The sequence below is a fragment of the Vipera ursinii genome (genome assembly GCF_947247035.1).
Source record: "Vipera ursinii genome assembly, chromosome: 2".
NCBI lineage: Eukaryota > Metazoa > Chordata > Lepidosauria > Squamata > Viperidae > Vipera > Vipera ursinii.
Window position 1 is genome coordinate 3,842,980 of NC_139513.1, and position 51,705 is coordinate 3,894,684.

Below are 51,705 nucleotides of genomic sequence, written 5' to 3' on the forward strand. Positions count from 1 at the left end.
TTGGGCAACCAAAAGCATCCCTTGTTCAAAATTCTTAACATATTCTTATTTCCCTTTTTATACCAAGATATATGACGTTGCGAGTTTGACATGTCTGCTATAGGTAGTTCTTGCTTAACAACAGTAATTGATCCAATTGTCTCTAAGTGATGTGATCAACTAAGATGTCTTGTGATTACATTGCTTAGTGATGGCAATCTTAGCAGTACTCATTACTGTTATTATGTGAGAACTGCGAGTCATTAAGGAAAGAACTCAAATGACAGCAACTTGCAATTTCCTGCAAACTTCCCTCAAACAAAGTCACTGGAGAAGCTGGCAGGAACTCAAAAGTCCTGCGTGGCTTGTAAGCAGGCAGGTAAGTGGGTGAATGCTATGGAGTAAAGTGAGGTGGGCATGCTGTGCCAGTTGGGGAAAAAGTGGTGAAGTGAAGCATGAGTGCATGAAGGCTGAGGACAGGTTTAGCTGCGAAGTCGTGTCTGACCCATCGTGACCCTATGGACAATGAGGACAGGTTGCTATGGCACAATACAAGTGCATGTGAGATGGGGAAGGAATGCTGCTTTGAGCCACAAGTGCAACTGGGCAAGTAATGGGATGCTGTATCCCAAGTGCACACTATGAAGAACAAGATCTGCGAATCTTGTACTCCATAGTGATGCTGCTTGGGGGAAAATGCTGTGAGACTAACTTGCAACTTTCCCTACCATCTGCCCTATTGACTTTGCTTTTGGAAAGCCAGCAAGGAAGCTTGCTAAGGGTTATCATGGGACTGCAGGATGTTGCAACCATTGTAAGGGAGAACTACTTGCCTAGCAACCAGATTGCAATCATATCACTGTGGGCTTGCTGGAATGCTCACTACCAGGCCATTGTCTGTTCAAAACTGGGCCGCAGGGGAAATAGGCAGGCGCAAGCACATGGAGCTCCACTCCCACAAGTGTAGGGTGCTTGTGCTTATGTGAATGGAACTTCGCATGTTAGCACAAGTACCCTCTGCTCAAGAGACCTTTTCTTGTACAAGTAGAGTTTTGTGTGCAAGCACAAGCATTCTCCACTCATGTGCTAAGCTATATTTGTGTGAGTGGAGGGCCCTCACATGTGCCACTCACACAAATAGAGCTGTGTTTGTACATGTGCACCTGCCACTCATATGCCCCTCCCTATACCAGGCCGGGCCATCAAGCTGGAAAGGTTGGGGACTATTAATTAGTTCGCAGAAGAATATGAATCCGATGTTGTGATTTATATATAGGAGTTGATGAGCTGCCAAAGCGTAATGGGCCAAGATGTGACTATATTTCAAAATATCTTTTTACTGTACTTGGTCAAGTCCTAAGTTGCATGGTTGTAAAATGGATCAAAAAATATTTATGGAATCAAAAATGATCAATGGGCAATAGCCATGAAGTGCTATGAAGCATGCTGTTGAATGGAAGCTGAAAGGTGAAAGAGAAAAAAAGCCATTGTCTTGTCAGTCCTGTGACATTGACAACAGTGTGTACCACTTCAACAGATCAGGTTCAGGTTTTGACACACAGAAAATTTGGGAGCATCCAAGACAAAGCAATTCACACTGATCTAATGACAGTTCAGGTTCTTCCTTAGTGGAACAGTTCTGTGAGTACCAAAGTAATTAGTAGTACTTTAGCTCTGAGCTTTTCAACCAGTGGTACGCATACCACCGGTGATACATTGACATGTGGGAGGTAGTATGCGGTCCTGCCCAGCCCAGCCAAGTGTAGTGGGGGAGGGAATGAGCCAAAGTGGCACAGTGCAAGACTTGTCTTGAGAGAGTCCTCAGGAGCTGCAGGGCGGCCTCAGGATCAGCACTTCTGGCACACCCGGAAGAGAAAGGAGGACGAGGGGTGGAGACAGGAGAGGCTATAAAAGGAGTCAGTTTGGATGGGAGAGGGAGAGAAAAAAAAAGACGCAGCCTTGGGAAGAGGAGTCAGCTGGAGCTGCACCGAAGGGAAAAGAAGGAGGAGGGGGGAGAGGACAGGAGATCAAACAGGGAGGCTGGGAGCTGATCTACAACTTCTGTGGCAGCCATTTGTGCCGGGTGCGCACACAGGCAGCAGCAACAAACAGGCAAGAAATGCAGCGGGGGAGGGGTCACTCACCATGAGAAATGAAGAAAGGCAGCATTGGTTGGAGGTGAGGTACGGAGGGAGGAAGGAAGGAAGGAGATAGCAATGAGAAAGAAGGAGGTAAAGAGCAGGAGGGAGGGAGGAAGGAAGGAAGCATTGGAAGGAAAAGCTGGGGGCTTGGTTTCCAGCCAGGAGGTTATAAGTTTAAGGAAAAAGGGAAAAAAAAGAAGCGCCACCATTTCAAATAGGTGAGAAAAAGCTGGCTGCTCTGGCTGCTTGAGAGGAGATGTTTTTTGGCAGAAGCGAAGTGCCATTTCAGCAGTTTGGTTCTGAATCTGTTAAACAACAAGCCGGGAGAGTGGAAGGATTCTTATGTGATTTTGTGACTTTGAAGTTATGGGATTTGTGCAATGTGGGCTTTGTGTTCTTAAGGCGTGTTTGGCAATTTTTATTGTGGCTGATGCCTGATTCCCATGTTGGATTTTGGGTTCTAATTCTATTGCTCTGCTATAATAATAATAATAATAATAATAATAATAATAATAATAATAATAATAATAATAATAATAATAATAATAATAATAATAATAATAATAATAATAATAAGTTGGAAGGGACCTTGGAGGTTATCTAGTCCAACCCCCTGCTCAGGCCGAAAACCTTATACCATTTCAGGCAAATGGCTGTCCAGTCTCTTCTTAAAAACCTCCAGTGTTGGAGCATTCACCACCTCTGGAGGCAGGTTGTTCCACTGGTTAATTGTTCTATTGTTAGCTGTAAGTTTTGCTGCAAGGGATTTTGAAGTATTTTTGTCCTGAATGGATTTTGCCTCTAGCATTCATTTACTTATGAATGGAGCCATTTGGGGAGACTGCTTTAGCTGGCAGCCAGTTCTTGCTACATTTTTCCCCCTTAAGTGCTAGATGGCTCCTTAACTTTCTTTTCTAGCCAGTAGCTAATGCTTAAAGGGGAATGCACCTTTTAAACTTAGTTTCCTCAAGGACTTGTCTTTTCTGTCTCTGGATGCTTTTCCTTGTTTGATAAATATGTGGAAGAGGGAAAATATGGGGGGGAGGATTAAAATTCTTTCTTCAGAAGGAAGGAGATGGGAATCAGAAAGACACAGGCAGGGAAGGAGGGAGGAAAACAGGAAGGAAGGTGGAGGGAGATTTTAATGAGAGAGAGGGAGGGTCTGAAGGAAATCCCGCCTTATCACTTGGCCACCAGCAGCTCTGCCATTGACTTTGCATGTCAAAAGTTTGCAAAAGGGGATCATATGACCCTGAGACACTGTGACCATCATAAATATGCAGGGCTTTTTTTCTCATAGAACGCTCAGAATGGAGTTCCGGCACATTTTTTGGATGGAACCTTGTAGGGTAGGCAAGGTGGTTTGTATGACATGTGTGAGTTCCGGCACCTTTTTGTTTTACAAAAAAAGCACTGTAAATATGAATCAGTTGCCAAGCATCTAAATATAAATCACATGACCCTGGGGATGCTGCAAAGGTCATAAGTGTAAAAAATGGTCATAAGTCACTTCAGTGCCATTGTAACTTTGAACAGTCACTAAGTGAATTGTCGTAAATCGAGAACTACCTGTACTTTAGCACTTTTCCCCCTTTTTTGGTAAAGTTTTTGACACCTTGCTAGGTGGTACTTGAATATTACCATATCCTAAAAGTGGTAGAATTGGTGAAAAGGTTGAAAAGCTCTGATCTAAAACACTGGGTGGAAATTATACTGCCAAGAAAATTGCATCAGAATTGGCTTCCTATTTTATTTTTCAATATTAGCTGCTCTTTTGTATTCAGATCTGGTCTTAGTAAAATAATGTAGCATTTGGGGATGAAGATACATCCCAGCAGGCCAGCACTGGAAGCCAAGATGGAGAAGACCTGCACAGCCACCATATATTTCCCCTTGGTGCTCAAGTAGGTGGGTACAAAGGATATCCAGATACTGCAGAAGACTAGCATGCTGAAGGTGATCAGCTTGGCTTCATTGAAGGCCCCAGGGAGGTTCCTGGCTAGGAAAGCCACCATGAAGCAGATGGTAGCCAGGAAGCCCATGTAGGTGAGAACACAGTAAAACATAACAGTGGAGCCTTCATTGCATTGCAGAATGATCTCTCCAGTCTGTGAACGCATGTCAGAACCAGGGAATGGGGGAAAGACTCCTAACCAGATGGAACAAAGAATGACCTGGATGCTAGAAGAGGAAAGGATGATGGAATTGGACAAACCTTTCCCCAACCATCTTCTCACTCTGTTCCCTGGCTTTGTGGCTAGGAAGGCCAGCACCACCATGATGGTTTTGGCCAAGACAGAAGAGACAGCAATTGAGAAGATGATGCTGAAGACTGTTTGTCGAAGAAGGCAAGTGACTCTCTTTGGCCGACCAATGAAAAGGAAGGAGGTGCAGAAAGAAAGCAGTAGGGAGACCAGGAGAACATAGGAGAGATCCTGGTTGTTGGCCTTGACAATGGGAGTTTCTCTGTATTTACTGAAGATTCCCAAGACAAAACTTGAGATTAAGATTAGGAAGAGGGCAAAGGAGGTAAGGATGATCCCCAAATTCTCCTGATAGGACAAATAGGTGATGATTTTGGGGATACATTGATCTTGGTTCTTGTTCTGATGTTGATCTTCTGGACATCTTGTGCAGTGGTCTGCATCTGCAAAAGGACAAGTAATAGAATAACACTGTGTCTGGGAGGGGAGGAAAGAAGGAGGTGTGTGTGTGTGTGTGTGTGTGTGTGTGTGTACTTTTCTGCATAAGTAGCCAAAGTTGATAAAGAGAGAAAAGGTAGCTGAGTGAAGAAGGGGCAGAGTTTAAAGGAAAAGACTTTTTATTTGCCAAGAAAGCTTGGCTCCTGGAAGATTTTCTTGCCTTTTCTCATCTTTGGAGGACAGTTGGGAGCAAAAAGTGAGATGTAGGGAAGAGGGATAAAAGAGAGAATAAAAAGGGAAAAAAGTTCCAGGGAAGAGATTTCTAGAAACCTTTGCTTCTTTCTCAAAGATTGCCCTGACTCTAGTCACCCACCTTCTTGAGTGGAGATGCTCCCTTCTGCACAGGGGATGCAGTCATAACAGCAACTTGGTTTTTCTTCCTGGACCACCTTGTAGTATCCAGGCTGACAAGCCTCCACACACCGGGAATAAGGCCAGGGCTGAAAATGAAGAGAATTGGCGACAAAGAGAATTCAGAAGCATTTGCACAACTGATCAGCTATGAAATGAGACATAGAGTTGGAAGGGGATTAGCAACAAAATAGGTATGAATTGTGGTGGTGCAGTTGTTAAAGGACAGAATTGCAGGCTAACTCTGCTCACTGCCAGCAGTTCAATTATGACTGGCACAAGGTTGACTCACGGCTCAGCCTTCCATCCTTCCGAGGTCAGTAAAATGAGGACCCAGATTGTTGGGGGCGATATGCTGACTCTATAAACCACTCAGAAAGTGCTGTAAAGCACTATAAAGTGGATTATAAGTGTAAGTGTTATTGCTATGTGCAAAACTATCCATTCCAGAAATGGAATGTTCTGGAAAACTCTGGAAGGTCCCTTTCTCAAGACCATATTATGCTAGACATTCCAGGGTTGGTCCAATTGTTTTCATGAAAGTAATTCTCGGATTTTTTTCTGATAGTCCAGACATGGTATTCTGATCAAAGAAGATATATGGGGGAAGGGAAGCTATGTTTGGAGCAGCATTAACTACTTCTCATTTGGAGGACTGACTTCTGGAAAATTGCCAGAGCAACTCTGGAACAACTATTTCATTACTATTCTGAAGACAAAAGGAAATTCTGGAATTCTCCAGCATCTGTTCTACCAAATCTCTGACCACAGCTTCAACTTGTTGAATCTATACACATCCAAATGAAAATAATACAGTTTTACTCAGTGGTGGGATTCACATATGTGAACAACCGGTTCTCTGTGTGGATGCCAGTTCTGGAAGTCCATTCTGTCCTTCTATCTCCAGTCTACAACACAGTCCTTTCAACAGTTCCAAGAAGGCTCTGCACCCATTTGCACTACACAGGTGACCCTGAGAGCAAACCTCCAAATGGCCTCAACAACTCTTTAAAAGAATGCATATGACCAGCTGTCTGTAAGGAGTATAGATCCTTTCATTTTCCACCATCCAGTCAGAGCTGAAGAAGCTTCTTGGATGAGAAGCAAAATGTCTTCAAAGAAAAACAAGAAAATTTAGCTGCTTCATGAAAAAGCATCTTTGAGACTTAAGCCATCAGCCATGAAGATCTTGAAAAAGATACTCAAAGGAACAGAATAAGACAGGCAGTGGTTCTTCCTGTGACACTTTTTGGAAGTGAAAGTTGAAGAACTGAAGAAGCTGGATATAAACAATATTGATACCTTTGAATTTTGGTGTGGAGAAAACTTCAGAGAATACCATGAATAGCCAAGAAAATTAAAAACAAAAGGGGCAATCAAACAAATCAACTCAGAATTCTTACTCAAGGAATAATTGACCAGGCTCATATTATCCTACTCTGGAGACATTATGTGAAGAGACAGCTCTAAAAATGTTGGGAAAGGTGGAAGGAAAAAGAAGATGAGGATGTCCAGCAATAAGGAGGATGAATACAATCACAGAGGCAATGAGTGCACTGTTGGAAGATGAGGTTACCAGGCTAGGTAACTTCCCCTACCTGCTGCTGAAGATGTTACCTAGACTGGTAACCTCAACTTCCACATTCAGAAACCAACCCACAAGCTCAGAGAATGAACCTTCACACTCATCTTACAACTGAGCTATAGATATTCACCACTGGTGCAAACTATTAGAAGACTTAAAACACCGGGTAAGGGACAGTAATCCCCTTCATGGATTACTGCCTTGTCGTGGCGAAGGGGCTTGCGTAATTCAATGAAGCTATGAGCTATGCCGTGCATGGCCACCCAAGATGGAAAGTTCATAGCAGAGAGTTCTGACAAAACGTGATCCACTGGAGAAGGAAATGGCAAACCACTCCAGTATCTTTGCCATGAAAACCCTATGGACAGTACCAAAAGGCAAAACGATATGACGCTGGAAGATGAGCCTCTCAGGTCAGAAGGCATCCAATATGCTACTGGGGAAGAGCAGAGGGCTAGTACTAGTAGCGCCAGAAAGAATGAAGCGACTGGGCCAAAGCTAAAAGGACGCTCAGCTGTGGCTATGTCTGGTGGTGAAAGGAAGGTCCGATGCTGTAAAGATTTTTTTCTCCATAGGAACCTGGAATGTAAGATCCATGAATCAAGGAAAGCTGGACGTGGTCAAACAAGAGATGACAAGACTAAACATTGACATCTTAGGTATCAGCGAACTAAAATGGACAGGAATGGGTGAATTTAATTCAGATGACCATCAGGTATACTACTGCGGGCAAGAATCCCTCAGAAGAAATGGAGTAGCCTTCATAGTCCATAAAAAATAGGAAAAGCAATACGGATACAATCCTCAAAATGACAGAATGATCTCAGTTCGAATCCAAGGCAAACTATTCAATATCACAGTAGTCCAAGTCTATGCCCCAACCACCGGTGCTGAAGAGGATGAAATTGACCGGTTCTATGAAGCCCTACAGCACCTTATAGAACTAACACCCAAAAATGATGTCCTTATCATCATGGGGGATTGGAATGCTAAAGTAGGAAGCCAAAAGATAACTGGAATAACAGGCAAGTTTGGCCTTGGAGTACAAAATGAAGCAGGGCACAGGCTGATAGAATTTTGTCAAGAGAATACGATGGTCATAGCAAACACTCTTTTCCAACAACCCAAGAGACGGCTTTACACATGGACATCACCAGACGGTCAACACAGAAATCAGATTGACTATATGCTCTGCAGCCAAAGATGGAGAAGCTCTATACAGTCAGTAAAAACAAGACCAGGAGCTGACTGTGGCTCAGACCATGAGCTTCTTGTTGTAAAGTTTAGGCTTAAATTAAAGAAAGTAGGGAAAAGCGCTAGGCCAGTCAGGTATGAATTAAATCATATCCCTGTTCAATATACAGTAGAGGTGACAAATAGATTTAAGGAATTAGATCTGATAGACAGAGTGCCTGAAGAACTATGGACAGAGGTTCGCAACATTGTACAACAGGTAGCAACCAAAACCATCCCAAAGAAAAAGAAATGCAAGAAAGCAAAATGGCTGTCTGAGGAAGCTTTGCAAATAGCTGAGGAAAGGAGGGAAGCGAAAGGCAAGGGAGAAAAAGAAAGATATGCCCAATTAAATGCAGAATTCCAAAGAATAGCTACAAGAGATAAGAATGCCTTCTTAAATGAACAATGCAAAGAAATAGAAGAAAACAATAGAATAGGGAGGACGAGAGATCTTTTCAAGAAAATTGGAGAGATGAAAGGAACGTTTCATGCAAAAATGGGCATGATAAAGGACCAAAATGGCAGGGACCTAACAGAGGCAGAAGAGATTAAGAAGAGGTGGCAAAATTACACAGAAGAACTATACAAGAGCAAGCTTAACGTCCCTGATAATCACAATGAGGTGGTCACTGACCTCGAGCCAGACATCCTAGAATGTGAAGTGAAGTGGGCCTTAGAAAAGCTGAGCAACAACAAAGCTAGTGGAGGTGACAGTATTCCAGCTGAGCTATTCAAAATCTTAAAAGACGATGCAGTAAAAGTGCTACACTCAATTTGCCAGCAAATTTGGAAAACTCAACAGTGGCCACAGGATTGGAAAAGATCAGTTTACATTCCAATTCCAAAGAAAGGCAGTGCCAAAGAATGTTCAAACTATTGCACCATTGCACTCATTTCACATGCTAGTAAAGTTATGCTTAAAATCCTACAAGCTAGACTCCAGCAGTATGTGGATTGAGAACTACCAGAAGTACAGGCAGGATTTCGAATAGGCAGAGGAACTAGAGATCAAATTGCTAACATACGCTGGATCATGGAGAAAGCTAGAGAGTTCCAGAAAAACATCTACTTCTGCTTCATTGACTATGCTAAAGCCTTTGATTGTGTGGATCATAACAAACTCTGGCAAGTCCTTAAAGAGATGGGCATACCAGACCATCTTATTTATCTCTTGAGAAATCTATATGCGGGCCAAGAAGCAACAGTGAGAACTGGACACGGAACCACTGATTGGTTCAAAATTGGGAAAGGAGTCCGGCAAGGCTGTATACTGTCACCCTGCCTATTTAACTTATATGCAGAGCACATCATGAGAAATGCAGGGCTAGATGAATCAAAAGTTGGAATTAAGATTGCCGGAAGAAACATCAACAACCTAAGATATGCAGATGATACCACTCTAATGGCAGAAAGTGAAGAAGAACTAAAGAGCCTCTTGTTGCGGGTGAAGAAGGAGAGTGCAAAAGTTGGGTTGAAACTAAACATTAAGAAAACCAAGATCATGGCATCTGGCCCTCTCAATTCCTGGCAAATAGATGGGGAATAAATGGAGCTAGTGACAGATTTTATTTTCCTGGGCTCCAAGATCACTGAAGATGGGGACTGTAGCCAAGAAATTAAAAGACGCTTGCTCCTTGGGAGGAAAGCCATGGCAAATCTAGACAGCACACTAAAAAGCAGAGACATCACCCTGTCAACAAAAGTGTGTATAGTCAAGGCTATGGTCTTCCCAGTTGCAATGTATGGCAGTGAAAGCTGGACCATAAGAAAGGCTGAGCGCCAAAGAATTGAAGCCTTTGAACTATGGTGCTGGAGAAGACTCTTGCGAGTCCCTTGGACTGCAAGGCGATCAAACCGGTCAGTCCTAGAGGAGATCAACCCTGACTGCTCTTTAGAAGGCCAGATCCTGAAGCTAAAACTCAAATACTTTGGCCACCTAATGAGAAGGAAGGACTCACTGGAGAAGAGCCTAATGCTGGGAAAGATTGAGGGCAATAGAAGAAGGGGATGACAGAGAATGAGGTGGCTGGATGGAGTCACTGAAGCAGTAGGCGTATGCCTAGATGGACTCCAGAAGATGGTAGAGGACAGGAAGGCCTGGAGGAACATTGTCCATAGGGTCGCAATGGGTTGGACACGACTTCGCAACTAACAACAACAACAAAGGGACATGGAGAAAATTATCTGTGTGATAGCAATAGCAATAGCACTTAGACTTATATACCACTTCACAGTTCTTTACAGCCCTCTCTAAGAAGTTTACAGAATCAGCATATTGCCCCCAACAATTTGGGCCCTCATTTTACCTACCTCAGAAGGATGGAAGGCTGAGTCAGCTGGTCCGGATCAAACTGCTGGCAATTGGCAGAATTAGCCTGCAATGCTCCTCTAACCACTGTGCCACCATGGAAGGAAGGAAGGAAGGAAGGAAGGAAGGAAGGAAGGAAGGAAGGAAGGAAGGAAGGAAGGAAGGAAGGAAGGATAATAGGACACTTATATTTTTTATTTTTTTTATTTTAATTCCATTTATATCCTGCCCTTCTCCGAAGACTCAGGGCGGCTTACAAGCTTAGCAGTAGCCTTCATTCTATGTATATGCCTGCTTATTAGGGCTTTCACACACACCCCCAAGCGGCATTATTACAAAGTCAGCTTAATTGCCCCCAACAATCTGTGCTTTACAGTCCTCTCTAAGCAGTTTACAGAGTCAGCATATGGCCCCCAACAATCTGACTCCTCATTTTATTGACCTCAAAAAGATGGAAGGCTGAATCAACCTTGAGCTGGTGAGAACTGAACTTCTGAACTGCTGGAAGCCAGCAGGCTGTAGATGTAGTCTGCAGTACTGCATTCTAACCACTGTGCCATCCCTAAGAGCTGATGCTGACACTGACTTATGGCACATAGTATCAATCTTTACTCAATCAAAGCACAAAGCCTGTATTAGAAGGCTTTACTTCTTCCTTCCTATTAAAACCTGCCTCAATTTCCTCCACCCCTATGTTATTTTTGCCTTTGTTCTTTGGAAAGAAACCTAAACCCTGTAGACAGCCCCTTTTGGGGGGAGGTGGACAGTTTAGAAATTGGAATACAAATAAATAAAAAGACCTTGTCATTTTGCTAGGACTGAATGAAAAAAACCCCAAAGAATCAGTCTGATGCTCAGTTTGAGAAGAGAGAAGACGCTCACTGAGCTGTTAAATGAAACCAAAGGGATAGGAGATCTTTTTTCTTGAAATGTTACTTCCTAAAGTGAAGTACCTTTTTAAGGTAGTTCTTAAAGTGAAGTACCACTTTATAATGCCTTGATAAAACCACACTTGGAATATTGCATTCAGTTTTGGTTGTCATGAAAAAAAAAAAAGATTGAGATTCTAAAAAGAGTGCAGAGAAAGGCAACAAAGATCATCCGGGGACTGGAGGCTAAGACATACTAATAATGATTGCAGAAAATGGGTATGTCTAGTTCAGGGGTCAGCAACCTGAAACAGTGAAAGAGCCACTCGGAACCGGTTCCCTCACAAAAGGAAAAACTGGGAGCCACAAAAAATGTGTGCACATGCGCGTACATGCGTGCATGCGCAGAACAGGGTTTGACTGAAGAGTGGAGCCAAGGTGAGATATGCACCTACCCTGCATATTTGAATTGATTGGTTGAATTTTTTTAGTCCCACTTTTTTTTTTTGGACTGCACATGGCAGAGGACTGGGAGCCGCAGGAGACGGCTGAAAGAGCTGCATGCGGCTCTGGAGCCGCGGGCTGCAGACCTGTGGTCTAGTTTAAAGAAGTGAAGGACTAGGAGTGACATGATAGCAGTCGTCCAATAGCTCAGGGGCTGCCAGAAAGAAGAGAGAATCAAGCTATTCTCCTAAGCAACTGAAGCCAGGACAATAACCAATGGATGGAAACTTAATAAGAGAAGCAGCCTAGAACTAAGGAGAAACTTCCTGACAGAACAATTAGTGGAACTGCTTGCCTTTAGAAGTCATGGGTGCTCCAACACTTTACATTTCTAAGAAGAGATTGGACAACCGTTGTCGGAAATAGTATAGAGTCTTCTGCTTGAGCAGGGTGTTAGAGTAGAAGACCTCCAAGGTCCCTTCCAACTCTGTTATTCTGTTATACTTCACCTGTTTATTCCATTGGGACCACACCGTGTCTTCCTTGTTGATGCTGAACATGACTCTGGCAGATTCCTCTCTTGCTAGACTTCCAAATTTCACTCTAGTGGCTGACCTATTAGGAAACCACACCCAGCTCAGGATGTCAAAGTCAGCCATCAAATTTCCATTTCCATCCACATACATTCCTTCCATGGTGTGATTGTAGATCTGGGGGTTCTTCAGGAAAGGGTGGAGCTATAGAAAGAAGATGGAACAATGTAGAAAACACATTATGGAAATAGAACATCTGAATCTTTAATGGTTTCAGATCTCTATAAATCAATTTGTATACAAAAGGGATGGTTTCATTCTGAATCTTTGAGTTTGCCTTCAGAATTTGGGATAGATATAATCAATCTATAGGGCAATGTGGTGGCTCAGTGGTTAAGAAGCTGGGTTTATCTGCTGGAAATTGGGCAGTTCAGGTTCAAGACCTCAGCACCATGTGACAGGGCGAGCTCCCATCCTTGCCACTAGCTCCTGCCAACCTAGCAGTTAGAAAGCATGCAAATGTGAGTAGATAAATAGGTACCACTTTGTTAGGAAAGTGACATCATGCTGGCCACATGACCAGGGAAATGTCATTGGACAGTACTGGCTCAATGAAATGGAGATAAGCACCAGCCCCTTATAGTTCGCAATGACAAGCAGAATAAAATTTCCAGGGACTCTTTTACCTTACATTTTTTTTATAATCAATCTATATTTCCTAATTATGTAAAAGAAAATGAGTGAGCTTTGACTTATTTTCATAGCTGGCTTATTGATTATGACAGATTTTGGGCCCCATAAAAATGATGCAATTAAATAATAAGGTAGGAAATACAAAAAGTGAAGTGTATATAAATTCTTTCCTCAAATATCAAATTCTTGACATTGAGAAAAGAAAATCTCCATGCCCAGAAACAGAAGAGCAAGACTTAATCACCATTTGGCATAGTCAGAGACCAACCTAAACAGGATAAGAGGAACGAAACCAAGGGATTTTATTAAAGGAAAGAATTCATGAAATATTATTGCTACAATGCATATGTCATTTGGAGAGAAATGTAGAGAATGGATTTTAGACTAGATCAGACTAGATGAGACTAGACTAGACTAGACTATAACAGAACAGAACGGAATAGAATAACAGAGAGAGAGAAGGGAGAAGGGCGGTATATAAATTTAATAAAATAAATACATAAATAAATAAACAGAGTTGGAAGGGACCTTGGAGGTCTTCTAATCCATCCCCCTGTTCAGGCAGGAAACCCTATACCATTTCAGACAAATAGTTGTCCAATCGCTTCTCAGAAACTTCCAGTGTTGGAGAATTCACAACTTCTGGAGGCAAGTTGTTCCACTGATTAATTTTTCTAACAATCAGGAAATTTTGGAATTACTAAACCTGTGTACGGAGATTCCCAATCATCCAGGTCATGGTTGTCCCAAAGGTGCTTTTTCCAAAAACCAACCAGATGGAAAATGTTTAGCTTCTCATCCAAAAAGCTCCTTCAGAACTAAAGAAGCTTCTTGGATGAGAAGCAAAATATTTTTCTTATTTATCTGATTTTTAAAATTTATTTAATATGTAAAATGCAAAGAAAAATAGGAATAAGAAATTAGGAGAAGGAAAAAGAGAGGGGGAAAAGAAAACCTGAGGTGCAAGGGAAAAAAAGAAAGAAAAGGCATTTATTTCTGACTCTTTTTAGCACAGTTCAAGATAAAAACACTTCAGCCTCAATGTTTTGCTTTTACACATTAGTATATAATTAGCTGTGAAGAAGGAGAGTGTAAAACTTGGGTTGAAACTAAACATTAAGAAAACCAAGATCATGGCATCTGGCCCTCTCAATTCCTGGCAAATAGATGGGGAAGAAATGGAGGCAGTGACAGATTTTATTTTCCTGGGCTCCAAGATCACCGCGGATGGGGACTGTAGCCAAGAAATTAAAAGACGCTTGCTCCTCGGGAGGAAAGCCATGGCAAATCTAGACAGCACACTAAAAAGCAGAGACATCACCCTATCAACAAAAGTGCGTATAGTCAAGGCTATGGTCTTCCCAGTTGCAATGTATGGCAGTGAAAGCTGGACCATAAGAAAGGCCGAGTACCAAAGAATTGAAGCCTTTGAACTATGGTGCTGGAGAAGACTCCTGTGAGTCCCTTGGACTGCAAGGCGATCAAACCAGTCAGTCCTAGAGGAGATCAACCCTGACTGCTCTTTAGAAGGCCAGATCCTGAAGCTAAAACTCAAATACTTTGGCCACCTAATGAGACGGAAGGACTCACTGGAGAAGAGCCTAATGCTGGGAAAGATTGAGGGCAATAGAAGAAAGGGACGACAGAGAATGAGTTGGCTGGATGGAGTCACTGAAGCAGTAGGCGTGAGCTTAGATGGACTCCAGAAGATGGTAGAGGACAGGAAGGCCTGGAGGAACATTGTCCATAGGGTCGCGATGGGTCGGACACGACTTCGCAACTAACAACAACAACATATAATTAGCTATTTCTATAATGACAAATCTATCTAATCAACAAGACCAAAATCAAAATTTCATTTTTTTTATCATAAGCCCAAAATCCAGGTCATAGTTGTCCCAAAGGTGCTTTTTCCAAAAAAAAACAAAAAAAAAAACAAAAAACAAACAACTAGGTGGAAAATGTTTCTCATCCAAAAAGCTCCTTCAGAACTGAAGAAGTTTCTTGGATGAGAAGTGAAATATTTTCTTTTTTTTAAATTAGTTTTACAAAAATTTTTTACAATACATATGAGAAGTGAAATATTTTCCAAGTGGAAAAAAACGCAAGAAAGTCCAGTTGCCTTTTGGAAGAAATACCTTTGGAGCTAAGCCAGTCAGGTTCAACACATATATTTCACTCTTTGGTATGAGATGGGGAAGGGAATACCTGCCATGGCTGAAGCTTTTGAACTTCCAACTTATCTTTTCTCTCTGATATTGTCCTTGGGGATTTGGAGGAATAGGCCATATTTAAGGCATGTGCCACTGTCCAGATGGCATTGTAAGTTAAGGAATTGTCTAGAGAGAAGATCCTCTCAATCTTCTCTTGAGGTGCATTCTCCAAGTTCTCTTTCTCTGAACACCTTGTCTGGCCTTTCACAGACAAGGCTGACTTGGCATATGAACAATGAAAATGTTTATGAGCGAGCTGCCTCATAAGATGGTAGAAATATTTAAAACCATCAGATCTGTTCTTTTTCTTTGTCTGGATGAGAAAAGAAAAAATACTTCGGGTATATCTGAAAGTGAAATCACTATATATTATCTCCATAGTGAGGTCCCATAAAGCTGTTGTGATCCAGACTTTACCTAGAACAGGTGTTCTCAAAAGCTTAAATATATAATCGGTAATAAGTATTCCATCTAAGAAAGATGTAAATTCTGCATAGCAGACAAATACATTGATTTGCCTCCAGTTGTGGAAAACAGTAATCAGATAGTTGAAATTCTTGGTGTTCAGAAAGGTGGAGCGTGCAAAAACAACACAAATGCCATTCTGTGCCAGCACAGGAGTGAAAGTCTTAATGAAATGTTCTCCATTATCAGTGGCTGCAGCGAAGACCCCAATGAACGTCCACCGAAAATACTGGAGCAATTTAATAATGCCCAAATATTGGGCACCTTCTTTGGGGACGGTCCGGGAAAAAAAAGGAAATTGAGTTTTATCATTCATGGATGGTGAAGTGAAAGTGTAGCTGATCTGAAATTGAAAATAGAAGAAGGATGCCTAATGATATGGTACTGAAAAAGTAGCATTAGAGCTCAGATAATGAGTGCATGATTCCAGACTAACTTGATGGACATAATAAGACAGTACAACACTAGAAAACAAGACAAGAAACAATAGATAGAAAGTAATCAAGGAGAGAAGCAACCTAGAACCAAGGAGAAATTTCTTGACAGTGAGAACAATAAACCAGTGGAACGGCTTGCTTTCAGAAGTTGTGGGCGCTCCAACATTGGAAGCTTTTTTAAAAGCATCTCATCAATGGACATTATGAGAGCTAAAATTGAGAGGAAATCAAAGCCTCCTATAAGAGATGACCAGGCTGAGCCCAAGGGAGGGGGTCAAGCATGTCATCAGTCTCGAGTTCCTTCGTGTCAACAAGCGATCTACAATACGTTCAGCCCTCCTTGAAATCTTTTGAATTCTTATCTACTGCCAATTTGCCTTGACTGTTAGTAGTTCAGATTCTTATGGAGAGCTAGCATGGAATAAACTTGTAGTCTTTTGAATAGCTTTGCTTTCTGATTTCCTGTGCCTAACACTTCCTCTTATGAGAAGTGAGAATGTCAGCATGAATAATTTGAGATCTGTCCAAGTATCAATTGTAAATAGAACAGAACAGAACAGAAAGGAATAGAATAGAATAGAATAGAATAGAATAGAAATAGAATAGAATAGAATAGAATAGAATAGAATAGAATAGAATAGAATAGAATAGAATAGAATAGAATAACAGAGTTGGAAGGGACCTTGGAAGTCTTCTAGTCCAACCCCCAGCTCAGGCAGGAAACTCTATACTATTTCAGATAAATGGTTGTCCATTCTTTTCTTAAAAACTTCCAATGTTGGAGCATTAACAACTTCTAGAGGCAAGTTGTTCCACTCATTAATTGTTCTCACTATCAGGAAATTTCTCCTTAGTTCTAGGTTGTTTTTCTCCTTGGTTAGTTTCAATCCATTGTTTCTTGTCTTGCCTTTTGGTGCTTTGGAGAATAGCTTGATTCCCTCTTCTTTGTGGCAGCCCCTGAGATATTGGAACACTGCTATCATGTCACCCCTAGTCCTGTCATGGAGAAAATCTAGATATGTGGTCATTAGGAGTAGAAAAACAACTTAATCCATCAATCAGTCCATCTGTCAAGAGTGAAACATGGGCAGCTATGTGCCTCTCTGTTTCAACTTGTCGTTAGAGTAAGGCGGGGAGATGTATTGACTATGAATGGATTAATTTGGAGAAATGAAACTTCTGCAGTTCCATGGAGGCTTGTGAGAGTACAGAAACTTTTCAAGATCATATCAACAGGTGGGAAGAAGAAAGTCAATAGTTCCCATAACAAGATAACTTTTTTATATGGTCTACATGGTTGAGCTGAGAAAATCATTGTTTAATACTGTAAACTGTTGCTTTAGAAATTCAAAATTAGTTTTACTTCCCATTACCACACTATGTATTTAATAAACAGTAAGCTTTTCAGAATTGAATTGATCCTAGATTTTTATTTGGATATTCAAGCTGGATGTTGACACTGTCAATCAATTAACATCAAACAACAGACTGAAATCAAACACAGATGGAAACTAACCAAGGAGAGAAGCAACCTAGGACTAAGGAAAAATTTCCTGATAGTGAAAACAACTAATCAGTGGAACAGCTTCCCTTCAGAAGTTGTGGGTGCTTCATCATTGGAGGCTTTTAAGAAGAGACTAGACAGCCATTTATCTGAAATGGTACAGGGTCACCTGCTTGAGCAGATGGTTCAACCAGAAGACTTCCAAGGTCCCTTCCAACTCTGTTGTTATACATATGTTTAAGTTTAGGAATGTGAGTCAACAAATACCCAGCATTCGTAGACATTTCTGAGTAAAAGTCTCATATGAGGAATACGGTGAACCACTCTTCCCCTGACATACCTGTGCTATTTTGTATATGCCCAATATAGCAGCAATTTGGATGGATGTATCAGAATCAGCCTCTTCCAGGAGAACCAGTATGTTTTTCTTCCTTCCACAACTGTAGTTGGGAACATTGGCCTCTCCAGTTGACAACAGGTCCAACAGACCATCCAAAGTCATTCGTCTGTTTTTAAAGTTGTCCTGGAGGTCATATCCCAAAGTGATGTTGGGTAAGAGGTAGGAATCATGGTTGATCTCCTGAATGGCAAAAAGGAAGGACAGAATTTTCCAGTACATCACATCTCCTTCCCTGAAAATATATGCACGTGGTATCATCAGTCTACATTGAGGAAAAGTAATGTCCCTGAATTAAGGATCCCTGCCTAATTCCACTGCTCTACAACACTGAATTAAAACAGAACTCTAGAAAGAGACTCTAGGGACTCTGAGACTCTAGAAAGAGACTCTAGAGACTCTGAGACTCTAGAAAGAGTGCAGAGAAGAGTAACAAAGATAACTAGGGGACTGGAGGCTAAAACATACAAAGACCGGTTGGGCATGTCTAGTTTAGTGAAAAGAAGGACTAGGAGTGACATGATAGCAGTCTTCCAATATCTCAGGGGTTGCCACAAAGAAGAGGAAGTCAACTTGTTCTCCAAAGGACCTGAAGGCAGGAGAAGAAGCAATGGATGGAAACTAATTAAGGAGAGAAACAACCTGGAATTAAGGAGAATTTTCCTGAAAGTTAGAACAATTAATCAGTGGAACAACTTGCCTCCAAAAGTTGTAAATGCTCTAACACTGGAAGTTTTTAAGAAGAGACTGGACAACCATTTGTCTGAAATGATATAGGGTTTCCTGCTTGAGCATGTGGTTGGACTAGAGGACCTCCAAGGTCCCTTCCAACTCTATTATTCTGTTATTCTGTTAGAACTGAAGCAATCTAGACAATGTGTACATCAAAACTGTGTCTTAATCCTAAAAATACTTCCTGGTACTGATAAGGTATCTCTCTACCTTCCTGGCTTTTATGAAATGGCATTCTAACAGTCTGGTCACTCCTTGGGAACTTTGCAATTTATCACTGAATGCATGAATGGATTGTATGGGGATGTGTGTGTATGAGACAAACCAGAAGAACAACTACATGAAGAAGGAAACTATTTGTCTTCTTCATACAAGAGGCTTAATTTGACTAGTGAAAGACCTCAAGGGGCATTCAAACAACTTATGAAGCTTTATTAGAGTGAATCTTACCTCATGTTTGTGTTAGTTAGTGTGTGGTATGCAGCAGGCCTGTTAAGAGCCTTGGTGGAGCAGTGGGCTAATGCCTCCTAAAGTAACACCAGCTGCCTGCAATTAGTGCAGGTTCGCATCCCACCAGGCTCAAGGTTGACTCAGCCTTCCATCCTTCCGAGGTAGGTAAAATGAGGACCCAGATTGTTGGGGGCAATTAAGCTGACTTTGTAATAATGCCGCTTGGGGGGGGGTGTATGAAAGCCCTAATAAGCAGGCATATACATAGAATGACGGCTACTGCTAAGCTTGTAAGCCGCCCTGAGTCTTTGGAGAAGGGCGGGATATAAATGGAATTAAAATAAAAAAATAAATAAAAAATAAAGTTAGCTTGGAAATTCTCCGTCATCCAGATCATGGTTGTCTCAAAGGTGCCTTTTTAAGGAGGCAACTGAACTTTTTTTTTGAAGATGTTTTGCTTCTCTTCCAATAATCTTCAGCTCTGACTGGATGGTGGGGAATGGAAGTCTGCAAGGAATATAAAATCCTTCCATTCCCCACCACCAAGTCAGAGCTGAAGAAGCTTCTTGGGTGGGAAGTGAAATGTCTTCAAACAAAAACAAGGAAGTTCACTTTGCCTCCTAAAAAAGCAAGTTTTTTGACTTGCAACTGAATGTATTGGATAAACCCGGGAAATGGGTTAATTGAGCAATCAAGGGCTTGTGTGTGCATTGTGCAATTCTGTCCATTTTGCTTCATTAAAAGTGGGGGAGAAATATAACTCACAAATTGCTGAGCTATCAAAGTTTTATGGACTTTTCTACGTCAGTTGAGTGAGGAAACAAAAAACTGGAAAGAAGATAGGAGGTAAGCAACATAGCCATGTAAGATTTGGAGAAAGGACAGCAACAAAATGAAGAACCAGAAAGAAACAGTGCTGTAACTTAAGAGCAAACTCACAAAAAAGGAAATGTATAGAAATAGAACAGTATAGAGTCATTGTGCAATGAGACTCTCACTTTCAAAATGTTCAGTAATTGAATTTTTAAAAAGAAAACCAATTTCACACAACACCAGGTTGATTTGTGCACAAATAGTAATGTGTCAAGGTCAAGTATGTAAGCACAGACTGCGATGTAGATCCATCATCTATGTGATTACTTACCCATAAAATTTTGTAGAGGGAGTCATTTTGAAACTAAATGGCTGAATTTTAGCAAGATTGGTTGCAGAGAAGAGTCCACCAACGAGATGGTGTCCTGGCTTGTAATGATTGATTAGGTCTACTTCATCCCTCCCCATATTCAAGAGGCACTCTGCCCTGAGTATCTTGCAGGTAGCCTGTGGCAACAGAAAGAGCAGCATGAGAAGCAGAAGCAGCCAGGCCATTTCTGATCTGATGGATTATAGGAAAAGCACAAAGTGTTTTGAAATAGGGTTGAATTTCAGTGGGTTTTCTAATGCATATGAAGCCCAGCAAAAATTTTCCAGTGATAGAACCAGGTTCAATACAGGAACACAATGTTTGCTGGCTGTGAAGCTCAGTCCAACTTCCCATGGGCACAAGATGTGTTTATGCACTAATGTTACTGCTGGTAAATATTACTACATGTTGCTCCTGATTCTGTTGTTTATTTCAAGACCAGTTTCCAGAGGGGAAAAGAATCCCTTGGCATAAAGGTAATGAAGAAAACACAGTCATTCTAATAATTATGAGAAGCATGCCCTTTGTGAAATCTTCGGCTTTGTGTGAACCCATGTGCTGGAACCTGCTGGAGAACTACTGATGCAACTCTTAGTACAAATCCAAGGAGAGAGGCTGATAAGTTTGGCCCAACTTTTTCTGGTGGAACTCTTTCAGAATGGCAAGGACCGAGACATCACCAGTATCCTTAGTCTGCAGGACATTCTTCAAAACTAGACTAGGCTTTGCTTTCTGGACATTTGTGAAAGAGACATGATTCTTCATCTTCTTACTTCCATGTAGTCCCATTTTTTTTGGTATAGAGACAAATTGGAGCAAGTGACAAATATGTATGTTAGAACAGAATAACAGAGTTGGAAGGGACCTCGGGGGTCTTCTCATCCAACCTCCTGCTCAGGCAGGAAACCCTATACCATTTCAGACAAATGGTTGTCCAATCTCTTTTTAAAAACTTCCAGTGTTGGAGCATTCATAACTTCTGGAGGTGAAGTTGTTCCACCGATTAATTGTTCTCACTATTTCTCCTTAGCTTTAGGTTGCTTCTCTCCTTGATTAATTTGATAAAGTAGATCACAACCTACTACTTGATAAGATAGAAAAATGTGGGTTAGATAGCATTACCACCAGATGGATTTGTAGCTGGCTGACAGGCCGTACTCAGCGTGTGGTCCTCAATGGAACCGCATCTACATGGAAGGAAGTGTGTAGTGGGGTGCCCCAGGGCTCTGTTCTGGGCCCAGTGCTCTTCAATATCTTCATTAATGATTTGGATGAGGGGATAGATGGGGAACTCATCAAATTTGCAGACGACACCAAGGTGGCAGGAATAGCCAATACTCCAGAAGATAGGCTTAAGATACAGAAGGATCTGGACAGACTCGAACACTGGGCATTTCAATATGAGCCAACAGTGTGCTGCAGCTGCCAAAAAAGCCAACACAGTGCTAGGCTGCATTAACAGAGGGATACAATCAAGATCAAGTGAAGTACTAATACCACTTTACAATGCTTTGGTAAGGCCACACATGGAATACTGCATCCAGTTTTGGTCACCACGATGTAAAAAAGATGTCGAGACTCTAGAAAGGGTACAGAGAAGAGCAACAAAGATGATTAGGGGGCTGGAGGCTAAAACATATAGGGAACGGTTGCTGGAATTGGGTATGTGTAGTTTAATGAAGAGAAGGGTGAGGGGTGACATGATAGCAGTGTTCCAATATCTCAGGGGCTACCACAAAGAAGAGGGAGTCAAGCTATTCTCCAAAGCACCTGAAAGCAGGACAAGAAGCAATGGAGGGAAACTAGTCAAGGAGAAAAGCAACCTAGAACTAAGGAGAAACTTCCTGACAGTTAGAACAATTAACCAGTGGAACAACCTGCCTCCAGAGGTGGTGAATGCTCCAACAGTGGAGGTTTTTAAGAAGAGACTGGACAGCCATTTGCCTGAAATGGTATAAGGTTTCCTGCCTGAGAAGGGGGTTGGACTAGATGACCTCCAAGGTCCCTTCCAACTTTTTATTATTATTATTATTATAATTTCCATCCATTTTTTCTTGCCTTCAGGTGCTTTGGAGAATAGGTTGACCCTCTCTTTTTATGGCAGTCCTCTAAGTATTGGAACACTGCTAGCAGGTCACCCCTCATCCTTCTTTTCATGAAACCAAACATACCCAATTCCAGCATATTTTTTAGCTTCCACTCCCCTTATCATATTTGTTGTTCTTCTCTACACTCTTTCTAGTCTTAGAGTCTAGAGTTCAGACTCTAATTCACTGATGCAGAGATGTGGAATTAGGCAGGGATACTTAATTCAGGAACTTTTCCTCAATGCAGAATGATGACACAATGTGCATATATTTTCAGGGAAGGAGATGTGATGTATTGGAAAATTCTGTCCTTTTTTGCCATTCAGGGAATTCCCATGTCTTACCCAATGTCATTCTGGGATATAGTCTCCAACAAGAACTTTGTTGGTTTCTCTGCACTCTTTCTAAAGTCTAAAAATCTTATTTATATTGTGGCGACCAAAACTGGATGCAGTATTCCAAGTGTGGCCTTACCAAGGGATTATAAAGTGGTACTAACGTTATTTGGTGATTTTGATTCTATCCCTCCGTTAATGCAGCCTTGGATGTATTCTTTGCTTCTTACACACATATGTGTGACCTCATTAATTAAGTCCAAAAGAATGGACTTTTTGGCATTACTATGATTAAATATGGACCCTTGTGAAGGATGCCATTATTGCTGGAGAGAACATACTCATCTCACATTCTGACTGACTTTTTCCAATTCTTACTCTTCGGGGTAACATATACCAGAGAAAGAAATGCTTTTTATCCTTGTGCTCGACCAGTATACATTCAGTTGCTCTATTTTATATCTAGTTTAGGAATTAAGAAGTGTGTTAGTGTATTCAGCATTTATAGGTTTAATACTAGAAGCATTGTATATAAGAACATGTAGCATTTACAGGGTTAAACGTTATTTCCTCAAGAGATGCATTATGGGAATTGTAGTCTGACTGTATAGTGAATACCATGCTTACCTAGTTAAGTGGGTGGAGTTTAAAGTTTTATAGCAGGACTTCTGGGCCCTTTGTCTTTGTTCTACATCTCTTCACGAATGCACGCAAGGACGCTTCTTTGCTCCAAACAATATGGGGTAAATTTACCTTCAATCCTTTACACTGTCAGGATGGACAGATGTGCCATGTTGGAGGATCTTAACAGCAAACTTAAGTCTGTTTAACACTATTCTGCAGAGTTTATGCTATTTGGACCATTAATTATAAAGCATCTTAATTCATGTTTCATCATAATCCTATCTGTGTTATTTTCAAAAGGGGCTAATAAAAGAAAAGGGTATGAAAATTAAAGTTCAGAACCAAACACCAAGCAAAACCCAAATACTAAGTGCTTGCTAATAGTATTTTTACTAGTTATTTTCAAAGAATTGCACACACATGTCATAGGATTCTATTATCACTTAAAGAAAAAAAAATGTCACCTAAAGCAAAATTCACTATTGGCTGCTCCAAAATCATCAACCTTGAGATGCTAGCAGACTCCATACCAAATTGGGACAATTTACAAAGTGTTTTAGTTCAGTGAGCACATAAAAAAGGGTAAGGTTCCATCCGTTTTTTGTGTCTTTGGTGTTTAAGCTCTGAATCAGATCCAGTGATTAAGCACATTTCTGAATGGTATATATCACATTCCTCGTTAGTGCCATTTTGGGGGCTGGTCTACCCAAGGTGGAGATTCAGATTAGCTTGGACTTGCAAAATTCTAACTTTTTGCCCAGTGACTCTACTTCTTTCTATCATCCTGGCCAAGGTTTTGGTAATGGTTTTTAAGGCCCTACATGGCATGGGTCCGGAGTACCTCGGGGATCACCTGCTGCCGGCGTCAACTTCCCTCCGCCCTGTGCGTTCCCACAGAGAGGGCCTCCTCAGGGTGCCACCGGTCAGAGAATGTTGGCTGGTGGCCCCCAGGGGGAGGGCCTTCTCTGTGGGTGCCCTGGCTCTGTGGAATCAGGTGCCGGTCGAGCTCCAGATGGCACCTGACCTCTGCTCCTTCCGACGCGGTCTGAAGACCTACCTATTTGAGCAAGCCGGCCTGGCCTGATGGGGGATGTGCTGGGGTTTTTATTGGGGATTTTTATTATTCCACTGTTTTTAGCTTGGGCTCTTATTTAATTCTTTTTTAATTTTTGTATTCTGTATTTTTTATGTGCCCTGTTCACCGCCCTGAGTCCTTCGGGAGAAGGGCGGTATACAAATATAATAAATGAAAATGAAATGAAATCATCCCAAAGGTGCTTTTCAAAAGTTAACTGGATTTTTGTTTGTTTGTTTTTCCTTCAAAACATTTTGCTTCTCATCCAGGAAGCTTGTCCATTTCCTCAGAACTGAAGAAGCTTCTTGGATGAGAAGCAAAATGTTTTCAAGAAAAAAACACACAAAGAAAATACAGGTAACTTTTGACCTCATTGATTGACAATCAATCAATTCGGGGAATCCAATTTGGATCCTACTGGATAAACTGCTGAACCATGGATTTTCTCAGAGCTCTCATTGTCCACAGGTTACAGAGCTTCTTAGTGAGCTGTGTAAAATGCACATTAATGGCTAGGGAAACAAAAGTAATAAACAATTTTAGATGTCCTTCAGATAGGAAGAAAAGCAAACAAGTTCTTTTAATTGAGGAATTTCTTAATCAGTCCAAACCATTGAATAGGGATAAGGGAAAGAACTAGGGGAAGAGAAAGAGTTCTTCTCCTGCACACATGATACAAGAAGCACTGATTAGAATCACTTTTCCCTTTTCTCTTTCATGATTAGTTGTTCCTTAGTATTGAGGTCTGGCCTCAAAATAATAATGTAGCATTTGGGGAAAAAGATGCAGCTTAACAGGCCAGCACTGGAAGCCAAGATGGAGGTGATCTGCACAGCCACCATGTATTTCCCTTTGGTACTCAGGTAGGTGGGTACAAAGGAGACCCAGACACTGCAGAAGACCAGCATGCTGAAGGTGATGAGCTTGGCTTCATTGAAGGCCCCAGGTAGATTCCTGGCCAGGAAAGCTACTGTGAAACAGATGGCAGCCAGGAAGCCCATGTAGCCGAGAGCACAGTAAAACATGGCAATAGATCCTTCATTGCATTGTAGGATGATCTCTCCAGGCTGAGAGTGTAGATCAGAGTCAGGAAATGGGGGAGAAGTGCCAAGCCAGCTGCTGCAGATGACTATCTGGATACCAGAGCAAGAAAGGATGATGGAGTTGGCCAAACTCTTCCCCAGCCATTTCTGAACTTTATTCCCTGGTTTTGTGGCCAAGAAAACCAGCACCACCGTGATAGTTTTGGCCAAGACAGAAGAAATGGCAACTGAGAAGATAATGCTGAAGGTTATCTGTCGGAGAAGGCAGGTGACTCTCCTTGGCTGGCCAATGAAGAGGAAGGAAGTGAAGAAGGAAAGCAGGAGGGAGACCAGGAGGATGTAGGAAAGGTCTCTGTTGTTGGCTTTGATGATTGGAGTGTCTAGGTATTTAATGAAGATTCCCAAGACAAAGGCTGTTGTTAAAGACAGGAACACAGCAATGGAAATTAGGATGATCCCTACATTGCCTTTATAATTTAGGAAGGTTTTAATCTTAGGAATACAGCGATCTTGACTGATATTTGGATGCTGATCTTCTGGACAAGGGGTGCATTTTTCTGAATCTGAAAAGAGGAAGAGTATTGTTCATCTTAAAGCTGGTTCTTTCACCTTTTATTGAAGCTACAATTTGCATAATATTAGTAAGGAATGAATGTTGAGAGATAAACTTAAGAATGAAGATACAGAATGCTGAAATAGAGAATGTATTTCTTATGCAGGGTGCACAACCCAAATGGAAGATCAGAATGCTAAGGTCAGATATAAGTGAGCAAAACATACCCGATAAAGAAAAATCACCTAAAAGCAAGGAAAATCAAGGAAGCACTGGAAATAGTAAAGTTGCACATACTGTAACAGCTGTAACTAGGAAAATCAGCAGATACTAAGCTTGAATTACACACTATAAGTCAAATCTCCAATTTCAGTCAAAACCTTCTACCAATCCATCAATGGAGAGACTGCAGTGAACCAGTGAACACCTGATGAAGAAGAAACAGTGCAGTTCTGGGTGCAGCCAAGGTATAACCCAAAGAAATACAACAAGAATGCAGCTTGTGCAGTGGATATGAATAAAATAGATAAGTAGGAAGTAGAGGGTGAGAAAGTTTTAAGTTAAAATTTAAAGTTTATTAAATTTATATACCACCCTTTTCCCGTAGGACGCAGGGCGGTTTACAAGGTATTTAAAAAACACTGACAATACAAAAGTTAAAAACAATTAAAAATAATTATAATTAAATTGATCCCTAAAAATATAAAACCCCAGTTAAAAACTCTCAGCCTGGGCCAGAAAGCTCAAAGAGCCAGGTCTTCAGGTCCCGCCGGAATGAACGAAGGTCGGGGGTGGTCCTAAGCACCATGGGCAGCTGGTTCCAAAGGGCAGGTACACCCACTGAGAAGGCCCTCCCCCAGGGTGTTATCCGCTGGCAATCTTTTACCACCGGCACCCTGAGAAGGCCCTCCCTATGGGAGCGCACAGGACGAAGGGAACTTGATGCCGGCAGCAGGTGTTCCCTCAAATATCCCGGACCCAAGCCATTTAGGGCTTTATAGGTCATCACCAGCACCTTGAATCTCACCCGAAGGGCAACCGGAAGCCAATGCAGCTCGCGGAGTGGAGGTGTTACATGGGAGTATTGGGAGACCCCCCATCACGACTCGCACAGCTGCATTCTGCACCAGCTGAAGCCTCCGGGTGGTCCTCAAGGGCAGCCCCATGTAGAGAGCGTTGCAGTAGTCTAAACGGGAGGTCACGAGCGCATGAGTGACAGTGCGTAGGGCATCTCGGTCCAGGTAGGGTCGCAACTGGCGCACCAGGCGAACCTGGGCAAAAGCCCCCCTGGTCACGGCTCCTATATGGTCTTCAAAAGTGAGCCGCGAATCCAGGAGGATGCCCAAGTTGTGAGCCCCATCAACGGGGGGTAACACCTCACCCCCCATCGTTAGAGATGGAATAGTCTGGTTGACCCGAGATGCCGGTATGCACAGCCACTCAGTCTTGGCAGGATTGAGACGAAGCCTGTTTCTCCCCATCCAGACCTGGACCGCTTCCAGAACATAAAGAGTTCGAAATGATCATCTTAGCCTCCCAAATTCTTTATTAGCAATTTGAATAATTTGCATATATATATATATCTCAGATAAAGGGTATGACTAACTGATGAGAACATAAATAGTTCGAAATGATCATCTTAGCCTCCCAAATTCTTTATTAGCAATTTGAATAATTTGCACAAATAATGAGCTGTCATAAGTTGACTAGTTCCTGTGGATAAGCCCTGAGCCGGGCCAAAACAGGAATGAAAGAGTTAATTAGCAAGGTCCATTCAAAAAACCTTGACAAATACTTAAACATATATATATATATATATATATACATATACATTTATTTATTTATTTTATTTATTTATTTATTTATTTTATTTATTTATTTATTGATGGGATTTATATCCCGCCCTATCTCCCGAAGGACTCAGGGCGGCTAACAACAAAACATATAATAAGTACAGAAATCAAGATAGAAATAAAATTGAAATCATGTATATACATATATACATACATACATATATGTATACATACATACATACATACATACATACATACATACATACATACATACATACATATATATATATATATATATATATATATATATATATATATATATATATATATATATATATAAAGTATTTGTCAAGGCTTTGTGAAAGCACCTTGCTAATTAACTCTTTCATTCCTGCTTTGGCCTGTCTCAAGGCTTATCCACAGGATATAGTCAACTATGACAGCTCATTATTTGTGCAAATTATTCAAATTGCTAATAAAGAATTTGGGGAGGCTGAGATGGCCATTTCGAACTCTTTATGTTCTCATCAGTCAGTCATACCCTTTATCTGAGATTCGAACCTGGGCTGATTGTATATTATGCAGTTGTTTTAACTTGCTGAGCCACAGGTTCTCTCTCTCTTTTTATTAGCTAGAAGGCAAGGCTAAATATATGTTAAGTATTTGTCAAGGCTTTGTGAAAGCACCTTGCTAATTAACTCTTTCATTCCTGCTTTGGCCTGTCTCAAGGCTTATCCACAGGATATAGTCAACTATGACAGCTCATTATTTGTGCAAATAATGAGAGAATAATAAATAATAATAATAAATAAATAATAAAAAGAGAGAAAGAACCTGTGGCTCAGCAAGTTAAAATAACTGCATAATATACAATCAGCCCAGGTTCGAATCTCAGATAAAGGGTATGACTGACTGATGAGAACATAAAGAGTTCGAAATGGCCATCTCAGCCTCCCCAAATTCTTTATTAGCAATTTGAATAATTTGCATATATATATATATATATATATATATATATATATATATATATATATATGCAAATATATATATGCAAATATATATATATATATATATATGCAAATATATATATGCAAATATATATATATATATATATATATATATATATATATATATATATATATATATGCAAATATATATATATATATATGCAAATATATATATATATATGCAAATATATATATGGATCCTTGGTTTTTCGGGTTTTTCCCCGCGTAGAACTAAAGGTGTAGGCGCAACGTTTCGACGGAGTCCCATCCGTCATCATCAGGCTTTAGCTTCCTTCTTCTGGGAGAAGCATGTGGCTGTTTGTTCCTCTTTTTTAAACTGCCAGAGGGGGTGTGTTCTGTGGAGGTGTGCTCTGATTGGGTAGGGGACCAAGTGTGTTCTGATTGGGTGGGAGTGTGTTTTGAATGGTGGGTGTGTTCTGATTGGGTGGGGGGGTGTTCTGAGTGGATGGGCTGGTCTCAGTTGCCAGCTCCAGACCTGAGCTGGTGAGTTGTGCTGCTTTTGTTCGGCTTCGTGTTTGTGGTGGTGCCATGTTTTTATAGTGGGTGTCAGTTTGCTTATTGTGTGGTTTGGAGGGGTTTAAAGTGGATGATGTTGCAGCTGTAGTTAGGTTTCTGTTTTGTGGTTGTGTGTCTTTATCGTTGTGGGTTCGGATTTGCTTTTTGAATGGTTGTGTGGTGGTGATGTCATGTGATGTTATCATGAGTTTGGGTCTGGTATCATTCTTGGTGGTTGGGCCTCGTCTGTCAATCAAGGCGGGTTTCCAAATGGCTGGTAGACGAGAGGTATCATCTCGTTTATTCATGCTGTGGGGGCGTTTTTCTATCTCAATGGCTTCTCTGATTATTCTGTTGTTAAAATGTTCAATTTTGGCGATAGTTTTGGTTTTTTTAAAATCAATTTCATGTCCCGTGGCTTCAAAGTGTTGGACCAGGGATGAAGTTTGTTCTCCCTTTCTGAGTGAGTTTTTGTGCTCTTCAATGCGTGCACTTATTCTTCTGTTGGTCTGTCCGATGTATGTGGTGGGGCAGGTGGTGCATGGGATTTCGTATACTCCTTGGTTTTCTAAGCCAATTATGTCCTTGGGGTTTCTTAGGATGGTGGATATTTTTCTGTCTGTGTAGAATGCTGTTTTGATGTTGTGTTTTTGGAGGACCTTGCTGATTCTGTCTGTGGTCCCTTTTAAGTATGGGAGGAGGGCTTTGCCATTTTCTTGTTCTCTGTCTTGGGTTTTTGTGGGTGTCTCTCTTCGGATTAAGTTGGTAATCATGTTTCTTTGGAATCCATTGGCTGTTAGTACATTAGTGAGAGTGTGTAGTTCGGTTTTTAGGTGTTGTTAGTCAGCTAGGTGTTTTGTTCTGGAGATGAGTGTCTTGGCTACGGAGTTGATCTGTGCTGGGTGGTGGTGTGAGAGTGCGTTCAGATAGCGGTTTGTGTGTGTTTTTTTATGGTAGATAGTGTGTCCTAGGGAGCCGTTGGATTTCTTGTAGACTAAGACATCAAGGAAGGGAAGTTGATTGTTAGCTTCTGTTTCCATGGTGAATTGTATTTTGGGGTGTAGGCTATTGAGGTGTATGAGGAAGTCATCCAGTTTTTCTTTGCCGTGTGGCCAGATTACGAAGGTGTCATCTACGTATCTGAGCCAGAGTTTGGGTTTGTGGTTGGATTTTTCTAGAGCGAGGGTTTCAAAGTGTTCCATGTAGAGGTTTGCGATGACAGGTGAGAGGGGTGATCCCATGGGTGCTCCTTCCATTTGTTTGTATCTTTGTCCATTGTAGATGAAGTATGTGTTAGATAGGCAGTGGTTGGTCAGATCTAGGATGTGTTTTGGGGGGTTGTATTTATTTAGGATAGCTGTCAAGGCTTCTTTGATTGGCACTTGGGTGAAGAGGGATACGACATCGAAGCTCACAAGTAGGTCACAGGGCTGTAAGTTTAGTTTACTTATGATCTCTATGAATTGGAATGAGTTTTGTACGTGTGAGGTGATGGAATTTGCATAAGGCTGTAGTTGTTTGGCAAGAAATTTGGCTAGATTTTGTAGAGGTGAGCCTATGGAGCTGACTATGGGTCTGAGTGGGGTTCCTTCTTTGTGTATCTTGGGCAGACCATAGAGCTTAGGACATCTGGATGATTTTTCTCTGGGAATGATTGTTTTCTGGATCTCTTCACTGATGGGGGTGGCTTTTATTTTTGATTTTGTGGTTTTTTCCAGGTAGGTGGTGGGATCTGTCTTGAGGAGTTTGTATGTGGAGTCTTGGAGTAGGTTGGATAATTTGGTATGGTAGTCAGATGAGTTCATTACCACCGTCATCAGGGTTGGCGTCATCAGGGTTAATTTTGGTCAGGCTGGATTCGACTCCGCATATAATGGTTTCCGTGGGAATGTGTTTGGGAGCGACTGCAAAATTAAATCCTTTAGACAGGACGTTGGTTTCGGCTTTGGTGAGAATCCTATCTAAAGGATTTAATTTTGCAGTCGCTCCCAAACACATTCCCACGGAAACCATTATATGCGGAGTCGAATCCAGCCTGACCAAAATTAACCCTGATGACGCCAACAAAATCAGACTCGAAGTTACCAACATCCTCTGCACCAGCAAACCACCCAAAAGCAACTTACCCAAAGAGGAACAGACAGCACTACTTAACCTAAAAAATGACACCAGCATAATCATTCTGCCAGCAGACAAAGGCAACGCCACGGTGGTAATGAACTCATCTGACTACCATACCAAATTATCCAACCTACTCCAAGACTCCACATACAAACTCCTCAAGACAGATCCCACCACCTACCTGGAAAAAACCACAAAATCAAAAATAAAAGCCACCCCCATCAGTGAAGAGATCCAGAAAACAATCATTCCCAGAGAAAAATCATCCAGATGTCCTAAGCTCTATGGTCTGCCCAAGATACACAAAGAAGGAACCCCACTCAGACCCATAGTCAGCTCCATAGGCTCACCTCTACAAAATCTAGCCAAATTTCTTGCCAAACAACTACAGCCTTATGCAAATTCCATCACCTCACACGTACAAAACTCATTCCAATTCATAGAGATCATAAGTAAACTAAACTTACAGCCCTGTGACCTACTTGTGAGCTTCGATGTCGTATCCCTCTTCACCCAAGTGCCAATCAAAGAAGCCTTGACAGCTATCCTAAATAAATACAACCCCCCAAAACACATCCTAGATCTGACCAACCACTGCCTATCTAACACATACTTCATCTACAATGGACAAAGATACAAACAAATGGAAGGAGCACCCATGGGATCACCCCTCTCACCTGTCATCGCAAACCTCTACATGGAACACTTTGAAACCCTCGCTCTAGAAAAATCCAACCACAAACCCAAACTCTGGCTCAGATACGTAGATGACACCTTCGTAATCTGGCCACACGGCAAAGAAAAACTGGATGACTTCCTCATACACCTCAATAGCCTACACCCCAAAATACAATTCACCATGGAAACAGAAGCTAACAATCAACTTCCCTTCCTTGATGTCTTAGTCTACAAGAAATCCAACGGCTCCCTAGGACACACTATCTACCATAAAAAAACACACACAAACCGCTATCTGAACGCACTCTCACACCACCACCCAGCACAGATCAACTCCGTAGCCAAGACACTCATCTCCAGAACAAAACACCTAGCTGACGAACAACACCTAAAAACCGAACTACACACTCTCACTAATGTACTAACAGCCAATGGATTCCAAAGAAACATGATTACCAACTTAATCCGAAGAGAGACACCCACAAAAACCCAAGACAGAGAACAAGAAAATGGCAAAGCCCTCCTCCCATACTTAAAAGGGACCACAGACAGAATCAGCAAGGTCCTCCAAAAACACAACATCAAAACAGCATTCTACACAGACAGAAAAATATCCACCATCCTAAGAAACCCCAAGGACATAATTGGCTTAGAAAACCAAGGAGTATACGAAATCCCATGCACCACCTGCCCCACCACATACATCGGACAGACCAACAGAAGAATAAGTGCACGCATTGAAGAGCACAAAAACTCACTCAGAAAGGGAGAACAAACTTCATCCCTGGTCCAACACTTTGAAGCCACGGGACATGAAATTGATTTTAAAAAAACCAAAACTATCGCCAAAATTGAACATTTTAACAACAGAATAATCAGAGAAGCCATTGAGATAGAAAAACGCCCCCACAGCATGAATAAACGAGATGATACCTCTCGTCTACCAGCCATTTGGAAACCCGCCTTGATTGACAGACGAGGCCCAACCACCAAGAATGATACCAGACCCAAACTCATGATAACATCACATGACATCACCACCACACAACCATTCAAAAAGCAAATCCGAACCCACAATGATAACGAGGCACAACCACAAAACAGAAACCTAACTACAGCTGCAACATCATCCACTTTAAACCCCTCCAAACCACACAATAAGCAAACTGACACCCACTATAAAAACATGGCACCACCACAAACACGAAGCCGAACAAAAGCAGCACAACTCACCAGCTCAGGTCTGGAGCTGGCAACTGAGACCAGCCCATCCACTCAGAACACCCCCCCACCCAATCAGAACACACCCACCATTCAAAACACACTCCCACCCAATCAGAACACACTTGGTCCCCTACCCAATCAGAGCACACCTCCACAGAACACACCCCCTCTGGCAGTTTAAAAAAGAGGAACAAACAGCCACATGCTTCTCCCAGAAGAAGGAAGCTAAAGCCTGATGATGACGGATGGGACTCCGTCGAAACGTTGCGCCTACACCTTTAGTTCTACGCGGGGAAAAACCCGAAAAACCAAGGATCCACATACAGGCACCCGCGAAAACCTCAGAAAACAAATATATATATATATATATATATATATATATATATATATATATATATATATATATATATATATATATATATATATATATATATATATATATATATATATATATATATATATATATATATATATATATATATATATATATATATATATATATATATACTGTATATATATATATTATTTATTTTTATTTTTATTCCATTTATATCCCGCCCTTCTCCGAAGACTCAGGGCAGCTTACAAGCTTAGCAGTAGCCTTCATTCTATGTATATGCCTGCTTATTAGGGCTTTCACACACCCCCCAAGCGGCATTATTACAAAGTCAGCTTAATTGCCCCCAACAATCTGGGTCCTCATTTTACCTACCTCGGAAGGATGGAAGGCTGAGTCAACCTTGAGCCTGGTGGGACTCGAACCTGCACTAATTGCAGGCAGCTGGTGTTACTTAAGGAGGCATTAGCCCGTCTCTCTATAAATATTGGTAAAGCTTGGGATGTCACAACACAGCCAACCACCCAGGATGTTGCAGCACAGAACTCAGGATATCACTACACTAGAGCTCAGGATGTCATCACACAGCCCATTATTCAGGTCGTTACAACACAAAAGACTAAAGGGCACACAGCCAACACCACAGCCACACAGGATGTTACAAAACAGCTGACTAATCCACAAACAATAACCCCATCAACCAATCAACATGTAACAACACAGCCAACCAACCCACTTACAGCAACAAAGCCAGCACCCAACACCCCCCCAATATTTATAGAGAGACGGCACTTCCGATCACACTTTGCTCGCACAAGCACGAAGCCGAAGACACCAGCCTGAAGATCATGAGTGGGACCTCGTTGAAACATTGCCAAGACCAGGGGTGTCAAACTCAATTTCATTGAGGGCCACATCAGCATTGCGGTTGCCCTCAAGGGGCCGGGTGGGTGTGGCCTGGGTGGGCGTGGCCTACTGGGTGGAGTGCATATGGCCTACTGGATGGGCAAGGCCAGCTCTACATTGTTCGCATCAAGAGTGCCTATGGGGGCCTGGGCAGGAGTGGGACAGATCTGAGGGTCTCTGGCAGAAGGAGGGTCTCTGGGCCAGGGCCAAGGCAGTGGGGGCCGTTCCCTCACTGTTTCCAGGATGGCTTCGTGGGCCACATGAAACCACTTCGCGGGCCGGATCCAGCCCCCGGGCCTTGTGTTTGACATGTCTGGCCAAGACACTCAAACTTACACGGGAAAAGACCCGAACACGCAATATATATATTGTAATTATTAGATGCACAGCTGTAATAGTGGACTGGACCCAAGCAGAAGTAAAAGCTCTGGATAGGAAGAGCGAAAAATAATAACAATGAATTATGCCCTTCATCCACACAGCAATACTGATGGACTGTATGTACAAAGGAACATAGGTGGGCATGGAATGTTTAGGAATAGAATAGAATAGAATAGAATAGAATAGAATAGAATAGAATAGAATAGAATAGAATAGAATAGAATAGAATAGAATAGAATAGATCTTTAAAATTATATTAAACAACATCTGCCTATTTGAGGTCCCCTCCAATGTCACTCACCTTCCTGGGTGGAGATGGTTCCTTCTGCACAAGGAATACAGTCATAGCAGCAGATGGGCTTCCCTTCCTGAGCCACCTTCCTGAATCCGGGATGACAACTTTCCACACACCTGGAAGGAGGGAGGGGCTGAAGAGGGAAAGGAAGAACATTTAGAATATGAACTCATTTTGAGAAAAAATAGGAAAGGATGGACCACCCCATCAAATTGAAGAAGCTGCAGGCTACTTGCCAGTTTATCATCTCATCTAATGACAAGAACAGACATAGGTTTGAAAGTTAGATTAGTTTAGATACCGACTTCTTCAAGAAAAGGACATTAAGCTGACATTTAAGCACACTGAAGTCAAGAAGCAGGTTAGAAGTGAATAGAGTGAAGAAGATCTTAGTCCAAACTCAGTGGAGGAACTACCATCAAGGCCTGGGCTAAGAAAAAGGCAACATTTCTGATGTGAAATTGGGAGTCCTTCAAAGCCACTATTACTCCATTGTGAGAATTACAGAAAGAGTGAAATAAAGAGGTTTTCTCACCTTGTTCAGCTTTTCCATCTGTGCAATATTGTTCTCATAAATCACCAGTTTGGAACCCTGGATTCTCTGTCTTTCTAGATGCCCAGATTTCATCCTGGTGACAGAATTGTTGGTGTAAACCATCCAGTTCACAATGTCTAAGTCAACAGCCGGGTCTCCATTCTCATCAAAATATACCCCATCAATGGAACGATTATACAACTGGGGGTTTTGAAGTAAAGCATGGAACTGGAAAGGAAGAAAAAATGAGAGTATTTGGAAAGGAAACCAGACATTCTATGATAAAAGCTCCTGGTTTACCCTGAGGGCAAACTGAATATTTCTCTACACAAAGCCCAGGTTCTAGATTTATTTACTCCTTCAGGGCAGAAACTGGACATAGTTGAACCATAACAGCTACTAACTTACTGCTTAAATACAAACAAACAGAGTAAACTGTGCAAATGGGACTTTCAACATCCAAGTAGCATTTGTGGTTTCCACTCTTTTGTTCAGACAAGGAAGAAAGACAGCAGCTCATCCTGATGACCCAGCCCAACCATTTTCTCTCCTTTCTTTCTGACTCTTTGTCTTAATTTTGACTCCCCCTTTTCTCCCTGTTTTTTTTCCAGACTGCAATCTATGGACTAGCAATACTTTGGCCTTAGTACTGAAATATTCTAAGAGCAAAGAAGGTATCGCCCCTTTCTTGTATTATTTTCTCTCCATTAGTGGTGAAGCTACTGAAGAAACCTCAAGTAGACCCAGTCAAGATTGTCCCCAAGGTGCTTTTCAAAAGGCAACTGGACTTTCTTGATTTTTATTCCTTGAAAATGTTTTGCTTCTCATCCAAGAATAGAATAGAATAACAGAGTTGGAAGGGATCTTGGAGGTCTTCCAGTCCAACTCCCTGCTCATGACTTCTGGAGGCAAGTTGTTCCATTGGTTAATTGTTCCAACTGTCAGGAAATTTCTTCTTAATTCTAGGTTGCTTTTCTCCCCTGCTTAGTTTTCATCCATTTCTTCTTGTACTGCCTTCAGTGGGGAGACAAGCTGGTGCTCTGTGCAGGCAGTCAGATTCCTTTATGGCTCTGAACTTTCCCAGTTGTGGTGCCCACTTGCGAGGTAGCACCAGGAAGGGAGGAGACCTTGGGTGATGCTTCAGGAAGAGCTGCTTTTCTTTTTTCTTTTTAGTATAAGTTTTGTATTGATTTTCCAATGTTACAATAGTATCTTTGAAAAGCAATGTGGTGTCTGGGTTACAATAATTCTGTTTCATACAAATACATATTATTACAAATCTCCAATTTGTTGTAACCAGAATTTCCTCTCTTTTTAATACATATTATCTCTTATCTAAATTAACATACTTCTTATTGTTATCCATCAGTTATTTAGTAGTTTTCTTACATTTGTCAATACTTTTGTGTATTTTATATTTTAACAGTCCATCTTTAAGACATCGAACACCTTATATACTTTTCCAGCTTTAATTTTGCATTGATATTAAAGTTCAGCATCTGAAGTTTCTCATTTTTATATTTCTAAGTGACCTCAATTCCTTTTGCACAATTCTCTCCAATACCTAGTAATATAAATATACTTCTTATCTATCTCATTTCCATATCAACAAGTTGGTAATACAATATTCTTGTTTTCATTATAATTTTCACGTATTGAAAATTAGCCAAAATTTCTCCCATTTCACCATTTAATACATTCTTTCATATCACTATATCCAAGTATATTAATTACATTTTATCTTAATCAATTTCATTTAAACAGCTCAATATTTCAATTTAACTGTTAATATTCATACATCTGAGGTTTTTTTTAATTAGCCAGTATTTTTATCTACTTATCGAAACAATCTCTCATAATCTAAGTATAATCCTGTCTATTTTAGTATTTTCTATTTCAGGCCTCTTAAATATGTCCATTCTTCTTCAATCTTATTCTTGCTTTTTTCCTTTGCCATGTCATTTTTCGCTTCTTTGCTTCAGGGTCATCAAAGAATTCTTGTGTTATTGTATCGTATTGAAGTGACCCTCCAATCTTCCTTTTTGAAGGGTTGAGGGGCCTAATAAAAGCACCAAATCTTCTCATTATTTTCACCTCTTGATATAGTTGTCTTGGACTGTGTATTTTTATTTCTTCCATCTGTTTCTTATTCTGATCTTCAAATGTCTGTGCTTATTGAGTAGTTAATTTTTCTGTCAATGTATTTGATTGTTCAATTTCTTCTGTTATGTTCTGTCCTGTTAAATTATTAGTTGTAGTCACAATTTGAGTTTGCTTCTCCAAGACGCTTTCTATTTTTTCCCCAAAAGCTCTTATTTCATCGACGGCTGTAGACAGGAACTGATGAGTTTGGTAAGTTATGTTCATTATAGCATAGATTTGTTTTTGTATTTCTTCCATAGTGGAGTCACATCTGCTGTTCAAGGTTAGTCTTATCTTGCTTTTCTAATGAATCAGCCAAGTCTCTCTCTCTCTTTTTAAGAGTGTTAAATTGCAATTTCAGGTTTAGCCACTGGGTGTCCCCCAAGTGCTTAGAAAATTCTTTTCTTTTCTTTTAGGGAAATATCTGTTAATCTCTTTTCAGTTATTTCTTCTATTTTAGAAGAGCAAAACCAAATTTTCAAATAAAAATAGGAAGTAAGGAGTAGGTAGTCAAAAGCTTTTAGTCCACAAGTTATAAAGTTCTAGTTGAGGTCCAATTCAATTTTTCAACATTTTTTTAAAAAATACCCCTGGAGGCTTGATCACCACTATGAAGGGAGGGTTGAACTCCCCCCTCCTCTCTACAGGGGGGGATGGTACTTAGCAGCTCATTTAGGTGAACAGAAGATTGGGGTATAAGAGAGGAATCTTACCCAGTCTCTCCATGCTGCTTTAATGTTGCCTGGTGGTAAGTGTGACTTCAGCTGTCTGCAGCCTAGTAACCAGCCATGTTACTATGGCTGGTCTTTCATCCACTGATTCAAAGGGAATGCAGGCACTAATGGGGGTGGTGGTTTGCGGCTCCCCCGCATTTCTGCAAAAGCCCCTTCTTGCTGGTCACCCCTCCAGGGCAACTCTTTGGCCCTTTTAGGACCCCCCAGGAATGAGAAACTGGACATGGATGACAAGAGCCATCCTCCAGACGTCCACAATGGCAGCATTGACAAACCAGAAGCTGGAAGAGCTGCTTTTCTTTATCGCTGGTATAAAGGTTGGGAATCAGGCAAGCATTTCCTATAACAGGGCTGGTACCTTGGCAAGCCAAACTACAATAACATTGTGGTCTCCTGGCTACTGTAACAACACCGTATGCTAATAATAATAAACATGGATGATTGATAATTTCTATAGACATTGAACCAGTCCTGACTTTTCTCTTGCACCTTTCAGACTTTGGTTTACTCCAGACAAAAATAAAACATTTTTGGTAACTTGGATGCAGAACCCTCCCTTCTTACAGTTTGGAACTGAGTTGTGCACTAGAATACCTGCCAGGCCTTCAGACTTTGAGCTCCCAGGTTTTCACCATTGTTTCTCATTGGCCCCTTGGATCTGGAGAGATAGGCTGAATGCAAGGCCAGCCCCACAGCCCAGATTATGTTGTAAGTGAAAGAGCTGTCAAGAGATAAGATTTGTTGGATCTCTTCATTGGGTAGAAGCTCCATTTCTTCTCTTTCCCTGCACTGTCTCCAGACTTTCACAGAGAAGACATCCTTGATGGAGGAACATGTAAAGGATTTCTTTACAAAGTGTTTCATGGAAGAGTGAAATTGTTTAAAAGCATCAAAGACCTCCATTTTATTTGTCTGTACAAGAAAGGAAAAAAAGCCCCAAATGTTTTGGAAGGTAGAAATACTACTTCCCATGAAATCCCAAGTGAGATCCCAACAGGTTGCTATGATCCAGAGTTTTCCCGTGGTGGATTCCTTAAGATATTTAAGCACGACATGCGTAATTAATATTCCTATCTGGAATGAACTAATCTCTGCACTGTAGAGAAAGACATTCACTTGTCTCCACTTAGCAAATAGTTCCAATGGCATCACCAAGTTTCTGATTTTTATGGAAAACAGTTGAGATAAAACTGGACAAATGCCCTTCTTGACCAGCATGGAAGTAATTGTCCTCATGAACCTCTCTCCCTGGTCAGTGTCTGGAGCCATCAGGCCAACCAAGGTCCATCTGAAATGGAGGAGCAGCTCGACCATCCCTGGATACTGGACACCTTCAGCAGGAAGCATTGGGTAGAAGAATGGAAACTGAGTTTTGTCCCTCAGAACTGGGGAAACAAAGCTGTAACTGATCTGAAAAATGAAGAGAAATTTATTTAGAATAGAATAGAATGGAATGGAATGCAATGGAATGGAATAGAATAGAATAATAGAATAGAATAGAATAGAATAGAATAGAATAGAATAGAATAGAATAGAATAGAATAGAATAGAATGGAATGGAATGGAATGGAATGGAATGGAATGGAATGGAATGGAATGGAATGGAATGGAATGGAATAGAATAGAATAGAATAGAATAGAATAGAATAGAATAGAATAGAAGTTGGAAGAGACCTTGGAGATCTGCTAGTCTAAATCCCTGCTCAGCTTGTCCAAGCTCTTAAAAACTTCCAATGTTGGAGAATTCAAAATGTCTGGAGGCACTGATTAATTGTTCTAATTGTCAGGAAATTTCTCTTTAGTTTTAGGTTGCTTCTCTCCTTTATTAGTTTCCATCTGTTCCTTCTTGTCCCTTCAGATACTTTGGAGAATGGCTTGACTCCTTCTTATTTGTGGCAACCCTTGAGATATTGGAACACTGTTATCATGTCATCCCTTGTCCTTCTCTTCATTAAGCTAGACATACATTATGTGATCCATATAGTGATCAAACAACAATTCTCTCCCAACTGAACACTTCTGAAATAAAGATCTTTCGGTGGTGAATTTACTCCTCTGCTCAGTTATTGCTTTTCTTTCCACTTGCTCCCTAAGTGCAGAATTTTGCTGTTCCAAAGTGTCAGAAGAGTCCTCATATCTGGATTGAGATCATAGCAGAACACAGAATAATAGAGTTTAAAGGGTCCTTGGAGGCCTTTTAGCCCAACTTCCTGCTTGAGCAGGAGACCCTATATCACTTCAGATAAATGATTGTCCAGTCTCTTTTTGAAAGTCTCAATGATGGTGCACCCACAAGTTTTGAAGGCAAGTTATTCTGTTGGTTAAATGATCTCATCATTAGGAAATTTCTTCTTAGTTCTAGGTTGCTTCTCTCATTGGTTAGTTTTTAACTTCTTGTTTTGCCTTTTTACGCTTTGGAAAATAGTTTGAACTTTGCAGTCTTTGCAGGAGCCCCTCAAATATTAGAAGAGCTCTATCATGTCTTCCCTAGTCCTTTTCACTAGACTAGCTATATCCAATTCCTGTAACTGTTCTTCGTACGTTTTAGCCTCCAGCCCCTTAATCATTTTTGTTGCGCTACTCTGCACGCTTTCCACGGTCTCAGCTTATTTTTAATATTCTGGTGACCAAAACTGGATGCAGTTTTCCAAGTGTGGCTGTATTAAGGCTTTGTAAATTGGTACTTAACATTAAGAAAACCAAGATCATGTCATCTGGCCATCTCAATTCTTGGCAAATAGATGGGAACGAAATGGAGGTAGTGACAGATTTTATTTTCCTGGGCTCCAAGATCACCGCAGATGGGGAGTGCAGCCAAGAAATTAAAAGAATGCTTGCTGCTGGGGAGGAAAGCCATGGCAAATCTAGACAGCACACTAAAAAGCAGAGAGATCACCCAGCCAACAAAAGTGCATATAGTCAAGGCTATGGTCTTCCAGGTGCAATGTATGGCTGTGAAAGTTGGACCATAAGAAAGGCTGAGTGCCAAAGAATTGAGGCCTTTGAAGTATGGTGCTGGAGAAGACTCCTGTAAGTCCCTTGACTTTAGAAGGCCAGATTCTGAAGTTGAAACTCAAATACTATGGCCACCTAATGAAAAGGAAGGACTCACTGGAGAAGAGCCTAATGCTGGGAAAGATTGAGAGCAAGAGCAGAAGGGGATGAAAGAGAATGAGGTGGCTGGATGGAGTCACTTAAGCAGTAGGCATGAGCTTAAATGGACTCCAGAAGATGGTAGAGGACAGGAAGGCCTGGAGGAACGCTGTCCATGGGGTCACGATGGGTTGGACAGTACGAAGGCTACTCCATTTCTTCTGAGGGACTCTTGCCTGCAGTAGTATACCTGATGGTCATCTGAATTAAATTCACCCATTCCTGTCCATTTTAGTTTGCTGATACCTAAGATGTCGATGTTCAGTCTTGTCATCTCTTGTTTGACCACGTCTAGCTTGCCTTGATTCATGGATCTTACATTCCAGGTTCCTATGGAGAATAAATCTTTACAGCATCAGACTTTCCTTTCACCAACAGATGCATCCACAGCTCAGCATCCTTTCAGCTTTAGCCAAGTTGCTTCATTTTTTCTGTCAATACTAGTACTAGTCCTCTGCTCTTCCCCAGTAGCATATTGCACACCTCCCGACCTGAAGGGCACATCTTTCAGCATCACATCTTTTTGCCTTTTGGTACTGTCCATGGGGTTTTCATGGCAAAGATATTGGAGTGGGTTGCCATTTCCTTCTCCAGTGGATCACATTTTTGTCAGAACTCTCTGCTATGACCTTTCCATCTTGGGTGGCCCTGCACGGCATAGCTCATAGCTTCATTGAATTACGCAAGCCCCTTCGCCCCGACAAGGCAGTAATCCATGAAGGGGCAGTTTTTTCTTAGCTAAGTATAAAACTTTTTTCTCCCTTTAGAAATCCTGATCTGTCATCTCTAAATTCCATGATAAAACTCTGCTCTTGGATTTAAATTTCTATGGTTAAATATTGTCTTCTCAGTAAAGAAATACCTGTGGGATTTTATAGGTGCCCAACATGTTTGAAATGAGGATGGAGATGTCAGCATTGGCCCCTTCAAGAACGGCAAGGATGTTTTTCTGCCTTCCACATCTGTAGTTGGGAACATTGGCTTCTTCATCTGAAAGCAGATCCAGAAGAGCATCCAAAGTAATTTGCTCATTGAAATAGTGTTCATAGATACTGTAACCCAGAGTGAGGTTAGGTAAGAGATTCCTAGAATCCTGGTGGAAGTGGTGGACAGCATAAAGGAAGGAGAGCATTTTCCAGTATTTTGTGTATTTTCCCCTGTATATATAAATATATTAGAAAATAAATCAAAAAAACATTTTCCTGAAATACTATCCAATATTCAACTTCATCTGGTATCAAGAGTTTTTATGTGAGAGTTAAAACATTCCTTAAAATATTAATATAGAAAACTAGTCAAATTCGTAAATTTTAGTACTAAAAATTTTCAAATCCTGTTTCAAAAGTACTATCTCAGTTTATAACAAGAACAGAAAGTCAATTTTATGAACGGGTTGATGATATTTCATAGCATTTTAGAATGGATTGTTTAATCTCTACTAATAAGGGTGGTTGATACCTCACATATTTAAATACAATGCTTAAATACTTAAATACTGAATTCATGTTATATCTAAACAAATCTAATTATTATTTGATATTGCTTATTCTGATTTTATAAATATCCTTGAAGTTGGACCAAGAATTCAATCTAGCTTAATAGTTATTCTCTCTTCCCCAGCTTTTAATACTTAGAAATTTTACCTATTCTTTAATATTAAGGATAGAATTGTAAAACTTGAAAGGGTCATTTAAGAGATAAATTCTACACATCTAATTCCCTAGATGTAAACATAAGCCAAGCACATCATTGTGATCATCAGGATCCTTGCATTAGATCAATATTTTAGAATATTTTCATTTTTATTGAACTTGGGAGCATTAAATCTTTGGCATAAATTCATCAGTGGAAATCATAAACATTTGCAAAATGAGTAAATAAGCACATTCTTAACTGTGACTTTTTCATCTCAATATCAATGGAGATTTTCAGTCATCCAGGTCTCGGTTCTCCCAAAGGTGCTTTCCAAAAGACAACTGGACCTTTTTTTGTTTTTTCCTTGAAAACGTTTTGTTTTTCATCCAAGAAGAATCTTCAGTTGCTTCTTCAGTAAGACATGATAGCATTGTTCCCATATCTCATGGGTTGCCAGAAAAAAAAAGGCTCAACCTATTCTCCAAAGCAGCTGAAGACAAGACGAGGAACAATTGATAGAAACTAATCAATAGAGAGAAGCTACCTAGAACTAAGGAGAAATTTCCTGATAGTTAGAAAATTAAATAGTGGAATGACTTGCCTCCAAAAGTTATGCATGCTTCAATATAGGAAGTTTTTAAGAAGAGCATGGACAACTGTTTGTCTGAAATGGTATAGGGTTTCCTGCCTGAGCAGGAGGTTGAACTAGAATTTAATTTAACTTTATTTTATTAGATTTATATACCGCCCTTTCCCGAAGGACTCAGGGCGGTTTACAGGGTATTTTAAAATCACACCAATACAAAATACAAAAGTTAAAAAACAATTAAAAAGATTAAATTATCCCTGAAAATAAAAACCCCAGTTAAAAATTCTCAGCCTGGGCCGGAGAGCTCAAAGAGCCAAGTCTTCTTCAGGTCCTGGCGGAATGATCCAAGATCCGTTCCAACTCTGTTATTCTATTCTATTCTATTCTATTCTATTCTATTCTATTCTATTCTATTCTATTCTATTCTATTCTATTCTATTCTATTCTATTCTATTCTATTCTATTCTATTCTATTCTATTCTATTCTATTCCATTCTATTCTATTCTATGCCCACCTATGCTCCTTTTGTACATAGAGTCCATCAATATTGCTCTGTGGATGAAGGGTATAAATCATTGTCATTGTTGTTTGGTGTTGCCTGAACAGGTGGATGGTCTAGAAGATCTCCAAGGTCACTTCCAACTCTGATATTCTGTATTCTGTTATTCTGTTGCCTTTTGAAAAGCACCTTTGGGACTTTCATCTCAGCAGGAAATCTTGGTGTAGAAAAGGAATTGCGAAGCTTTTCCCAATACCACTTCAAGGAGAAAATAAGAGTGCTTCTAAGAAATTGCAACCATGTCATTTTCAGGAGTCAAGATCAGTTTGAGGATGCTTTCTTCTTTCCTTCATGGGCCAGAGAAGAGTAAGGAGGGACCACTCCATACTCCATACACATAATGTAGCTCTGCTTAAAGGAAGTGAAAAAGGGGAATGTTTGTTCTGCACATTGAAAGGATAGCAAAGATCTCTACTTTGTACCACCTTACTTGATAGGTGCTGAGGAGTCTCATCAGCTGTAGGATGTAAAATAGATCCCCAAGATAAATGAGAACAGAAAGAGAGGAAAAGTAGCAGATCAAGCAGACAATAGTTGGTTAATTTCAGAGGGGTGGAACTGACTACTTCTTCTTCTTCTTCTTCTTCTTCTTCTTCTTCTTCTTCTTCTTCTTCTTCTTATTATTATTATTATTATTATTATTATTATTATTATTATTATTATTATTATTATTATTATTATTATTATCTCTTAATAAGGGTGGCTGATATCCTGAGATATCTCACATATTTAAATGCAATACTTAACATATTTAATTCATGTTATGTCTAAAAAAATCTAATTGTTATAAACCTTTGCTTATTCTGATTTTATAAATATCGTTGGAGTTGGACCAAGAATTCAATCTAGTTTAATAGATATTCTCTCTATCTCAACCTTTTAGTATAAAATCATTTTAGCCAGCTTTTAATATTTGGAAATTTTACCTATTCTTTAATATTAGTATAGATTATAATGATAAAAATTGAAAGGGTGATTTAGGAGATAAATTCTACAGTCTAATTTACTAGATGTAAACATAACCCAAGCACACCATTGTGATCATCAGGATCTTTGTATTGGATCACTATTTTAGAATATTTTCATTTTTATTGAACTTGGGAGCATTAAATACTTGTCATAAATTCATAACTGGGAATCATAAACATTTGCCAAATCAGTGAATAAGTACATTCTTAACTGTGACTCTTTCATCTCAATATCTATGGAGATTCTCAGTCATGCATGTCATGGTTGTCTCAAAGGTGTTTTTCAAAAGGCAACTGTCCTTTCGTTTTTCAGTTTTCCCTTGAAAACATTTCACTTCTCGTCCAAGAAGCTTCTTCCATTGCTCCTTCAGCAACATGATCACAGTGTTCTGCTATCTAAGCAGTTGCCACAAAGAAGAGGGGCTCAACATATTGTCCAAAGCACCAGAAGCAACAGATGGAAACTAATCAAGGAGAGAAGCAACCTGGAACTAAGAAGAAATTTCCTGACAGTGAGAACAATTAATCAGTGGAATGACTTGCTTCCAGAAGTTGGGAATGCTCCAACACTGGAAGTTTTTAAGAAGAAAGTGGACAACCATTTGTCTGAAATCGTATAAGGTTTCCTGCCTGAGCAGGGGGTTGGACTAGAAGATCTAGAAGGCTAGAAGATCCTTTCCAACTCTGATATTCTGTATTCTGTTGCCTTTTGAAAAGCACCTTTGGGACTTTCATCTCAATAGTTAATCTTAGAGTAGAAAAGAAATTGTGAAGCTTCTCCCATCACCATTTCAGGGAGAAAATGGAGTACTTCTAAGAATTTACAACGATGTCATTTTCAGAAGTCAAGATCAGTTTGAGGATGACTTTCTTCTATCCTTCATGGGCCAGAGAGGAGTAAGGAGGGACCACCCCATACTCCATACACATAATGTAGCTCTGCTTAAAGGAAGTGAAGAAAGGGAATGTTTCTTCTGCACATTGAAAGGAAAGCAAAGATCTCTACTTTGACCATCTTACTTGATAGGTGCTGAGGAACCTCATCATCTGCAGGACGTAAACTGGATAAATTAGAACAGAAAGAGAGCAAAAGTAGCAGATCAAGCAGACAATATCTGGTTAATTTCAGAGGGCTGAAACTGACTTACAAGGATAATTGAATGGAAGGAGTTTTGTTGAAGCTAAATGGTAGAAACCTAGATTGGGTTGCAGAGATTATCCCACTAATGAGAAAATCTCCTGGCTTGTAATAATTCTGCGAATAAACTTCTTGCTCCAGAGTCAAGAGGCATTTGGCATTGCGCTGCTGAGAAGCTCCCTGAGGCCACAAAAGCAGCACAAGGAGAAGTAGAAGCAACATGATGTCATGGCCTGATTCACTGGGGTGCATTGCAGATTTCTTCTCAAAGACAGAGAAGAGCAGGTAGAAGAAATAAAAACTCTCTTCCAAAATACAATCTTCACAGGAGGAGCCAGGCAAGTTTCACATCTGAAAAGGAGGGGAGTAAACACAGCCCCTGCCTCCCTTAAAAATCTCCTCATGCTCTCTTTCTAATGAGAAGATATAATGCAGGATTCCTCTTGTGTGTGGCTTTGACATCAAAACATGTTTTTGATGTGCTTGTTGACCAATCTGCTCAATAATTCTAGTAAGGTCTCTTGAGACTTAATTGAAGGACAACAAATACATCTCAATCATCAGGATAATTGTGAGGGATGAAAAGTCCCCTCTAGGAACTTTGAATTATTCAGCAGGTAGGTGCCCAAAGGGAGAACTCACAAGCGATAGCTTCAAACCTGGAAAATGGGTACTGAGGGACACTGGAGAATTTGGCCCCAAACATTTAGCATGCCCATGAATATGAATAGTCTCAAAACAAAGTAAAATTATATTCTGTCTATGTTCTTCTGCACAGCAGTGTACAATTGAAAAAGAAAGATTCAAGAGTACACGTAGTCCTCGGCTTACGACCACAATTGAACTCAAAATTTCTGTTGCTAACTAAGACATTTGTTAAGTTGGTTTTGTCCCATTTTATGACCTTTCTTGATGAAATTTTTAAGTGAATCCCTGCAGTTGTTAAGTTAGCAACACAGATGTTAAGTGAATCTGGCTTCCCTATTGACTTGGCTTGTCAGATGGACACAAAAGAGGATCCCATGACCTCAGGACACAGCAACCATCATAAATAAGAGTCAGTTGCCAAGCTTATGAATTTTGACCACATGGCCATGGTGATCCTGCCATGGTTATAAGTATGAAACATGGTCATGTCATTTTTTTAGTGTCATTATAACTTCAAATGGTCACTAAGTGAACTGTTGAAAGTTAAATGTCTATGACGATTCTCAGTCATCTAGAGCATTGTTGTTCTAAAGGTGCTTTTTTCACAAGGCAACTAACTTTTTTGTTTTTCTTGAAGATGTTTTGCTTCTCATCCAAGAAGCTTCTTCAGCTCTGACAGAATGGTGGGGAATCGAAGGATTTATACTCCTTGCAGACAGCTAGTCATTTGCATTCTTTTGGTGAGTCGTTAATGCTACCTGGAAGCTTATCTGTATTACCAGGGACACCTGAGTAGTGCAAATGGGTGCGGAGCCTTCTTGGAACTGATGAAAGGACTGTGCTGTAGACTGGAGATAGATAATATCATATCCCTCCCCCTCTGTTGAGAGAGGGCTGTTCAGTTTTGACAAAGATGGACTCTTTGACCCCCTCTTTCACACCAGCGGTCCTCTCTGTCCAGAATATGGACTTTGCTGTTGTCAAAAGGGTGACCTTTGTATTTTAAATGGAGATAAACTACTTGCGGGAGACTCATGGGAGGCTCATGTGGCAGCACTGGCAGCAGGAGGAAGCAGAGGTATGCTGTGTGGCCATCTGGCTTGTGCAAGTCTCCCGCAAGCCTGGCGGCCATGCAGCACATCTTGATTGCCTGCCTTCCCCTGTGCCTCTGCCTCCATGCTTGGACTTACCTGCACTGCATGGGCTGCTGCTGCTGCTGCCGCCAGACAACGTCACCTCTTGTGCTGGCCATGCCCACCCCTGGGTTTATTTTTATATTAGGAGCATGCTAAAAAAATCAAGCTAGGGCTTATTTTCTGGGTGGGACTTATTTCTGGGGAAACATGGTATTTTTTCAATTAATAAGGCTTTTATTAAAGATAGTGCCTAAAGAGACAATTCTGAATGATGAATGACTCCTAAATTAAAGAAATATATTTACTGAGATGTAGAGGCACACAGTAATTCTAAGCACTCACTGGAAAAATACATGGACAATTTTTTTTTTACTTTTAGTCAAACAAGGTTATATTTCTCTTGGATTTATCAAATGAAAAGCTCCCTGAGGCCACAAAAGCAGCACAACGAGAAGTAGAAGCAACATGATGTCCTGGCATGATTCACTGTGGTGCACTGCAAACTTCTTCTCAAAGACAGAGAAGAGCAGGTAGAAGAAATAAAAACTCTCTTCCAAAATACAATCTTCACTGGAGGAGCCAGGCAAGTTTCACATCTGAAAAGGAGGGGAGTAAACACAGCCCCTGCCTCCCTTAAAAATCTCCTCATGCTCTCTTTCTAATGAGAAAGCTCCGGGAGATGAAGCGTCGGAGACGGGGTCTAGAGAGCTGTTGGAGATCCACCCGATCCGAATCTAACCGATTGCAGTTAAGAACCTTTATAAGGTCTTATCTTGCGGTGATGAGGACGGCGAAGGCTAATTACTTCGCTGCCCTTATCACGTCTGCAGATAATTGCCCGGCCGCCCTGTGTAGGGTGACTCGCTCCCTTCTTAACCAGGAGGTGAGGGAGGATCCCTTGCAGGGGCAGGCCGAGGAGTTTAGTCATCATCTGACGGACAAAATCACTCAGATCCGGGCCGGTTTGGACTCTGACTGGGCAGAGTCTGACATGGAGGAATCGGACGGTCTTGAGCATGTTATCTGGACTGAGTTCGATCCTGTTTCCCCTGATGATGTGGACAGGATGAGGAGGAGGCTGAGCTCCACCACCTGTTTGTTGGACCCGTGCCCCTCCTGGCTGGTTCATGCGGCTCGGGAGGAGACACGAGGCTGGTTCCAGACAGTAATAACTGCTTCCTTGAAGGAGGGTGTCTTCCCTGCCTCCCTGAAGGAGGCAGTGGTGAGACCCCTCCTCAAGAAGCCCGCCCTGGACCCAGCTGTTTTAAATAACTATCGTCTGGTCTCCAACCTCTGCTTTCTGGCGAAGGTTGTTGAGAGTGTGGTGGCCCATCAGCTTCCTCTGTTCCTGGATGAAACTGATTATCTGGACCCGTACCAATTGGGTTTCAGGCCTGGGCACAGCACGGAGACGGCATTGGTCGCTCTGGTGAATGATCTCTGGAGGGCTCGGGACAGGGGTTGTTCTTCTGTCCTAGTCCTATTAGATCTCTCAGCGGCTTTCGATACCATCGACCATGGTATCCTACTGCGGCGTCTCAGGGGGTGGGAGTGGGAGGCACTGTTTTGCGGTGGTTCTCCTCCTATCTCTTGGCCCCTCGCAGTTGGTGTTGACGGGAGGGCAGAGGTCCGCCCCGAGGCCTCTTGTTTGTGGAGTTCCTCAGGGGTCAGTTCTCTCGCCCCTCCTGTTCAACATCTATATGAAGCTGCTGGGCGAGATCATTCATGGTTTTGGGGTGGGGTATCATCAGTACGCTGATGATACCCAACTTTTTTTTCTCCACCCCAAACCAACCCAGCGATGCCCTCGCCGTGATGTCCCGTTGCCTGGAAGCAGTCCGGGTCTGGATGGGGAGAAACAGGCTTCGTCTCAATCCTGCCAAGACTGAGTGGCTGTGCATCTCGGGTCAACCAGACTATTCCATCTCTAACGATGGGGGGTGAGGTGTTACCCCCCGTTGATGGGGCTCACTCCTGGATTCGCGGCTCACTTTTGAAGACCATATAGGAGCCGTGACCAGGGGGGCTTTTGCCCAGGTTCGCCTGGTGCGCCAGTTGCGACCCTACCTGTACCGAGATGCCCTACGCACAGTCACTCATGCGCTCGTGACCTCCCGTTTAGACTACTGCAACGCTCTCTACATGGGGCTGCCCTTGAGGACCACCCGGAGGCTTCAGCTGGTGCAGAATGCAGCTGCGCGAGTCATGATGGGGGTCTCCCAATACTCCCATGTAACACCTCTACTCCGCGAGCTGCATTGGCTTCCGCTAGCCCTTCGGGTGAGATTCAAGGTGCTGGTGATGACCTATAAAACCCTAAATGGCGAGGGTCCGGGATATTCGAGGGAACACCTGCTGCCAGCATCAAGCTCCCTTTGTCCAGTGCACTCCCACAGGGAGGGTCTTCTCAGGGTGCCACCGGTTAAAGATTGCCGGCGGGTAACACCCAGGGGTAGGGCCTTCTCAGTGGGTGCACCTGCCCTGTGGAACCAGCTGCCTGCGGAGCTTAGGACTGCCCCCGACCTCCGTTCATTCCGCCGGGACCTGAAGACCTGGCTCTTCGAGCTCTCTGGCCCAGGCTGAGACTTTTTTAATTTTAATTTTAACTGGGTTTTTTTATTTTTCTCAGGGTTTTATTTAATCTTTTTAAATTTGTTTTAACGTTTGTATTGATTTTCCTTTAAATGCCCTGTAAATCGCCCTGAGTCCTTCGGGAAAGGGCGGTATATAAATCTAAATAAATAAATAAAATAAAATAAAAATAAATAAAGATATAATGCAGGATTCCTCTGGTGTCTGGCTTTGACATCAAAACATTTTTTTTGAAGTGCTTGTTGACCAATCTGCTCAATAATTCTAGTAAGGTCTCTTGAGACTTAATTGAAGGACAACAAATACATCTCAATGATCAGGATAATTGTGAGGAATGGAAAATCCCCTCTAGAAACTTTGAATTATTCAGAAGGTAGGTGTCCAAAGAGAGAACTCACAGAGATACTGTGAAACTTGGAAAATGGGTACTGAGGGACATTGGAGAATTTGGCCCCAAACTTTTAGCATGGCCATGAATATGAATAATTTCACAACAAAGTAAATTTATATTCCATCTATGTTCTTCTGTACAGCAGTGTGCAATTGAAAAAAAAAGATTCAAGAGTACAGGTAGTCCTCGGCTTATGACCACAATCAAGCCCAAAATTTCTGTTCCTAAGAGAGACATTTGTTAAGTGAGTTTTGCCTCATTTTATGACTTTGCTTGTCAGAAGAATG

At 41.2% G+C, this 51,705-nt stretch overlaps 2 protein-coding genes across 2 annotated transcripts; both read right to left on the minus strand.

The window, feature by feature from the left end:
* Positions 1-3,850: 3,850 nt before the first annotated feature.
* LOC310633243 (vomeronasal type-2 receptor 26-like) lies at positions 3,851-13,580 on the minus strand (the record flags this gene model as incomplete). The annotated part of the gene is made up of 4 exons (XM_083350930.1): positions 3,851-4,767; positions 5,136-5,262; positions 12,125-12,352; positions 13,548-13,580. 4 exons carry the CDS (start codon positions 13,578-13,580, stop codon positions 3,851-3,853), a joined length of 1,305 nt encoding a protein of 434 aa, XP_083207056.1.
* Positions 13,581-25,038: 11,458 nt separating this feature from the next.
* LOC310633246 (vomeronasal type-2 receptor 26-like) lies at positions 25,039-48,551 on the minus strand (the record flags this gene model as incomplete). Its single annotated transcript, XM_083350932.1, has 5 exons — positions 25,039-25,949; positions 35,204-35,330; positions 35,733-35,960; positions 42,624-42,813; positions 48,490-48,551. The coding sequence occupies 5 exons, from the start codon at positions 48,549-48,551 to the stop codon at positions 25,039-25,041; spliced, it is 1,518 nt and encodes a 505-aa protein (XP_083207058.1).
* Between the last annotated feature and the right edge of the window lie 3,154 nt (positions 48,552-51,705).